This window comes from Scyliorhinus canicula, chromosome 14 (genome assembly GCF_902713615.1).
Source record: "Scyliorhinus canicula chromosome 14, sScyCan1.1, whole genome shotgun sequence".
Lineage (NCBI taxonomy): Eukaryota > Metazoa > Chordata > Chondrichthyes > Carcharhiniformes > Scyliorhinidae > Scyliorhinus > Scyliorhinus canicula.
Window position 1 is genome coordinate 53710675 of NC_052159.1, and position 72089 is coordinate 53782763.

The window sequence follows — 72089 nt, forward strand, 5'->3', positions numbered from 1 at the left end:
CGTGCAAGTCTAATTTTTCTACCCAGCTCCCTCAGAAGCCTCCGAGAGGAACCAACCACGGACTAGTATTAGCCAGAACACTGGAATGGATTCTCCGACCCCCCGCCAGGTCGGAGAATCACCGGGGGCCACGTGAATCTCGCACCTGCCGGCCGCCGAATTCTCCGGCACCGGATATTTGGCGGGGGCGGGAATCGCACCGCGCCAGTCAGCAGGCCAAAGTCCCGCAGCTGTAATGCCTCTCCTGCCGGCGTGAATCAAGCCACCTCCCTTACCGGCGGCACTGGCGGCTTGGGCGGGCTCCGGGGTCCTGGGGGGTGCCGCGGGGCGATCTGGCCCCGGGGGGTGCCCCCACGGTGGCCTGGCCCGTGATCGGGGCCCACCTATTCACGGGCGGGCCTGTGCCATGGGGGCACTCTTTTCCTTCCGCGTCGGGCATCTGCCTCCGCGATGACATCAGCAGCCGCTGACGCTCCCGCGCATGCACGGACTTCCGCCGGCCCGCAAAGTCCCTTCGGCCCCGGCTGGCGGGCGCCAACCTTTCCCGCCGGCCGGCGGCGAGCCAACCACTCCGGTGCGGGCCTAACCCCTCAAGGTGAGGGCTTGGCCCCTAAAGGTGCGGAAGATTCCGGAGGTGCCCCAACGCCGGCGTGGTTCACACCACTTTATTCCGCCGTGACCCCCCGCCCCGCCGGGTAGGGGAGAATCCAGCCCACTGTCCCTGACAAACCCACCAGCTGCCAGCCAGCCAATATAACCGGCTTCCTCCAAATCTGGTTCTTAAGATTCACTCGGTGCTGATGAGACTGTTTTTTCCTCTCCTAAAAAACAAATCCTGGAAACACAGTCCTAACTAGCAGACTGCCACTGCTTAAAGGCGCATTCTGGTTATTTGTCCGCAGATCAAAAATAATGACCCACTGTGGGTGAAGTGACGGGCCTGCTAAAGGCCCATTGACTTTCAGCTGAACTGGATCATGCCGATAAAGCTGGGTGGGACGGCAAAATCCTACCCATTGTTACTTTAATTTATTGTCAGCACAGACGCCCAGAAGGGAATAAACAACAGGAACATATTTCAGCGAGAAATACACGAAATACAACAATTATTCAGTCTTGTCGGGCACAAAAATAAAAGAGGAACAGTGGCCCAATAACAGCTTATAAAGGAAATTAGGGCTAAGATTAAATCTAAAGAGGAGTGTGGTGAATGTATTGATGCTACCATTCACCATTGTATGGCATTACATTGTATTCCGCACAACCCGACTGGCCATCCTCGGCTATGTCATGGAAAACGGACCCCGACCCCGACCGCATGCACCCCCTCCTGCAGCTCCCCTTCCCCCCACTGCCCCAAGGCCCTGAAAAGATGCCTGGGGTTCTTTTCATATTCTGCCCAATGGGTCCCCAACTTTGTGGACAAAGCCCTCCCACTGATCAAAGCCACCATCTTCCCCTTGACGACTGAGGCCCGCCTGGCCTTCAGCCGCATCAAGGCAGATATTACCAAAGCCGCGATGCGCGCGGTGGACGAGTCCTTCCATTTCCTGGTTGGAGAGCGATGCATCAAAGGTTGCCCTCGCCACTACCCTTAACCAAGCAGGCAGGCCCGGAGCCTTTTTCTCCCGTACCCTCAATGCCTCAGAGATTCGACACTCCTCAGTCGAAAAAGAAGCTCAAGCCATTGTTGAAGCTGTGTGGCATTGGAGGCACTGCCTGGCTGGTTGGAGGTTCACCCTCGTCACCGACCAACGGTCGGTAGCCTTTATGTTTAACAACACAGTGTGCGGCAAGATCAAGAATGATCCAATCTTGAGGTGGAGGATCGAACTCTCCACCGATAACTATGATATTGTATTTCGTCCAGGGAACCTCAACAAGCGCCCAGATGCCCTGTCCTGTGGCACATGTGCCAGCGTGCAAGATGACCAACTCCGGGCCATCCACAATGACCTCTGTCACCCGGGGGTCACCCGGCTTCTCCACTTCATCAAGGCCCGCAACCTGCCCTACTCCACCGAGGAGGTCAGGGCCATGACCAGGAACTGCCAAATCTGCGCGGAGTGTAAGCCGCACTTCTATCGGCCAGACAAGGACCACTTGGTGAAGGCATCCCGGCCCTTTAAGCACCTCAGCACCGATTTCAAAGGGCCCCTCCCCTCCACTGACTGCAACACGTATTTTCTTAATGCCGTTGACGAGTACTCGCCTTTCCCCTTTGCCATCCCATGCCCCGCCATGACTGCGGCCACTGTCATTAAGGCCCTGCATAGTATCTTCACCCTGTTCGGTTTCCCCACTTACGTCCACAGTGACCGGGGCTCCTCGTTTATGAGCGATGAGCTGCATCAGTACCTGCTCGGTAAGGGCATTGCTTCGAGCAGGACTACCAGCTACAACCCCCGGGGAAACGGACAGGTGGAGAGGGAGAACGCGACGGTATGGAAGGCCATCCTCTGGCTCTACGGTCCAGGAGTCTAGCAGACTCCCGCTGGCAGGAGGTCCTCCCCGACACGCTCCACTCCATTAGGTCGCTCCTCTGCACAGCCACGAACGAGACCCCTCATGACCGCCTTTTTGTTTTCCCCAGGAAATCCACCTCCGGGGTCTCGCTTCCGTCCTGGCTGACGACACCGGGGCCTGTCCTCCTCTGAAAGCATGTGCGGAGCCATAAGTCTGACCCCCTGGTTGAGAGGGTCCAGCTCCTTCATGCCAACCCCCAGTACGCCTACGTGGTGCACCACGACGGCCGCCAAGACACAGTCTCCCTCCGGGACCTGGCACCCACCGGTTCCCCTGCGACCATCACATACCCCCACCCTACACCGAACACCGCCCTTGCCCCTACACGGCCTACATCCCTTTCCCCCCCATCATCGATCTACAGGGATGAAGCTCCAGAAGACACGCTCCCGGAGTCAACACCCATGCCCACAGTGACGAGTCCAACACCCATGCCCGCAGCGATGAGTCCAACATCTGTGCCCGCAGCGAAACCAGAGCCCACTTCACACCCACTAGACTTCAATTTTTTTAACAGGGGGTGAATGTGGTGAATGTATTAATGCTACCATTCACCATGGTATTACATTGTATTATGTTGATGATCTTGTGAGCTCCACCTATGGCCCACCATTGTATTACATTACATTGCATTGTATTATGTGGGTGCCCTTATGGGCTCTGCCTATGGCTCTGCCCCCTCGGGGGAGGTATGTAGATCTGCAGCCTGTTGGCGGCACTCAGTTCAAAGCAGTCACAGGCAGGCACAGTTCTAGCTGATTAAAACCACTGTTCACTTCAACTCTCCGTCTCATGTGAATTGATGGCCGCACCAAGGAGACATTGCCACAAAAAGAAACAAGCCTGAGGATTGGGAGCATTTTAAAATTCAGCAAAAGAGGACAATAAATTTGATCAAGAGAGGGAAAATAGAGCATGAAAGTAAAATTGAAGGGAATATAGAAACTGACCATGAAGCTTCTATAAATATGTGAAGAGAAAAAGATGAGTAAAGACCAAGCAGTCAGAAGTAAACGAGATTGTAATGGGGAACAAAAAAAGGCAGGAGAATAAAACACCTACTTTAGTTCTGTCTTCACAGTGTAACCTCCCAGAAATGTTAGGGAAACAAGGGTCAAGTGAGAGGGCAGAATTGAAGGAAATCAGTATTGGTAAGAAAATGTGCTGGGGAAAATTAATGGGGTTAAATGCTGACAAATCAGCAGGGCCTGATAATCTACATCCCAGAGTGTAAAGGAAGTGGCCATTGAAATATTGGAGGCATTGGTGGTCACCTTCCAAAATTCTATGGACTCTGGAGCAGTTCCCACAGATTGCAGGGTGGCAAATGTAACCCCACTATTTAAAAAGGGAGGGAGATAAAAAAGGGTGAATTAGTGAGCAGTTAGCTAGACATCGGGCGGGATTCTCCGACCCCACGCAGGGTCGGAGAATTGGCGGGAAGCGGCGTGATTTCCGCTCCCGCAGGTCTCCTAATTCTCCCGCCGGTAAAAAACCGGCGTTGTGCAAATCCCGCCGGCAGCCTGTGAAAACAGCTGGCGCCGGCGGGATTTCATTTTTTTAAAACTCACCTTTAAATCTCCGGCCCGGATGGGCCGAAGTCCCGCCGCTGGGAGGCCTTCTCCCGCCGCCGAGGTGTACACCACCTCAGAAACGGCGGACTCAGCGGCGCGAGCGGGCCCCCGGGGTCCTGGGGGGGGCGGGGGGCGATCGGACCCGGGGGGGTGCCCCCACGGAGGCCTGGCCCGCGATCGGGGCCCCCCGCTCACTCCGCGGGGCAGTGCCGTGGGGGCACTCTTTCTCCTTCCGCGCCGCCACGGCCTCCGCCATGGCGGACGCGGAGGAGAACCCCGCATCGCGCATGCGCCGGCAGTGAGGTCAGCGGCCAGCTGCCGCTGACGTCACTGCCGGCGCATGCGCCGACCGCCGAAAGCCTTTCGGCCAGCCCCGCTTCCGACTGCGCCGGGTGTTTGCGCCAGTCTACCGGTGCAAACTGCTCCGGCGCGGGGCTGGCCCCCAAAGGTGGGGAGAATTCCCCACCTTTGGAGGAGGCGCGACCCCTGAGTGGTTGGCGCCACTCCCCTACGCCGGCACCCTCCGTCACGCCGGGTAGGGGAGAATCCCGCCCATCAATAGTGGGGAAGATGCTGGAGTCTATTATCAAAGACATGGGCAGGATTCTCTGTCTGGGAGTCCGTGGGCTGGATTCTTCATCGGCGGCATCCTCTGTTTTGCTGGCAGCATACTCACGCCCGGGATTTCCCGATGGCGTGGTAGTGTCCACAATAGGAAACCCCATTGGCCAGCTGGCGTGACGGTGGACCCCGCCACCGGCGGGGGCGCGCCTCACCAGAAAACGGGTGCGGCGGGACAGAGAATCCTGCCAGTTTTCCTGCCGGATGTGAATTGGAACTAATCTGTGCTCCTGCTGAGAGCGCAAACCAGGAACTAATTCAGGATCCCTCAGGACTGCAAGGAATTCCCGAGGAAATCCCGCTACCGGACTGCCATTTTGAGTGGACGGCCCAATAGCGAGGTCCCACAACAGCCGGTTACCCTCCTCCCAGCAGCACAAAGCAGTCCCTCGACATCGCGGATCAGCCCCCGACTGCCTCCTTCGCACCCCCCACCACATCATAATCCAGGCCCCCCCACCCACAGATTCTATGAGATACCCCTTCCCCCAAGTACGGGGGTGAACCGATCCACTCACCCCCCTCAGAATAGGGTGAGCCCCCTTTAGTCAGGGGATCTCTGGGGAACTTCCTTTCTTTAGAGGGTCTAAGTGAGGGACCCCAATCAGGGGGTCTCTGTGGGTGTCCTGCTGTCTAGGGGGTCTCCCAATCAAGGGATTCTCAGGTGTGTTGCCCTATCTATGGAGTCTCTGAGGATCTCTCTCATTTTAGGGAGTCTCTGGGGGTCTCTCTATCCAGGGTCCTCAAGGAGGGTTTCTCTATCTGGGGTCTCAGAGGGGTCCGATTAGTTAAGGTGTCTTGGGGGTTCCCTGCTATTAAGGGGCATTCTGGGGGGGAGCCCAATTTAGGTGGTCTCTGTGGGGGTCTCCCTATCCTGGGGGTCTCCAGGGGGAGGTTTCCTATCTAGGGAGTCTCTCCCATTTTAGGGGGGGTCTCTGGGGTTGGGGGGCCTCAGGCGAGGGATGTGTGGGCAGGTTGGGCATTGTGGGGGGAGGGTGGCCCTCAGATGGACTTTGGGTGCAACTCCCTCAAGGGGTTCCCGCCTTGGCTCACGGCAAGGTCCACCATGTCAGGGCCACGCCGGGCAATATTGTAGTGATTCTTGCCCATGTGTTCCCCAACCTGGAGGACCGGTGAATCGCGCACGTCTGGAGCATAGCGGTCAGTTCTCCATCCGATGGCGATCATGTTGCCAGTGTCGCAGGGCAGAGAACCCACCCCATGATAACAGAACATTTGGAAAGCATTAATGGGATTGGACAAAAACAGCATGGATTGATGATGGCAAATCATGCTTAACAAATCTACTGAAGATTTTAGAGGATGTAATTGGTAGAATAGATAAGGGAGAAACGGTGGATGTGGTATATTTGGACTTTCAGAACGATTTTGATAAGGTCCCTCATAAAAGATTTGTGGACAAAATTAAAGCACATGGGTTAGGGGGTAATGCATTGGCATGGATTGAGAATTGGTTGACAGACAGGAAACAGAGAGTGGGAATAAATGGATCTTTTTCCCAATGCAGGCTGTAACTAGTGGGGTACGCCAGGGATCAGTGTTTGGGCCCCATCTGCTCATGATGCATATAAATGACCTGGATGAGGGATCCAAATGGAACATTTCTAAGTTTACTGATGACACGAAACTGGGTGGAATTGTGAGTTGTGAGGAGGATGTAAGGAGGCTTCAAGGTAATTTTGACAAATTTAATGAGCGGGCAAACATATGGTAGAAACAGTACAATGCGGTAAAATGTGAAATGATACACTTCAGTGTGAAAAACAGCAGGCAAGAGTATTATCTAAATGGTGATATATTGGGAGGAGTGAATGTACAAAGTTATCTGAGTGTTCTTGTGACCAGTCAATGAAAGTGGGGAGGCAGGTGCAGCAAGCAATTAGGAAGGCAAATTGTATGTTGGCCTTCATCGCAAGAAGATTTGAGTTCAGAAGTAGACATATCTTACTTCAGTTTACAGGGCCTTGATGAGACCACGTGTGGGATTCCGCCCCCAGCGTGTCCCAAATTCTCCACCACCAGAGATTCGGCGGGGGCGGGAATCGCCGGGTAGGGGAGAATCCCAGTCCAAATCTGAAGTATTGCATGCAGTTTTGGTCTCCATACCTTGAAAGGATGTACTTGCCATAGACGGAATAGCAGAGGTTCACAAAGCTGATACCGGGGTTGGTGGGACTGTTCTATCAGGAGAGATTGGTTTGACTGGGCCTGTATTCATTAGAGTTTAGAAGGAGTGAGGTGATCTGATTCTGAAACTTATAAAATTCTAACAGGACTGGACAGAATAGATCAGGGAGAATATTTTCCCTGGTTGGGGACCAGGGCACACAGTCTCAGGATATGGGGTAGACCATTTAGAACAGAGATGAGGAATTTTTCTTTACTCAAACGATAGTGAACCTGTGGAATTATCTACCACAGAATTCTGTGGAGGCCAAGTCACTGAATGTATTCAAGAAAAACATAGTTAGGTTTTGATATTTTAATGGCATCAAGGTGTATGGGGAAAAAACGGGAATATGTCATTGAGATTGGGGATTATCCATGATCATATTGAATGGCGGAGCAGACATGAAAGACCAAATGGCCTACACCTGCTCCTAGTTTAACCTATGTAAATCACTAATAAAATCAGGAGATTGCAAAATAGCTGGAATTCTGCAGTTAAAACTAAGAATGAGAATAAAGAAGCACCTTGGGCGGGATTCTCCGACCCCATGCCGAGTCGGAGATTCGCCAGGGGGGTGGCATAAATCCCGCCCCGCCGCTCCGACTCTAGCGGCAGTTTTTTGGCAGGGGCGGGGATCGCGCCGCGCTGGTCGGGGGCCACCCGTTTTCGGCCAGTCCCACCGGCGTGGATTAGACCAGGTCCGTACCGGCAGGACCTGGCTCTGAGGGTGTTAAGCGGGGTCTTCGGGGGGTTGTGCGGAGGGATACGGCCCCGGGGGGGGGCCGCACGGTGGCCTGGCCCGCGATCGGCGCCCACCAATCTGCGGGGGGGGGGGTCTGTGCCGTGGGGGCACTCTTTCCCTCCGCACCGGCCTGTGTAAAGCTCTACCATGGCCGGCGCAGAGGTGAAACCCCCAGCGCATGCGTAGGAAACACGCCAGCGATTCTGGGAACACGCTGCGCTCCTGCGCATGCGCCAACTCGCGCCAGCCAGCGGAGGCCCTTCGGCACCGGTTGGCGCGGTGCCAACCACTCCAGCACCGGCCTAGCCCCCAAAGGTACGGAGAATTCCGCACCCTCTGGGTGGCCCGACGGCGGAATTGTTCATGCCACTCTTTGGCGCCGGTACAGCCCGGCCGCCGGATACCGGAGAATCTCGGCCCATATCATAACTTTTCAAGCGAGCTGTTTGCTTTGAGGAGTTTAGTTTTAGTTTCGGACTCAAGTTAGGAGGTGGTTCTCTGTGGTTCCTGTAACCCTCCAATTCTTTTTTGTCCAAGTGATCATTCTTCAAGTTACCAACTTGGATATCACTCCTCACAGTTTGCATTAGGATGCTTTTTGACGACAGGAGGCACAGTGGTTAGCATTGCTGCCTCACAGCACCAGGGACCGGGTTTGATTCCTTGGGTGACTATCTGGAGCTTGCACCTTCTCCCCGTGTCTGCATGGATTTCGTCCGGGTGCTCCAGTTTCCTCCCACAGGCCAAGGATGTGCAGGTTAGGTGGATTGGCCATGCCAAATTGACCCTTAGTGTCCAAAAGGTTAGGTGGGGTTACTGGGTTCTGGGGATAGGGAGGGGGGGGGGGGCGTGGGCCTAGGTTGGGTGCCTTTTCGGAGGGTCAGTGCAGATCCAATGGGCTGAATGGCCTCCTTCTGCACTGTAGCGATTCTATGATTCTGGGTAGTGATTCTCCATTTGCCAATGCCAAAATCAGGAAAGGCAAGGGCAGTGAATCAGCTCCAGCACAAAAATCACGGCAGGTCCAATTTGTCTCCAAATCTCAATGCTCCAGCACCTCAACAATGGCGTCAATGCGTACGGAATGCACACACAGTAGACACCGTTTGCATATCATTAGTAGGCCCGAGCCAGTATTCTCCAGGGCCTCCGCGATTCTCCGTCTCCAATGGGCTGAGTTCCCAAGAGCACGGTTCAGTTGTGCTTTTAAAAATAATGAAACAGGTGTGGCGGCTGCTGAGGGAGAGAGAGGGGGTACAGAAGGTGTCAACATCGCCATAGTTTTCTGACAGTTGAGCCGCTAGCCGGGGGGCTTCTGTCAGGGCCGGGGGGAGTAGTGGGGGGAGGCCAGGAGGTGGGCTGTGGAAAATAATTGCTGCAGCCGGCAAGACAGCCATGCAGCTGCGCATACCGCCAACAGTCCACTTTGAACCGAGTGCCACGGGTCATGTATGCCCCCCCCCCCCCTCCCAGGGCACCCCACTGAGTGCCCTCTGTCCCAGCTGACCAACCAGCTGTATGGGCATGCTCCAACACAACCAGTGCCTTCTTGTTGGTTGGGATCAGTGTGTGTGGGGAGTGTAATGTGCATGTGCGGCTGCAGCTTGTCAGCCTCCCGAGCGTCAATGACGGACCCGGCGAATCCCGCACCGTTTTTCATTAGAATCGATTGTGTTCCACGCGGCACTGGCGCTAATCCCTCAACGGTAGTGGAATCAGTCCAGGTGCAGCGCCGATTTTTCTGTCATAAAAGACCACGGATTCTGCATTGGCATCAACACATAGTCCCAGAAACAGGGAATCCTGTTCTTTATCTTTTAGTTTGAACTTACCCTCACCCAAATTCCTGTAAGCGTCGCTCCATACCGATCAGGTCCGAGAAACCTTGCCTTGACCTTCCTCCTCTTTAAACCGGTGATTCTGAGGTTGATTTTATTCGATTCATTGGCACCATGGATAAAGTCAACCAACTCCACACAGATTTAAAATAAAGGCTGCCTGTACCATACCATGGTGTAGTAGAAATCAATTAAGAGAACCACATGATCTAATTCCAATTCAGGGTCTGCGAAGGTATTTATCGGCAACGTCATCAAGGCATTCAGAAGCTTGGGAGCAGGATTCTCCCATCCCGCGGCAGAGTGTCCATGCCGTCGTAAACGCCGTCGCATTTTATGACGGTGTGACGATGGCGACTGCCAGGAGTAATTCTGGCCCCGACAGGGAGCCAGCATGGTGCTGGAGCGGTTCACACCGCTTCAGCTGCTGATCCCGGCAAGAACTGGGCACCACGGGATCCGCCCATGCGCAGTGGTGCCGGCGCCAACAGCACATGCGCAGTGGCCTCCTTCAACATGCCGGCTCCGACGCAACATGGCACAGGGCTACAGGGGCCGGCGCGTAGGAAAGGAGGCCCCCAGCAAGAGAGGCCGGCTCGCTAATCAGTGGGCCCCGATCGCGGGCCAGGCACATCGGAGGCCCCCCCTGGGGTAGGACCCCCCCCCCCCCCCCGCCTCACCCCCACAGGCCGCCACCCAATCCTTCAACACCGAGGTCCCGCCGGCTCAGAGAAGGTTAGAACGGCGCCTGCGGGACTCGGTTCTTTTCTTACGGCCACTCGGCCCCTCTGGGCCGGAAAATCAGCAGGCCGGCCGCGAAGAGCAGCCCGTGACTGGCACCTCACCAACCTCACCGGCGCCAATGGCGCCGATTCTCCGCTCTGCGGAAAATCGCGTGCTGGCATCGGGGCGGCGTGGCCCAGTCGCCGGGATTCTCCGGCCCGGCCCAGGGCTGGGACAATCCCACCCATTATATCCGTTCATTTTGAGGCTAGTTTTTAAAGCTAGTATGTGGCACTGAAAAGAAATGAAATGCGAGTTTTGGAAAATTGGTTCAAATCGAACTGCCATTTATCAATCTGATTAATTTTGCATGTAGAACTCTAAGAGCCACTCTGACATGTGCAGAAGGTGGTGTCAGAAACCCTGTTCTACAATAAACAGAATCAGGTTCACTGTATAAAGTTTACTCACTAAGTTAGATTGTTGCAATAGATTCTAGGATGTGTTTTGCAACATAACATTCCTGATATAGAACATGATGATGTATGAATGTCTCCCTATATTAACAGAACTAAGAAAAATAGGTTATGTGGCATCACCCTTTAGTATGCTCCCAGAATATAACATTCTTTCCTTGTAATTAATCATTCAAAATAGACGATATGGATCATCTATTCTGAAGTGATAGAACGCATTGAATCCTCTTAAAGAAAGCACCCTTATGGCAAAAACAAACTTTATCATATTCAACTGTAGGGGGAGTGAATCAGCAGGACAAATGTTTACTTTCAATGGAAATTTTCTAATGTGCAAACTGGTTTTGTTTTCTTTAAAAGTTAAGAGGCTCTGAACTGACAAAGGTGGTTTAGGCGAGTTATTTGTAATTGTTAAAGCTTCACATGCCAATGGGTTACAAATTCATATTTGCACCCGAAGGGTGAAGTGGGAGAGCTCCTCTTTGACTACATTGTTACTCTGCTCATCTCTTCCTATTGAAATCTAGATTTTGAAACTTGTAGCATTATTATTTTCAAAATTTACTTGTGAGCTCTTCAAAAGTTTCCATGGACAAGCCTACACACTTCGAACTTTAGTAAGGAGATTAGACAACTTTTTTACTCTTTATTACACTCTTGGAACCAATTATCAGGAAAAGTTTCGACAATATTGGTGGGATCCAAGAAATCCAGTTCGATTCATTTCTAGAAAGTGAAAGGATTGACGGTGTCAATAGGGTTGGAGGGACTGAAAGTGATTTTAAAAGATGGGCTTGTCAGCTTTATCATTTACTCTTGCTCCTATTAATAAACTGCCAAAGCAGACTACCACATTTTATTTTGACAGAAATTGCCCTCGGTTAATATTTCTCTGCTATATTGTCTTTCTGCAACAGCTCCCAACTTGAATAACAGGAGGTCGATGAGTGACATGTGGGCAGACCCTAAACATTGCCGTGATTCTGATTGCAATGAATCTATATGACTCATCTAACGAAACCATGATTAAAGCAGGTGGAAAATTGATGGTGTGGGAGGATATTTTGCATAACCCACTTCCACCTAGTATTCCTGGTGTGGGGTGACAAATCCAACATGAAATAGGATTACTTTACGTTAAGTGTTACTTCAATCTAGAGCTAGAGCAGTGTAAACAATATGCTCTTGAGCTTGGAACTATATTTGCATATGGAAACACTGAATGCAAATTTATTTTGAAATGGTTATACCAAATCATTGGCTTCACTCGATGTTTTGAGAACCCTGAAAAATGGAAACTTACATGCAAGAAAACAAGTTTGTAAGACCTGGAATTCCACACAGGGGAGTGCGAAAGAGGTTTCTCTCCAGCCAAGGGAAATAAATTTGACTAGATCTTGACAGTGTCAAGGTACTGCATAAAGCTTTCTGTTTGATAAAGGACCAAAGTCTCGCTCTCACAGTGAGCTGCAGTGCCGAAAAGATTTAACCGGCTACATAAATGTCCATTTATTCAGTTAAGTTCCAATTATGAGCTGAGTGCAAACTGATGGCAATGCCTCTTTAAAAAAGGTGCTGAGACACTCAGCAAAGGAACATCTGCAACTGATCATACACATGAAGGGAAAATTTAGAAAAAACACTTATGGGTGGGTTTTATCCTTTGACATAGTTTTACTTGCTGCACATTCACCTCAACCTCCACCCCTGCCTTTTAATTATAATAAATTGATGATAAGAATCGCCACAGACTTTCAGACATTTTTTAAATCAGCACAAGCTTTTCCTTGCTGTGGTTATAGTGTTTGTACCTTGCCTTTGCTTGGACCACTCAAGAGAGAGAAGCAGTACCATCATTACTTTTACTATTGAATGAGCCCTTCTTTCAGTACCTTTCTCCCATTCGCATTCTTCACATAATTGCTGTGCAAACATGCTTGGATCAAGCACATTCATCAAAGATGCTGTTCACACCAAAAGTGAGTTGCCACGATGAACCTGTGCAATGGTCATAATATCCTTCCCTTTACTGTTGGAATGACAAATACATAATACAAAGATGTTTATCACATGTTTATGCTTAGAGAGATAGCAGGCTGCTCGATACTCTGAAAATAGCAAAGTCGTCAGGAATGGTGCACAATTTACACATTACTGGTTTCAAGGCTCCTTTAAATCTATCACTGTGTAAGGGACAGACCACAAACTATAGTGAGTTGGCACACTTTTCATTCAACTCTGGCACATTAGCTTAAATCTATTACTGGCAGGTATGTCAAAAGTCTTTTCTTTCTGCCAGATGAAAGTGAAATAGGGTTGGACAGTCATAACCCCATTTCTTACAGCACAAACATATCCAGCAAGTGACACCAAAGGCCATAGTTTCTATCCACTAATTTTCGACCCGAGTGAAAAGTTACAAGGGAGAACATATTCGAATTGGTGTGTTTCTAGCTCTGATCTGAGGGGTCCCCCCTTCCAAAAAGAGATTCATTTGAAAAAGCACTTTCTTTTTGTTTGTTAAATGTTATTACTAACAGCTTCATATGACATTCAGAAGCTATCATATCAAGTGAACAACCAAGTATTATATTCCAGGCCGAATCTGCTGTCAGAAAAGGTAAGTTTACAAGTATCACAACATTAATTAGAAAGTGAATGAAGACTTTCTACCCAAGAGTATAACCAAAAGTGTGGTGTCTCACTGAAGTGTCAGACCAGACATCATGGGCTGGAATATGACTCACAACCTTCCCATTCAAAGGTGAGAATCCGAGCAACTGAGCTCAGTTGATATTTATCTCCTACTTAATTTTGGCTTTAGCTTTGTAACGATATGAATGAAGGTTATTTACTCATATGTTTAATTGAATGGAATCTCTTTCTAACTTCTTTACATTTACCATGTTACAAGAGATTCACGAGAATGTCTTTCTTGGTGCCTTTGGTATACGTGTTCAATATGTTTTCCTGTCACATTTACCATGCTGTGAAATTAATGTTTCCATCCTCTGAACATGTCCTTCTACAACATGAGCCCTGCGGTGAAGGAGTATCACGAGCGGATGGCTGCACAGCCATATGTGGAGCTACAGAAAGTAGAAAAAAGCCACATTCTGCATCTGTGACTAAAGCAAATGCACCTGCTTCAGTGATGGAGTTGCTTGGGGCTCATTGCTTTCATATGCAATGCAGATTGTGACTCATAAGGGCTATGAAATTACAAAGAACTTCTGTTTATGAATGTGATTTGTGCCCCGTTCATTTCACACTGTACGCATGCGATAAAGGTTAATTTTCCCTTCTTGTGCTTCTAGATCTGTCAGCTGTCTTTGACATGATTGACCATACCATCCTCCTTCATTGCCTCTCTACTGTCATCAAGCTTTGTGTAGGACTCCTCCCATGAGGCTCCATTGTTATCTACATCATTGTAACCGGAGAATCACCAGCAATGGCTCCTCTTTCTCCTCCAGCATCATTACTTTTATTGACCCCCAAGGGTCAACCCTTGGCCCACTCTTACTTGTCATCTACACACTGCCCCTTGGTGACATCATCTGGAGGCACAATGTTAGTTTCCACATGGACGTTGATGACACCCAGCTTTATCTCTTGACTCCTCCACTGTTGCTAAATTGTCAGACAGCTTACTCGACATCCAGTACTGGATGATCAGAAATTCCTTCCAATCAAGAAGATTGAAGCCATTGTTTTTGGGCCCCACTGCAAACTCCGTTGCCTAAAAATCATCTCCATCCCTCTCCCTGAGTCTGAGTCTGTTCGAAACCTTGGTGTCATATTTGATCCTGAGGTGAGCTTCTGACTTTCATATTTACATCACCTAAAATGCCATCTTTCTCCACTTCTGGATCATCTCTCAACTTCACCCCGTCTCAATCTAGCTACTGCTGGAACATACCTTGGCCATCTATAGACTGTACACTAATGCACTCCAGGCTCGACTCGACATTTTACTTTCCATAAACTTGAGGTCACCCAAAGCTCTGTTGCCCTTGTCTTTACTTGCAGCAAGTCCTATTTACCTACCACCCCTGTGCTCGCTGACCTACACTGGCTCCCGATTGAGCAACATCTCAATTTTAAAATGATCATTCTTGTTTTCAAATCCCCCATGGCCATGTGCCCCCCTATCTCTGTAATCTCCTCCAGCCCCTTATCCCTCCAAGATATTGGTGCCCCTCTAATTCTGCCCTCCTGAACATTCCCAATTATAGGGCAAAATTCTCCCAAAGGGAGACAAACAGCTGACGCCGGAGTGAAACCCGGAGTGTTTCACTCCGGCGTCGGAGTCCGCTCCTCGCCCCTATTCTCCCCCCTTCGGGGGGCTAGGAGCAGCGGTGCGTCAATTTTGTGCGCCGGGCCTTGACGCTTGCGTCAAAGCGGCGCGGCCAGCGGCGCCTAAGTGATGTCACCCGCACATGCGCAGGTTGGCCGGCGCCAACCCGCGCATGCGCGGTTGCCGTCTTCCCGTCCGCTGCCCCGCAAGGCATGGCGGCTTGATCTTGCGGGGTGGCGGAGGGAAAAGAGTGCGTCTTTTAGAGTCGCCGGCCCGATGATCGGTGGGCACCAATCACGGGCCAGACACCTCCTGAGCACGCACCTGGTGCTCGATCCTCCCTCCACCCCCCCACAGGCCCCACATGCAGCGGTCGCATGATGTTCACGCCGGCAGCAACCAGGTGTGGTTGGCGCCGGCGTGAACCAGTCGGGTTCGGCAAGCCCCTCGGCCCATCCGGGCCGGAGAATCGCCGGTCGCCGTTAGAAACAGCGAGTGGCGATTCTCTGAGCGGTCTGTCGCAAAACGCGACACGCCATTTTGGGGGGGTGGGAGAATCGCGTGGGGGTGCCAGGGCAGCGCGGCGCGATTCGCCCGGCACTCCCACGATTCTCCCACCCGGAGTGGGGGATCGGAGAATCGCGCCCATAATTTACCCACCATTGGGGGTCATGACTTCTGTTATCTAGGCCCTGCTCTCTGAAATTCCCTCCTTGCACCTCCCCACCCCTCGACCCCATTCCCATAACCTAACCTGTACTGGACACGAAGGAGCAATTTAGCCAATCGATCTAATCTTTGGACTGTGGGAGGAAACCAGAGCACCCGGAGGAAACCCACGCAGACAGGGGGAGCAATTGCAAACTCCACACAGACCACTCAGTTACCTTAGGCCAGAATCGATCCCGGGTCCCTGGGCGCTGTGAAGCAGCAGTGCTAACCACTGTGCCACTATTCTCATTAGCCATCAGTAGCATCAAAGGCCACTCTCAGAGCTTTTGACCTCAGTAGAACTTTTCAGTAAGGCCGTTTTTTTGGTCGCTTAACCGGAAATCAAGTTCTCAGGAGAATCTGAAGCGGAAGGCACAATAAGGTCCCTCTTGCCTCATCAAGATGTGATTTGCAGGCTTGAACCTTCCCAAAACGCAAAAAATATATTTTTTTTAACAGAGGCATCGAGACCACCACTTGTCAGTAACTTTATTTTAACTAACGAAGAATAATTTAGAAAACCTGTACAGAACTATCTACTGGCTTCATTGCCGTACATAAATGTGCTGGAAATCCAATTCAACCTATTGGAAATTCTACTCCAAACACTGCATTCCATCCAAAGAAAACTAAGCAATCCACAGGCAGAAAAGAAGGTGGGACCCAACTTCACCAGCAGTATTCTCCATTGGCGGATCCTCCGCTCTGCCAGCAGCGCACCCACACCTGCGGGTTTCCCGACAGCATGGGGTGTCCACAATGCGAAATCCCGGATGCTGGAATGGAGGATCCCACTGCCAACGAGACGCGCTGCACAGAAAAATGTGGCTGGCGGACGGGATAATTCCGACCCACACGTCTTCACCTTCCTCTTTTTCTCCCCTGGCCCAAGGAATTGAATGTTCCCTGGATGCAAAGAGTTTGTATGTTCTCCCTGTGTCTGCGTGGGTTTCCTCTGGGTTCTCCGGTTTCCTTCCACAGTCCAAAGATGGGCAGGTTAGGTGTATTGGCCATGCTAAATTGCCTCTTAGTGTCCAAAGATGTGCTGGTGGGGTTACGGCGATAGGGTGGGGAGTGAGCCTACGTGGGGTGCTCTTTTGGAGGGTTAGTGCAGACTCAATGGGCTGAATCGCGTCCATGTACTGTTGGGATTCTATGTTCTATGTTCTAAAGCAGAGAGATCATGGGGATGCTCAGAAAAGGAAAGTAAAGTTTTTCACAATTTTATTCTGTGAAGCCACAGGAGACCTCATCCTGCCTCCATTCAGATACTACAGGCCTGGTCTGGTCATGCTGCCCTCTGGTTTGTCTTCCTCACCCACACCAGAACCTACCTGGGCAAAATTGCTCAGAGCCTGACAGGCAAGCTGCTTCAAAAAACCCAATGGCAAAGGCAAATGAGTTCTGTGGCCTGTGTTGAAATTCTCCCCATGAAGTAAAACAAGATCTAGTGTAATACCACTGCCTGACCTCTCAAAGTCATGGATACTCCTTGCCAGGTACCAGGGTAAAATGCAAATTCTCTTTAAGATTTTAAAACAATTATTTCATGGGATGTTGGCATTGCAGACAAGGTTAAACATCTATTACCTGTCCCTAATTTCCCTTCTGAAGGGATAATCTGCTTGACTGGTCAGTCCATGTGGGGTAGGTGTACCCACAGTACTGTTCAGAAGGCAGTCCCAGGATTTTGACCCAGCCACAGTGAAGGAATGGCGATATATTTCCAAGTCAGGATGGTTTGTTATTTGGAGGGGAATTTGCTGCCGGTGACTGCCCTTGTCTTTCTAAGTGGTCGAGGTTGTGGGTTTGGAAGGTGCTGTCGCAGCAGCCTTGGTGACTAGCTACAGGTACACTGATGCCACCATTTATCTTGGTGGAAGGAGTGAATGTTTAAGTTGGTGCAGGGGTCCAAACAAGTGGGTTGTATTGTCCTGGATGGTATTGAGCTTCTTTAGTGTTGCTGGAGTTGCACTTATCCAGGCAAGTGGAGAGTTTTCCATCACACTTTAGACCTGTGCCTTGTAGGTGGCGGGCAAGCTTTGCGGACTCAGGGGTTACTTTCATTTCACTTTTCATTTTCATACTTGCCTCAAAATTCCCGGTCTCTGACCTGCTCTTATAGCCGCAGTATTTATATGGCTGATCCATGGGAGAAAAGCCTCATCTACAGGAGTCTGAAGAACATGGCTAGAGTAAGAAGAGTTAAGAGAACATAAATATCTTTTTGTCACCTTGTGCTTCTTTTTCACATCATAATTCAGTGTGGTGTGGTTGCTATAGTATTTAATGGTAGTATTAAGTTATTTATATTGTTGTGGATGTGTGTTTCTTTTGTTGTTAATTAGTTTCTCTTCTTTGGGGGGATTTTACATGCATTTATCTATTTCCACGGTTTTAGATTTATTAGTTATGTTCTGCAGTGTGATTACTTTCCAATTACACCCCGGCTGAAGTGGATCATGAGAGACTTTGCTGTCGAGTTAATATTTTGCCTTAGAGACAAGAGGCAGATTATAAAATAGTAATTTCTGCAACACAACAATGTCACATGGTTGGAATTTAGACAAATGCCAATTGCCTGGGGGAAAATGTGATTGTCTTTGATACAAATAACTCCATGATTCAAAAGTTTCAGACAAACTGCTATGACGAGAGCTCGAGAATCCAGTCTGAACAACAGAAATGAAATCATCTTACTCTCACATTCATTTTTATTCTGAAGGTACAATGGGATAGCCAGAAAAGTCCCCAATGAAACTGTGTAAATAATCACTTCCTTCTCATTATTCATATTAAATTAGATTAATTCCATCAAATGAACCTCTAAGTTTGTTTGCTGAATAAAGAACCAATATTTTAGTTTAGTTCTCAAGTACTTCCAGTTTTCTGCACTTTAAATGCAGCTTCTGGAATCCAGTCAGAGATATTCTTTTTGAGATTTTTAAATTCAAAATCTCTTTCCTGGTGTTGGATTCAAGCAGCTGAATTGTGTCAGTTGCTGACAGTCTGTTGAACCAGGCAGTGAAGGAATGAGCAATGCCACACACACCTATCTGTATTAAGCAAGGGTTCTTATCTCTTCTCCCCCTCTTTATCCACCACTGATGACAAATGACATTATTTCATGTAAAGTATGTAAAGTATGAGCTTTTTGATTTATCAAGCAGCTTGCTCCCCAGTTTCAGAAAAAGAGAGTTCCTATGCCAAGAATATCTCAGAGAACTTTCTGGAAGACATACATTGATGTTACTGATAATGGAATGTGATATATTTGACATAAATTGAAGTCCAGGACTGAAAGGGCTATTGAAAATGAGAGATGTAAGAAAAACAGAGACAGTTATTATTTCCAATGACGCCTTTGTGTGGAGCAATCAATCTGTTTATCTAAAATACGCCCTGGGCGGGATTCTCCGTTCCCCGCCGCTCAGATCTGGAATCCCAATTGGACGGAAAATCCCACAAGGGCCCAAAAGAGGCTGACCCATCCCCCGTCTCCAGTGCCGCCTCGCCGGCCACAGCGGGATTCCCACCGTACCGGCGGGAATATGCAAACAGCACGTTATGTGTTCATTTGAATGCGATTAACAAGTTGGAAGCCTGAATCGCCCCCCCCCCCCCCCCCCCCCCTGCTCCCTTGGTAGTCATGTGGGCATGTCAGTATTTATGATTGGGGCCCTGGCACCATAGCCTTTGAGGGGGAGCAAGAAGGTAATTCCTTTCTCATTGTCTTCAGAATAGCGAATAGCTGGGGGGGGGGGGGGGGGGGGGGTGTATGCCTGAAGCTCTGGGACTAGTGAAGACGGACTTTGTGGCAAGTTTGTGGACTCGGGGGTGTCCTCCTCAGGACCGGGGTACCATGGCTGAACCTCCCATTGCTGCTGTAAAAGACGAGCAACTCGCCCCTCAGGTGTTACAGCCTCCTGGTTGTTTAATTTTTCATCAAGGTGGAGAGTGACGTAGTTAATTCCGAGACTAGGGTCCGGAGTCAAAATAAAGGAAATATGAGGGATGAGTTGGCTTTGATCGATTGAGGAAAGTTACTTAAAGGGATGACAGAGGATAGGCAATGGCAATTTGAGGAACACATGGAACTGCAACAATTGCTTTAAAGAAAAGTACTGCGGACGCTGGAATCTGAAACGAAAGAGAAAATGCGGGAAAATCTCAGCAGGCCTGGCAGCATCTGTACGGAGAGAAAAGAGCTAACATTTCAAGTCCGATGGCTCTTTGTCGAAGCTAACAGACAGAGAAAGTGGGAAATATTTATACTGTGGAGTGAAAATGAAAGATGAGTCATAGCCACAGAAACCCAGGGAAACTGGGTGCTAATGGCCACAGAAACAGAGGGGAAAGAGTGTTAATGGCAGTCCCCAGAGAGGACAAAAGATGTAAAAGGTCAAACAGCAGGGAAACTAACATCAGAGGATGAACTGTAGATGTGGGGGGAGGGAAAGGGGGAAACAAAGAGGAGAAAGGGTAAGGAAAGGTGAATAAAATGGGGGGGGGGGGCTCAATATAAATTAAGAAAGACAAGAAAGAAAGAAATGGTAAAATGGGTCGAGGTGGGGTAGAGCTAATCATCTGAAGTTGTTGAATTCGACGTTGAGACCGGAAGGCTGTAGCGTGCCTAACCGGAAGATGAGATGTTGTTCCTCTAGTTTGCGTTGAGCTTCACTGGAACATTGCAGCAGGCCAAGGACAGACATGTGGGAATGGGAGCAGGGACTTTTGTTGAAATGGCAAGCAACAGGAAGGTCAGGGTTCTGAATGCGCACAGACCGAAGGTGCTCAGCAAAGCGATCACCCAATCTGCGTTTGGTCTCTCCGATATAGAGGAGACCACATTGGGAGCAGCGAATGCAGTAGTCCAAATTGGAAGAGATGCAAGTGAAACGCTGCTTAACCTGGAATGTGTGTTTTGGACCTGGGATGTTAAGCATGGAAGAGGTAAAGGGGCAGGTGTTACACCTTCTGTGATGGCATGCGAAGGGGCCATGGTGATGGAAGAGGTACTGGGTATGGTGGAGGAGTAGACTAGATTATCTCGGAGGGAACGGTCTCTGCGGAATGCTGACAGAGGGAGTGAAGGGAAGATCTGTTTGGTGGTAAGCAACAATTGCTTATTCCTGTCTGGCACAAAAGTAAAATGAGAAAGGTGGCTAATCCATGGTTTACAAGAGGCGGTGAGTGCCATGGTAACCATCCGGAACAGTCAGCAGTTCCGGAAAAAACTGCACAACCTCCTCAGGGTGACCAGGGAATGTACACAGCACTGTACCCTGGCACCAACCCCCGTCCCACACACCCGTAACCCTAACCCCCCCCCAACCCAGAGGACGACAGAACCCCCACCCTGCACTACATAACGGCACTAATACCAGCCGCCATGGACAGATGCCCTGGCCACTGAGGCCACTAGTTACCCACCGCCTGGGTTGCATGCGTCAGACTGTCTAACACTGTCAGTTTCTGTTTCCACTCCCTGCCCCTAGGAGAAGGCTGCCCCCACAACTGCCGGGAGCAAGAGAAGACTGGAGGGGTCCGCCCGACTTGCATTCCCTGGACATGGCCCAGAAGAAAGGGCGGTCACGGGGGGTGTTCGGCAGTGGGTGAGGAAGTGAGACCCTGCTGAGTTGCGGTTCCCTGTGACATGTTTGTCAAACCCCCACCCGGCTCACGGTCTAATCTTGCCCCTTGACTTGTGTCTTGCAGGATCTGCTGGAGATGAAGCGGCCCCATCTGGTGGCCCCTGCCCCCAGCCGGTTCCACAGCGGAGCATTCCCTGTGAGCCGAGCACCGAGGCTGAAAGCAGCTCGGTCACCAGCCCTCGACCCGAGGTGCAGGACACCCCGGAGCTCGAATGGATGGATGACACTAGCTTCCCATCACAGCTGTTTCCAACACCCTCCACCATCCCAGAGACACTCACCTCGGTTGGGCACTTTAATGAAGAGGCTCCTGGGGCACGATCTGGTGTGCACCACACAGCTGATCCATTACAGCAGGTGGACGTAGGAACACCAGAGGGGGTGGACTGTCGGAGGGTGGGCTGACCCCAGGGACTAGCTTCCATTCAGATCTTTTTCAGACTTCTGGAACGGATAGTCCCATCCACAGTGGAGATTAATTCACAGAGTCAGGGACTGCATGAGGGGTTGTCGCCGAGCACCCAGCACCTGCAGGTGCAGTTGAAGCAGTCCAACCCCATGCAGGAGCAGGAGGTGGTGCCGAACATACATGCCACCCAGGTGAGCACCGCATGGGTGGCGTCCGCAGCGGTGGCATTGGAGGGGCGATGGTTTTGGCTATGGATCAGCATGTCCAAGGCCTGGGACATTCTGTGCAAGCGCTGGCCGAGGCCCAGGATAGAGTTGCCACCTCACAGGCAACAATGTGCCGGAGCTGCCTGGACATCACAGCGGCGCTCGTGAGTATGGCCGAGTCACAGCAGGCCATGACTGGGAATGTCGGTAGCATTGCCCACACGCTGGTCGGTGTGGTGCAGAGACAGAGGGAGGTGGCGCAATCACTGGCTGATGTGACACACACCCAGAAGGTGGTGGCACAGTCAATGGGTGATGTGGTGCAGGCCTAGACAGAGATGGTCCACTCCCTCCATGGTTGCCAGCATGCAGACCCTAGTCGAGACCAGAGCGGGCCTCCAGGACTCGCAGCAGCAGGTGGAGAGGAAGCCTCAGGGAATAGTTCAGTTCGCACCCCTGTCCCATGGAGTTACCGTGGGCCATCAGCCATGCCGAGGGAGGAGGAGGTGATGGGGCCCGTGCAGGCGACTCCCGCAGGGGAGATGCCGGAAACCCGCAGCGCCTCGGACTCCCCCCTCCTGTCCCTGGTGCGTCTGGTGTGCAGCGGGTGGAACAGGGCGGCATCACGTCACCTGGGCATCACATCTCTGACCATCCCCACCTCCATCGATGGTACCGTGTGATGGAATGGCCAGCTCGCATGCAGGGTCCACCCAGGTGGATGGTGGAAAGTGCTACCGTGGACAGGAGTCAGATGTTGTCAAACGATGCGGAGCACCAGAGCTTATCGCAGAATGGGTTGTCATCATCCTCCATCCCATGGACCAGACATGCTGTTACTGCCAACACGGGGCCCCCACCCTATAGTGAGGCAGGTATATTTCACAGAGGGGATGGCCAGGTGGTGGCCAGGGGGTGGCGGAAGGTGTGTGAGAGTGGAATGCGGTGTCCGTGCCTCGTCGGGCAAGGCTGGCTTATCTCTTCCTCCTCCAGCACATCACCCCTTTGCTGCACAATGTTGTGGAGGACGCAGCAGGCCGCCATGACGTGGGCAACCCTCTTAGCAACATACTGGAGGGCCCCTCTAGAGTGGTCCAGGCACCTGAACCGTATCTTCAGGAGGCCAAAGCACCACTCAATCATGCTCCTGGTCGCTGCATGGACGTTGTTGCAGCAGGCCTCCGCATCGGTCTGTGGTCTCCGGATAGGCATCATCAGCCACGACAGCAGTGGGTAACCCCTGTCATCCAGGAGCCAGATCCCCAGCTTGGGATGGGGGTGAGTCTCGAATATGTCAGGAATCGTCGAGTGTGCCAGGATGAAGGCGTCGGCCACACTGCCCAGGTGTCGGGCGCAGACATGTATGATGCATGTCTGATGGTCACATATCAGCTATACATTCATCGGGTGCAACCCCTTTCAATTTGGGTAGAGCGGCCGGGTGGAGGTGGTACGAAGGAGGGTTGGGTTCGGGGATGGGAGGTTGTGGGGGCACCCATACGGCCGGTGTTACTCTGCAGAAGCAGGTCCTAGGTGGGTGGTCGCTGGGCTATGCAGCAAGATAGCTGCCCTGCCGGCCTCGGCAATCGCGGTCCATGACTGGACATCATCCCAGACCCATTGGGGCTCACTCGGCCTGTTCCCCCCTCACCTTCCATGACCCTGGCATGCCCCCCCCCCCCCCCCCCCCTCCCAACCCTAGCTATCCTGGCCAGTGTCCGGCCAAGCAGCCCACGGTTGCGTCACTCTGTGTCCTACCTCCTCTCTCCCTTATCAGCCACGATGCCGATTTCATGATTTTAAAAGCACAAGAAAACCGCGCCGTCAGGAACTCGGCCCATTGGAGCCAGAAAATTGCGGAGGCCCCGGAGAATACCATACCGGGCCCGCTAATGACACGCAGACGGTATTTACTGTATGTGCATTCCGGAATGCATCAACGCCGCTGTCGAGGTGCTGGAGAATTGCGATTTGCCGTCAAATCAGCGCCCTTCGCGATTCTGGCTTCGGAATCTATTCTAAGCCCAATCGCATTTCGAGATTTCGGCGTCAGCCAACGGAGAATCCAACTAATAATCTCCCAAACGGAATATCTTGGGCCGGATTCTCTGTTCTGTGTCTAAGTGCTGACGCTGACGGAGAAGCCGTGGAGTTCCACAATGGAAAAATCACGCCACACCTGCACTGATTCCTCTACCGGTGTGCAGCTAGCACTGACTCTGCATGAAACACCTGCAGAACAAGTGAAAAATGGTGGGAGAATTGCCGGGTCTGTGCTGGACACGTGCAGGGCTGAAAAGCTGCAGCCGCGCGTACGCCTACACTCCCCACACATGCACCAGTCCCGTCAAAAAAATGGCCCGGTTGTGCTGGACCGCGTATCCGTCCACCCTGACCTTACAGCCCACCTCCTGGCCTGCCCCCCAGCCCTGGCAGATGCTCCCCCTACCCCCAGCCAGCAGCACAGCTGTTGTTGATGTATGGTGGCACGGGACACTGTCTCCACGCCATCTCTCTCTCTCCGCAGCCGCCACGCCAGGCTTACGACGGTTGAGAACACACATGGCCCGTGCTGTCGGGAACTCGGCCCATCAGAGGTGGAGCATCCTGGGTAGGACCAATAATGACATGGAAATGCGGTTGCAACTGTGCGTCTCGATGACGTTGATTTGGAGGGGCGGAACATTGCGACTTGGTGTCAAACCGTCGCCTGCCGCGATTTTGACGTCGGGAACCATTCTCCGTCCACATCGTCCATCCCGATTTTGACGTTGGGCAAAGTAGAATCCCACCTCTTGTTCTTAGTCTCTGGAACAGAGAATCCTTGTTTTTAACCATCTGGAAGCAAGGCAAATTGTGAAGCACCTCGTTCGTTTCCCAAACAGTTAGATTTGGGTCCCACCTACTTTTATCCAGTTGCAAAGTTTTCAATTTCAGAGATATTGTTGTGAGGTTCACTAAGCAGAAACCAATGTAGCAATAAGAAGCAAAATGAAAAATATCACTTTTTGCGGATAACTTTCACGCAACCTTCTTCACAATTATTTTCAAATAACGTTGACAACTATGTGGGGGCATTAAGCTGGGATTGGAGTATTTGACCCAGACAGAAAAGAAATACAACTTTCATAAGGGATAAAATTCACAAAAATGTCACCCTCAACAAAAAAGGACAGATACCCAAGCTTTTCGAATTGACATTTTTAAGAAGCCCTCTGGTTGAAATTAAATTTTGATCTGGACCTGTTTATTAGATGCTTTTCATTTTCCCAATACCTGATTACTATGTGAATAAATTTGCAAAGAATAAACCCAGTGGAACATAGCTCAGAATGGTGTGGCACATTCTGTATAGATCATAGGATTTACAGTGCAGAAGGAGGCCATTCGGCCCATCAAGTCTGCACCAGCTCCTGGAAAGAGCACCCTACCCAAGGTTAACACTTTTACCCTATCCCCATAACCCAGGCACCCCACCCAACACTAAGGGCAATTTTGGACACTAAGGGCAATTTATCATGTCCAATCCACCTAACTTGCACATCTTTGGACTGTGGGAGGAAACCGGAGTACCTGGAGGAAACCCACGCACACACGGGGAGGATGTGCAGACTCCGCACAGACAGTGACCCAAGCCAGAATCAAACCTGGGACCCTAGAGCTGTGAAGCGATTGTGCTATCCACAATGCTACCGTGCTGCCCTGAGGCAACCTGACTTTTTTCTAAGTGCAGATTCCAGGGTGGCACTTGGTTTAAGTTGGAATGCACAGGACATCAGTGCCATCCACAACAGCCCATCCTAAACCTGGATTTGCTATTAATTTTATTCCATCGCTCTGGAAATGACTAAGCAGCATTTTAGATAATTGAGCGGGGAATAACTTGAAACCTCTTTAACCATCTGTACATCTTGACTAGAGTTTATCTTGCTCAATTTCCGTATTGGACAGGAATCCTAATTGTTATATTATTGATTAGTTTCCCAAATTTATTTATTTCCTGGTGTGGAGGAGATTTACCAGGATGTTGCCTGGGCTGGAGAGTGTTAGTTATGAAGAGACATTAGATAGCCTTGGATTGTTTTCCTTGGAGCGGAGGAGACTGAAGGAGGGACATAATTGAGATGTAGAAAATTATGAGGGGCATAGATCGAGTAGACAGAAAGAAACTTTTACCCTTGGGGGTCAATGGCCAGAGAGCATAGATTTAAAGTAAGGGGCAGGAGGTTTAAAGGGGATGTGAGTAAAAACATGTTTACCCAGACGGTGATGGGAGTTTAGAATTCGCTGCCTGGAAGAGTGGTGAAGATAGAGACCCTCATAGAAGTATTTAGATGTGCACTTGTGATCTCAGGGCATGCGAGTCTATGGGCCAAGTACTGGAAAATGGGATTAGAATGGTTCGGTGGTTGTTTTTGACCGGTGCAGATGCGATGTGTAGGACTCTATAACTCTAGCAGCAAAACAATTTCTGCTAAAGTAGTCTTTGAAACTTTTACGTTATCGTAGAATCACGACACATATATCGACCTTTGAAGCTTTGAAATATTCTTCCAATATTGGGGGCCAACGTATACTCTGAGTATAAAATGGGAACAGACGGTGTTGGTGCAGGAGACCCCGGGTGAGATCTTTAGGCTGTTCACACTGCCAGCATCTCTGGTCTTGCCAACATTGCCCAACCGTGGCGGGTTTCCCCATGGCATGGGGTGGATTCTGTGGGAAATCTCATTGGCAGTTGTGGGACCAGAAGATCCCACTGCCGGCCAATGGCGGGCCACCTCCCACTGCAGAGAAACACGCGATGGGGAGGCCAGAGAATCTGTCCCCCCCTCATGTCAGTGTGTTGGTCGCCACACGTGATCTGCTCTGCGTGGGCATGTTTTAAACAAACGGCCGTCCTTCTTCTTGGAAACAAAGCCGTTATCACCTGCTTGATCGTGTGCATTGTCTTATAAGGCGAGGTTAACCCTAATCTGAGGCTGTGGTTAGCACTGTTGCCTCACAGCTCCAAGGATCCGGGTTCAATTCCAGCCTCGGGTAAATTTATGTGAGAAGTTTTCACTCTCTCCTCGTGAATAAGATAATGTTAAATACTGATATCTATTAACTACTTCTCTCTAGTTCTGTACTCTCTGCACTCCAGACACACTCTCCACTTGGAAAGAGCGAGAAAACCTTTAGTACTGATAGTGTGGCCATCTAGTGTTTAGTTGCCTATACTAGCTTAACATAGTCTGATCATGTATTACTACACACAGAGATCACTACATCTCCCTTTTATTTAACATTTTATTGCGTATGCAAAATAAATTTTACGTGAGAAATGCAGTGGTTTACATAGCACAGCAAACACTAGAATTATTTTAAAGTTCATAGATTAAGTCGATTTGGTTTTCTTCTACTTCTTGTAGATCTTCGTAATTTCAATGGTGAGGAAGAAGTTTTAATGTTCTTGCTCAGTGATGGAGTAGAATGTTGTTGTTGTTCAACATTTCTTGAAACAGATTGATGTAAATCAAGATCAGGAAAAACTGGTGTGTGAACCTTAACTTGAAGAACACATCTGATATTTTTACCAGATATGATCTAGGTGAAACCTGTCTAAGAACTCGAACAGTGTTTGACCAACCTCCTTCAGGAGGTCTGATGCAAACAGTATCATCTACTTCAAGAGGTTTCAGATTCTTGGCATGTTAATGATAGTACTGTTTCTGTTTTTGACGTTGATGCTGACGTTTTTGTACAACATCATGTCGATCAGTATTATGCAGTTGACGTATTATTGTTCTCATGTTCCTATTAAACAACATCTGTGCTGGAAATAATCCTGTGGTCAAAGGTGATGATCTATAAGTTAACAAGGCTAAGTAGAAGTCAGATTGTGAGTCCCTGGCATTACTTAATAACTGTTTAATTATATGAATGCCTTTCTCAATCTTTCAGTTAGATTCCGGGAAATGAAGGCTTGAGGTGACATGTCTGAAATTGTACATCGTGGCAAATTCAGTCCATTCCCAACTGGTAAAACACGGACCATTATCATTATGGTTTGAGGCATACCTTGGCCAGGATTCTCCGACCCAATCCCTGGGGCCCCAACGCTGGCTTCCCCATTCTCCGGCGACGTTTTTCAGATGCCCGCGGGATCGTGCCACGCCGGTCGGGGGCCGTTGACAGCGGCCCTCCCGGCGATTCTCCGGGCCCCGATGAGCCGAGTGACTGACGAGTTTGGCCAAGTACCGCTGGCGTGAATTACTCAGCTCCCACACAGCGGGACCTGGAACGTGCGTGTGCGGGGGCCGTCCTGGAGGACGGGGGCTATCCGACTCGGGGGGGGGGGGGGGGCACGGTGGCCTGGACTGCAATCAGGGCCTACCGAACGGCTAGCGGGCTGGTTCCGTGGGGGTCCACTTTACTCCACGCTGGGCCCAAGTAGGGCTCCGCCATATTGCCCAGGGGCCGGCGCGGAGAAGGGAACCCCTGCAGATGCACGGAAATACACCGGCCGTTCCGCGCATGCTCGAACTCGTGCGGCCCGTTCCGCGCCGGCTGGAGCTGCGGGGACCACTCCAGCGGCAAAATAGCCCTCTAGGAAGAGGAGAATTCCTCACTTTCAGGGCCATTAACGCTGGAGCCGTTGGCGGCGGTTTTTACGCCGGCGTGGAGACACACCCTCATTATTAGAGAATCCCGTCCCATGTCGAGCAAAGATGTCTTTGCATGCTTTAATAACCGTTGTGGATGTGAGATCATTCAGTTTCATGACTTCTGGAAAATTTTAATGATAGTCAATGACTAAAATGTAATCTCTGTCATATGAATGAAAGAGGTCGATAGCTACTTTCACCCATGGTGGTAAGGTGATGTCATGTTGCTGCAATTTTTCTTTGCATTGTTGAAATTGGTGTTTTTGGCAAGTAGAACAGGAAGTAATCATGTCGGGTGATGTTTTGATTAATACCTGGCCAATAAATATATTGCCTCGCTCTTAGTTTACATTTCTCGATGCCCAGATGAAGTCTGCTTAGCATTTCTGACTTCATACTCTCTGGAATGAAGATTCTGTCACTTCGCAGTAGAATACCATCTAATATCGTCAGTTCAGACAATATTCTCTGGTATTGTGGACAGTGACCTTTTGGCCATCCATTCTGCAAGTGGTGGATTACTCTGGTCAAAGTGGCATCCTTCTGTGTATCGTCACATATCTGTTGAAGTTTGTGATCGGATGCAGGAAGTAATCCTTTAAACAATTGTAGATAAGCATCAATGTCATTTATTAATTCTGTTGGTGTGATCTCTGTGTCAATTGATCTGGACAGAGTGTCTACTATAATAGGATAGTTCATGTGCTAGCTCATGGGAGGGCAAGGTTGCAGAAGAACTCTGTTACTGGGGACTCAGATGAGGACTTTGGATGTACTGGATAACGCTGGAGGGCGTATGCTGGGTGCATTGGCAGGTCTTCCACAGAGTGTCTACTTACACTCTCAAGGAGTGTAAAGGAATCCCGCTCAAACTTGGCACAACTTGCAACCAATCCTTTCCAATGAGGAAGTGGTGGCCAACTCCATGGCAGCATGTGTGGACAGCATGGTGCAGCATCTGGTGGCCAACGTCTCAGCTTCCACTACAGCACAGGCAGAAGTCATGAGATCCGTAATTTCTGCCCTGCAAACCTGGCTTGATGCCACTCAGGCTGCTACGATCAAGGCTGCGATACCATTGCTCAAAGGGGTTTGCAGGGTCTCACAGCAGTCTCGCAATCTGTTCTCCGACAGATTACTAATGCTGCTGAGGTGCTGCACTGTGGAGGTGGTAGTAGCTCTTGTGGAGAATAAATCTGCTGTCCTCTCTCAAGATGACAGCATTCATCCTCCCACCACTCCCACTCTGCCATTACCCTTACTGTTCCCTGTTAGCCAGCCTGCTCAGGCTACTGCCAGCCAGGCCAAGGTAGTGCAATCCAAAGGTGGGCACTCAAGTCCCAGAATTGCCTGTGGACATTATGCCAGGCCATCTGCAGTCACCCCACTGAAAAGCAGCAGGCCTCCAACAGCCATGCTTCAGCCACTGGAGTAGCAGGACACCAGGACAGGCTAATACAGAAGACAGGAGATACATGGTTGAATAATCCAGTTTTGTATGTCTTATTGAAACTGATGTTGAATAATGCTATCAAGGAAATAGTGTGCTGGTGGATTTTAATCCATGGTTCATTGTGGATTGATTTAAAGGTGGGGAATTGTGGAACAGCTGTGATATGGGGTTGACATCTTAAGGGAATTGGAGTCTGAATATCCCATTCATGGGCAGCTGATCCAGAGTGACACTGCAAACCTTGTTGCTTCCTTTTCCAACTTCTCCTACTCCACCTGAGGTACTTTCCGAAGGCCTAGTGATGAAGGAGCCATGAGCCAGGTGTAGAGCTGGTTTCCTTGTCAGCTTCCACCAGTTCTTAGTCGTGGCTCCATCAATAACACCCCAACTGGCTGCCATAGAATGAATTTGGCTTTGATAATAATAATAATCTTTATTGTCACAAGTAGGTTTACATTAACACTGCAATGAAGTTACTGTGAAAATCTCCTAGTCGCCACATTCTGTCGCCTGTTCAGGTACACGGAGGGAGAATTCAAAATGTCCAAATTCCTTAACAGCACATCTTTTGGGACTTGTGGGAGGAAACCGGAGCACCCGGAGGAAACCCATGCAGACACAGGGAGAATGTGCAGACTCCGCACAGTGACCCAAGCCAGAATTGAACCTGGGACCCTGCTGCTGTGAAGCAACAGTGCTAACCACTGTGCTACCTTGTAGTAGTATGGCAGGCATTCACCAATAGGATCTTCTGGAGATGGGTGCGTACCAACTGTGCATTCATCAAGTGTTAGCTCATACAGTTCAGTTTCACCTCATTCTTAATATGTGGGCACAAAGAACCACATAGCTGCAGTAGAGGAAGTCCACGAGCCTGGCAAAGTCAAGTGCCCACCACCCTCCTACTTCCTCCAAGTAAGGGTGAAGGCTTGAGGTTCCCTTTCCTTTGATACAGGGTCTCTATCAGTCCCAGATGCAGTGATGCACAATGAAATACTGCAAATGTGTCAACTCTTCCATCCTGGAGGGATTCACTGGTGTAAAAATTGAGGACCACAGTGATCTTCAAGGCCATTGGCAGCACTGTCCTCACCCTGCAGTGAGTTGTCTGCTTAAGGCAGTAGCACTGTTTAGTCACCACCTCCTTGATGAGTAGAAGCCACCTCAGATACTGCCACAGGCTGAGGTTGAGGTAGATGAAGAAAACCCCGAGTGGGTTGCAAGCCCTGTTACATCTCCCTGTGCCCAAAGCTTTCCTTCTCTGCTGTCTGCTCAGCATCCCTGAATATATACCCTCTGTTAATGAGAGTAGGGTTCTACTGCCAGGCCTTCAAACTCCTCTAATCTTTTTCCTAAATTTGATCAGCACTCCCTTGTGAATCCAAACTCCTTTAACAACACCGAATACATAATTCCACTGCCAACAGCAAAGAAAAGTCAAAAGCACTTCATCTTGAAGTCCTATTGAAGTAAGGGCAGCACGGTAGCATAGTGGTTAGCACAATTTCTTCACAGCTCCAGGGTCCCAGGTTCGATTCCCAGCTGGGTCACTGTGCGGAGTCTGCACGTTCTCCTCGTGTGTGTGTGGGGGTTTCCTCCAGGTGCTCCGGTTTCAACCCACAGCCCAAAGATGTACAGGTTAGGTGGATTGGCCATGCTAAATTGCCCTTAATGTCCAAAATTGCTCTTAGTGTTGGGTGGGGTTGCTGAGTTAGGGGGATAGGGCGGAGGTGTGGGCATGGGTAGGGTGCTCTTTCCAAGAGCCGGTGCAGACTCGATGGGCCGAATGGCCTCCTTCTGCACTGTAAATTCTATGATTCTATGGGAGTTTCTCACACTTGACCCATGTGCAGTTGGTAATGTTTAGGGAGAGTGTTAACAGAACTTGCAAGGTACAACATTGGAGGTCATGTGCCAAATTAGTGTTGGACACTTTTTGATGTCCTGATCTTCCCACTCTACACAATTCTGGAGCCCTAATGGCATGGCCATTTTAGTGCCTTACAGTCAATTCCACACTCAAAGTGGTTGGAAATATTCTGTCTAACATTTTTAAGAGTTTCGGCCTTCTGTCATGTTGGTAGTAATGGAGTTAAGCATCAAACATTTGCAGCAATGTTTTAATGTAGTCGCCAATTAGTGGGAACTCTCAGTTGGTAATATTTGTTTGAAAGAGACTGTATGTTTTTGTCCTGTACGTCCCTGTTTCATGTGATTTTTTTATCTCAAATTCATTTTGCCTGATTCGTTTTTCAGCACTAAATTAAATCTACAAATGCACCAATTGCCCACATTGTTGTGTCTTTTTCCAAAAAAGAATCTATAGGTGAATGAGCAGTAATTAGGTTAATTAGCAGATAATACACCAACATTTTCTAAAAATATTTGCATTGAGAAAGGTACAGTAATGTTAAGTCACTGAGGAGTTTTATTGCACAGCTACTTGGGAGAATGTATTGAGATTGTTGACACAGTTTTGCACACCTTGAGACCAATGTCCATTTTCAGGATTCTTTTTATGGTACCGTTAATTATGATTGTTAGAAAAACCTAACTTGTTGTTTTTTCAGTACAGTAAATGATTATTTCACTTAGAGTTGTAAATTAGTTAATGTGGTCAAAGTGACAGCTCCAGAAGGTGACAATACTGTGCAACTTCCAACATATCATAAATCGAGATAAAACTCAAATCTTCTAGGGGCTGAGCCTTTGCCAATTTCTAGCAATTGTGCTCTCCAATTTAATGATCTTTGTTTCGCTTAAATGATTTTGGACACAAAACAGCGAGTGCTGCCAAATCCCTGGTGGGTCCACTTCTTGTGCATGCCAAATAAGCTCCGTAAAATTCCACAGCCTCTACTCTACTGTGGTTGGTCCTGCCTGCTGCGCTTCTGCAAAGACAACTAACCCTCATCACCCACACGGCTTGAATTACCTAAACAAACTGTAAACTCTCATGGTTGTACTTTGTTATTCTTACACTGTCGATAGCTAAAGGAGCTTGGTACAAATCTACTGTACAGCCTTATATACAAGTTAGTCCAAGGATGCCTTTCTGACATCAATCAGATTTCTTTATTAAGGAAATTTCCGTAGGCCTACTACAAATTTACTTCAATAAATTACATGTGAGTTGATCAAAGGAACTGTGTTCTTTGCTGATTAAATCGTCACACACGGTGCTCTTATCTGATATCAACATTATAGTGGCTGGCACACATTTAAAAGAGTTCTACTGGTTCTGGTATTGGATATGCTGGTAGTGGGTTATTGCTTCACAGGCCCTAACTTTTTCTTCTTTCATGCATGTTAAGTTTGTATATTGGTCAACCGAAATGTCCTTTAATGGCTACATAATGAAGGTAGATTGATGCATGGCTAATACCAATATAAAACCTACGGTTTATACCACAAATAAAATGTATCAGAACAGACTGAAGCAGTCAACCATGGTACCAGTCTGTCACTAACGGAATAAGTATATGATTTTGATGACTTCATGCACCAGGTGTTGAGCATAGTGGGGGATGTATGGAGTGATTGGATCTTTTATTGTGTGCAGAAATTGGCTGCTCAGTTTGTTTGTGTGTTGTTACCATGACATAATATGCACACAAGTGCCAGACAAGAAATAAATTGGTAGCTTCATAGGGGCATCCGCATTGCACACCGTGGGCCCAATTTAATATGTTATAATTGTGGCACACATTTTCAGTATAAAGGAGTTGATTTTTGGCAGATGCGCACAGTAAAAACAAAACACAAGTTAGTATTTGTTTGCACTGAAGCCGCACAGTATGTACTTTCCACTCCTTTGTTCTTGATCAATCAGGCACTACATCTGAATAAGCTGGAACTGATACATTTGGCAGAGAGAGGCAGAGAGAGCGTTTCTATGGCTGTCCAATGGCTGGGAACATAGATGCTGTGAAACAGGCCACAGCCTGGTAGAATGTGAGTTTGTACCAGTGTTTCCAGCATTGAGTGGCACAGAAAGCAGCTGGTTAACTCTGTCAATTATACTTACTGCAAAAGGATGTACGAGAGGGACGGAGGCATTACAGTAGAACTCTGTGGTTAGGTAAAATCAGACAGATAATTGATTAGCGCCAAACAAAATTGTTATTAGTTTCTGTGATAAAGTAGTGTTAATATTCGAACTTTGTAAAGTGAGAAACTTCCTCAGGCAAAGCTGCTTCTCTTTCAATGCTTTTGAGGCAGTTTTATTTTACAAAAAGAAACTGCCTTGTGCCCCATTACTATTCACAAATATGCCACAAATTACAGCAGATAAGAGTAGATCTAATAGTTTTCACTGGCACAGAATGTGAATATTTAACACTGTACCATGCGCAGTGTGAAACAGATTGTACTGGTGAAAATGAGCCTAGTCCTTCCATTGAGCTAAAGCAGTTGCTAGTCTCACTTGCTTTTCTGTGGTGTTCAGCATTCATCTTGGTCCACTGGTATCTTCCTTTTAGCATGATCCCCTTCAATTCTCTTCTGACATAGTGCGCGTCTCACTTAGATCAGAGTCAATTAAATGAACCCCAGGATTCATCCAGAGTTGCTGCATTGTGATGGGGGTGAACACATGCAAAGGTTTGTAGGTTGGACCTGAGATTGACAGTTTTCATAGAAACAACTGGTACACCTTCCAAAATAACGTGATGCTTGTGTGCTTGAGAATCACAGACCGAAAGAATTTCCTGGCTACAGTGTGGGAGAAGACGCAGTGGCCAATCAGGATGGTTACACCATGCTCAGAAAAATAATCGTTAATGAGAAAGCGGTTACCAGCCTTTCGGATGTTTAAATGTACCACGTCGATTGCTATGCTTCTGCACTGCAGTATCATTCCATTGCAGCAATGGGAGTTTGCAACGGTGACGTTACACACAAGGGATACCATTTCTCCTTGGAGATGTTTCTAATTTTGGTTTCAGTGAATCGATGCCCGACCAGCAGAAACAAGAGGTTGTGGCTAATTCCCCTCCCCCTCCCCCCTCCTCACCTATGCCGCCTCACCCCAGTTGGTTTGCACCAAGTGGCTAGGGTTAAATTAATCTCAGAGTTTTCTCATACAGGTATCTGAGATATTAAGAACAAGTCATGCTGCACCATCGTCTCACTGTCGATGATAGAGCTACACTAACAAGCGGCCAAGAACAGATTTCCTCTGATATGGTGGGTACCCTATTTAGGGGGAATACTTGGAGGGTAATCGTTCAATTGGACAATGCAAGGTTAGAGTATGAAGGAAGCCTTTGATCCGTTTCTCACCTGATACATGAAGTATAACCTTCACAGGCTCTATTTCATGTGTAAAAGCCTTCTACTCATTTCAAACAATCGCCTTGTTAAACCTTCAAATGCGATGCAAGTCAGAGTAAGCTTTATATATTTATGTGCTGGCCGCACATATTGAAAGTGCTGGCAAACTAATCAGCAGGCTCTGCAGCATTTTCTGTAGTGAGCACCCATCAACCAAAGTCCACCCAAATACCTGCCACACACTCTTAGAACAGGAATCTCAAACAGTAAATTAGCAACATCTACTCGATAAATGACCAGTCAGCTGTAATCAGGAGACTTTTTTCTGAACCAGTAATGCACTGAGATTGTTTGGTGCTCATTTAAAATAAGCACTGATTTAATATACCCACCGCCCTTTTACAGATTGTGTTCTGTAAGTGCATGCCGCTTTTTTGCTGCGGGGGATTGTTTTTCTGCAGTGCTTTTGCTAGTCCGTTTGCTGCTGTGTGGTGAGGCACAGTTCTAATGTGTGTAATACCGTCGAGAGCGCTGAAGATTTGAAACTCAGCACTTGTGAATGTGCTCCCATTATCCGATGCCATGACTTCAGGCAATCCGTGAAAAGCATTGGCGTAATCTTCCGATGGTAGCATGCGATTAGGTGACTTCATCTCAAAACTGCATTCAGAGTGTGCATCAGTCACGAGCAAAAACATTGTGTCCAGGAACGGCCAAACATAATCAATATGGATACATACCCATGGCCGGGCAGGCCATTCCCAAGGGTGCAGTGGCAATCTTTATAGAATTTGGCACTGTTGACAGTGCTTCACTAGCTTGTTTGTATCAGCATCAATACCAGATCACTACACGTAACTCCTGGCAAGCATCTTCATCTTAGAGATGCCAGGATAAGCACTGTGTAATTCAGTTGTGCAGCTCTCTGCCTGGTAAGGAATGACTAATCCTGCTCCCCAGACTTTGATGCCATCCTGACAACTCAATTAATTCTTGCAGGTAAAGAATGGTTTGATTTCCTGAGAAACTGGCCCATTTGCCCACTCTAAGTATTTTGGGCGAATTCTCCGATCCCCACGCCTGGTGGTAGAATCGCGGGAGTGCCGGGTGATTCCCGCCACGCCGCCCTGGCACCCGCACGCGATTGTCCCACCCCCCCCCCCCCCCAAAAGGCGTGCTGCGTTTCACGACAGGCCGCTCGGAGAATCGCCGCTCACCGTTTCTAACAGTCGAGCGGTGATTCTCCGGCCCGGATGGGCCAAGCGGCCTGCCCAATCCGACAGGTTCACGCCGGCGTCAACCACACCTGGTCGCTGCCGGCGTGAACAGCGCGCGAATGCTGCATGTGCGGCCTGTGTTGGGGGGGGAGGGAGGATTGAGCGCCAGGGGGTCGCTCAGTAGAGGTCTGGCCCGCGATCAGTGCCCACCGATCGGCGGGCCGGTGTCTCTAAAGGACGCACTCTTTTCCTCCGCCGCCCCGCAAGATCAATCCTCCTAGGCTTGCGGGGCGCCTGCGGGCAGGACGGCAACCGCGCATGCACGGGTTGACACTGGCCAACCTGCGCATGCGCAGGTGATGTCATGTACATACCGCCGGCCGCGTAATTTACGCGATACTGCTTTGACGCGGCGCCAAGGCCCGGCGCACGTAATTGATGTGGCGCCGCTCCTGGCCCCCTGGGGGTGGGAGAATAGGGGGCGAGGAGCAGCCTCCGACGCCGGAGTGAAACACTCCGGTTTTCACTCCGGCGTTGTCACTTAGGGCGGAATTCTCCGCTCCCCACGTGGTGTGGTAGAATCGTGGGAGGGCCCCCCCCCCCCCCCCCCCCCCCCCCCGGCTCGGAAAAATCGCCGCTCGCCGTTTTTCACGGAGAACGGCGATTCTCTGAGCCCGATGGGCCGAGCAGCCGGCCCTTCACGCCTGTTTCAAAATGCCAGCAACCACACCTGGTCGCTGTATTCGTGAAACGGGCGCCAGATGCCCATTTGGAGCAAAGGGGCCGATTGGCATGGGAGCACCACGACTGTGCTCGGGAGGGGACAGGCCCGCGATCGGTGCCCACCGATCGTCGGGCCAGCGTCCAAAACGGACGCACTCTTTCCCCTCCGCCGCCCGGCAAGATCAAGCCGCCACGTCTTGCCGGGCAGCTGAGGAGACAGACGGCCACCACGCATGCGCGGATGACCTCACAAATGCGCCGTTTTGCACGTGATTTTCGGAGTGACGAGGTCGCGGCTTGGAAAGACGGAGGCCCGCTCCTAGCCCCCCGGCTGGGGGTGAATTAGGTGCGGAGAGCGGGCCCTGAGGCCGTCGTGAACCTCGGCCGATTTCACGACGGCCATCCCGATTTTTATCGGGAGCAGAGAATACCGCCGATTGTCTCCCAATGGGAGAATTTCGCCCTTTGTCTCTCACTTTCAGCAGAAGTGGATCCTGATTGGCCCAGTTCCTGATTTGCTTCACCGAGATTGGCAATGTGCCTAAAAAATATACTGCCATGATGATTTTTTTGTGGTACTGAAGTACAGGTGATACTTTCTTGCAAGGGCAATCGGTTAAGAGCATCCGCATTCGCTATGTGTGTCCCAGGTCAGATCTTGAACGTCTATTCATAGGCGGACAGATTTAATGGCCATCGATAAATTCTTGCCGAGGCGATCTGTGGGATAACCTTGTCCTCTTTGAACAGACCCAAGAGTGGTTTGTGGTCAGAAATGGTGGTAAAGTGTCTGCTATGTAAGTATTGGTGGAATTTCTTGATGCCAAAGACTATTCATAATCCTTCCTTCTCAATTTGTGAGTAGCCTTTTCTGGCCTATGAGTGGGTTCTTGTCATATGTCCTAATAGCCTTTCAGAGCCGTCGTCCATCTCATGGGACAACTCCCCACCAACACCATATCAGAGGCGTAGCAGATAAACATCTCTTTAGATGGGTCGAAGTGTACTAACGGGTTTGTGGGATGCAGCAATTTCATTATTCTGTTGAAAGCTTCCTCCTGGGGAGTCTTCCAATACAAATAATGGTGATTCTTTAGCAGAATATGCAAGGGGGCCAATATCATTGATAAGTTTGGTAAAAATACATCCGTCGTAGTTTACCATCCGTCAAAAAGATTTGAGTTCAGTTGTACTTGTGGGGGCAGGCGCATCCTTTATCGCCTTGACCTTATCTTCAATGGAACATAATCCTTGTGTATCTACACAGTGCCCCAGGTAGGTCACTTCAATGGCTTGAAAGGTGTGCTTCTCTTTCTTGAGGCGAACTCCAGACTCCTATAATCTTTTTAACACCTCCTGCAAGTTTGCTAGATGCTCGGCTTCTGTCGATCCAGTAATAAGGACATCATTAAGGTATACTACAACCCGCAGTAGCCCCTGTAGCAGACATTCCATTGTTATTTGGAATATTGCATATGTCAAAGACACACTAAAAGGCAGGTACGTGTACTGGAATAAGCCTTTGTTTGTGATTATCGTGACATACCCCCAGGAAGTATCTTCCAATTCAAATTGTTGGTATGCATGACTCATATCCAGCTTTGTGCAAGATTGGCCTCCTGCCTGCAGTGCATACATGGCTTCAATTCTCAGGATTGGATGTTTATCCAGCTTTGGAGCCTGATTAACTGTGCGTTTATAATTGCTCCAAATGCGGATGGTCATGTCCGGTTTCAATATGGGGGCCATAGGTGCTGCCCATTTCAAGAACTGAAACAGCTGGATAATGCCTAGTTACCCACTTCTGGATCCACATATCTTACAGCCCTCTGATTTTGCCTAATTCACCACAGAAGACGCTCTCATATTTTCTTATCAGTTCGAGTAGTTCCCTTTCCCACACTTGAAAAATCTCGGCCCAATTCAACTTGATTTCGTTAAGCCAATGGTGGCCAAGTAGGTTTAGTCCTTCACCTGTCACTATTATCACTGGGAGCTGGGCAGACTGTTATCCAAAGCTTACAGGCATTGTGGTGTCTTTTATTTTGTTGTTTCTCCCGTATAAGTCTTCAACTTGGTAGAAGTGCTCTTTCGGTTTAATGGTTGAACTTCCTCTTTTAGGTACTGAAATCTCGCCCAACACACTGGTTGATGCCCCTGTAACCACTTCCATCTTAAGAGGCTTCCCGTTTACCCAGAGCGTTACAGTAACAGATTCTATCTTGCCTGTTTTTAGATTAAACAGAATGTTGACTACCAGGTTCACAGGTGCTAAGCTCTTCCACATTGTATCCTTGTAAGATCTTAATTGATCGATTACACGGTGAGCCTGACTTAGCTCTGCACTGTTTTATCAAATTTCTTCTTTTGTGACAATAAAAACACTCAGACTCCTTAAACCAACATGATTCAGGAGCATTGTTGCCTCCACATTGGTAACATTCCACTTTAAGCATTACTGGCTGATTGCCTATTCTGCATTTTTTTGTTCTGTTAGTGGCTGAAATTGTTTCCCACTTCACGGCTACTTTGCCGGTTTTGGCGCCAAAGCTAGCTTCACATGTCTGCCATAACTGATGAATGGAGCTGTGGTAGTATGACTAGAGGTACTACGGTACCTGGGAGTGTGAGCTGCTATTGGTGTAGAAGGCTCGCTGCCCATTGGCCCAAGTGTTGTCTTCTCATTGGTCGAGAGGAAGGTAGCTCCACCTACGAGGCGGAGTATAAGAACCCGTGTTTCCCAGTAACCATCGTTCCTTCTGTACTCAGGCTGCTGGGCACACTTCTTGTAGATTAAAGCCTTCGATTCGGACTACCCCTTCGTCTCTGTGTTCATTGATTGCACATCAGGAGCCATTTTGTGCTCACTGCAGCTCTTGTGCACCTTTTTCAGCATTTTCCATGGCCAGCGTTCTCTCCAGTGCTCATTTAAAATTTATGTCAACCTATGCAAGCGATCTGTGTTGAATAGCATTGTTGTTCACGCCACAGACCAACCTATGTCATAACATGTCATCTAGGGTGGCTCTAAAATCACAATACTCTGATAATTGCTTCATTTTATAACATACATCGTGATTAATTTTCCTGGGGCTCTCAACCTCAAATTAAATCTGAATTCCTGGAGTATGACTGATGGTTGAGGTTGCAACTGAGCCTTCACTGAATCCATGAGCTCACTAAATGATTTGGAGTCGACGCACTTGGGATTTAAGACAGTGAATAAATTCATAGGTCTGAATTCCACAAACACTTCAGAAAGTTTATTTGTATTTCGCCCCCTCCCCTATTTTGTTTGCTTGGAAATAATAGCCGAGGCGTTTGATGTATTGTGTCCAGTTCTCAATGGAGGGTTAATTTGGTCTATTCGCCCAAAGAGAGACATTCTGGTGAGTAATTTTATTTTTAGCCTTCGATTAAAACAGGATACTCATAGAGGTCAAGCCAGTGTCAGTGTCTGGATAATCCCATCCTCATCACCAAATGTAAAGATGCACTTTCACAGACTTCATTAATGAACATAAAAGGTATATATTAATAAGAATTGTACAGCAGCCCCATGGCTGGAGCTAGCTCTGGCTCGGTGCCTCTCTGATCATGGGGTGATTTGTGACCCATACTCCGCTGAGTTGTGCTTAAATGAACAATCACCACACAGTCAAAGATGTTTCTTTAGAATTATGATTTGTTCATGGTTTGCAAGATAAACTTTCAGGTAAGTTCATCTCCAGAATGAAGTATCTGACACCTCCACTGATGGTCCAGTCTTTCTTACCGCTGAACCATTTCAGTAAAGTCAAGGGATAGATGCCAGATTTGTCAATTCGAACTACAGTAATGTGTATTGCAGGTAACAGATACTTTTTTGCCAAGGCAAACTCTTTCATCACTTTCCCTATGGAAAGCCGCCAACAACCTGATAGAACACTTCACTTTTTCACTGGCAAGTTTTCCCAAATTATTGATAGCCTTAATGTGGTCATAGGGCTCATCATTCCAATTTCATAATCTTCAAAAGAATTTGATTCCATTAAAATGCCACAGTAAATATAAATCCCCTTCAGCCTGGCTCTAGAGACAAGCACAATAAATACGACAGCAATATAATGAAGCACAGGAATATATGGAACATTCAATAGAGTAATGAAACAAAGATCCTTGAAGATATCAGGGACTTTCTGGTAGCCTGTTACATACAACCCATCTTCACACATAGAACCATTACCAAGGGACAAATGTAAGAGGATGCGAGGTTACATCCATTGAGAGAGGAAAATACAAAGTCAAATGCTGAAGACTGCTGAATCAGGACAGGAAGCATTTTAAGGCAGGCACTGAATAACAAAATCTATGCTTAAGTTCCTATCTAAATATAAGACAATCCTGTCCACAAATGCACAATAAAGTTGGTCAATGCATTTTTCCCAACCTCAACGACTATTGATATCAATAGAGTCTTGACCATCCTTCATTAGATGCAAACACTCGAATTATATAACGGCAAGTATGAATGTATAAGAGCCTTAAATAGCCTTGTTCAGCTTTGTACTCAGTAGTCCTAGGAGCACAACCTAACCTATTGCAATCTTGCACTGGTTAAACTTCTATAATAAGTGATTACCCACAACACCCTGGTTTGTTACTTGTTCCATTGTACGTAATAGGTACTACTGCATGGTGTGAACATGCCTAGAGTTTCTTAAGCCCAAATGCATGATTGCATTTGTTCACATAAATGCTAAATCAACCCTGAATCTGTTTTAAATTGATTTGAATTGCTAAACTCCACGCAGATTTTCATTATTATTTCCACATTTAAGAGTGGTTCTATTTAAGCCTCTATCTGGATCATTAATGAATAGTAGCAGTCCTAATTTAGAGTCTTACAGTATTCTGATTGCAACCAGGATCCAGATATCTTTGTGCTGACTTGATTTCAACCCAATACAGTCTTCAGCTAATGTAATAAATGTGCGGGGGGAAAAAAACCCCATGCAATCTAATGGCAATGACTTTGTGAAGAAAAAGTCTCATCCTCACAGTAAGAAGACACTCTCTCGTGTGCTAAGTGAACAGACGAAGAACTGATGGAGAGTTCCAATAGCGGGCCCATAACAGGAACAGACTTGTATGCCACCACAACCTGTAAACTCATGGCCTGGTATATCCCACCTACATCAATCACCTGCAAACTGTGAGACCAACTCTGGTTCAGGGTGTAGCAGATGTAGCACCAGACAGAATGAGGCATAAAGAAAGAAAGCGTGCAATTATATAATGCCTTTTATGACCACAGAATATTCCAAAGTGCTTTTCAGCCAAATAAGTACTTCTAGTCACGGTTGTAATGTCCAAAACACAGCAGCCAATTTACACATAAGAAGTTCCCACATACAGCAATATGATAATGATAAGGCAAAAAAGTTTTTAGTCGTTGATTGAGGGATAAATATTGGCCAGGATACCAAGAATAACACACGCCTCGTCCAAAATCTTCCATTCTCATTCGTGACTGGGATTTTCTGGAGCCGCTGAAAGTAAACGGAATTTTGACTGGAATGCCAAATATTCCATTCTCGCTCGCAATAGGTCCTGCCATGGAAAAGATTGAAGAATCCTGCTCCTCACCTTCAAAATGGTGTGATGAAATCTTTTGCATCCACCTGAGAGGGCAGGCAGGGTCTCAGGGTTTCTTTCCTGACATGGCACCTCCCACAGGTGTAGCATTCTCTTAGTGCTGCACTGAAGAATCAGCCGAGATTTGTTTTGTGCTGAAGACCCTCGGATTCAGAAGCAGGATTCTCCAGACTTAACTGCAGCCAGGTGCAATTCTGAGGTAAAAGGCAGAACACCCATTGTTGTTTTGTATCTCTCTTTCCAGTTTGTTAGTTGTATGCATATGCAACTTTGGGGTTTGAGGATCTCCTGTCAGCAGCTAATTTATAATGACATGTTTTGGACCAGTTATAACTTTAGCCTTTCTGACCAACCACCCACATTTTTAGCCTCTACATCAGGACACAACTTTTGCTTTAAAACATTTATTTAAAGCCCTTTCTTTGTTTTGGGAGTGGAGCATATGAGGAAATGTTAACGTTATTGGGCAGAAACCAGGATTATCGTTTCACTGGTATAAATTTATTAGGGAAATGACTCGCTCCGGAACATAGCATAATAGCCAGGATATTGTCAGTGTCAATAGCCTTTATACCTAATATACACATCTGCTTCTTAATGTCATGGGGAGTGAACAAAATTGGCCAAATGTAGAAATCCTTCTTAACGGAAACGTCAAAAGGTCATCTTTCGGCTGAAGATGCTTGAAAACACTCCAACCTTGTTTCTTCTCCTTAAATATGGAGTTCCACCATAGCTGAGGGTGGGAAAGCTCATAACCTTCCTACTCCTGTTAGTCCATCATTCTTAACTAGTGCTTTGATCAGATCTGCTGGGTGTTTTCTATGTTTATTACCTGTTGCTTTTTTTAATCATTCCGATTCCTTGGCATCATAACTTCACCCTGTTTATGTCAGTCATGGCTCAGTTGGTTGCGTTCTTGAATGGAATCTTCTCACCTTAATCTCTGCCAGAATAGTGGAGTTCGACGGTCTCCTGATGGTCTCTGTTTCTGCAGAGCTGATTTCTGTTGCTTTAAAAGACATATAACTATGGTCAACTCACCTATGTAACCTGTGCCAAGTTCAAAGTCCTTTTCCAAGTAAGGTGGGTGGTCAGTTCGATAAACAATTTTGTCATTTTGAGATTGTGCAATTTACCTGGTCTAGATTTGGATGAAGGACCATCAGACTATAGTGTGAAGTCAATGGAGATCCCTTTACATTCACCTAACTCACATTGAGTTTTGTTGTGTCTTTTATCCATAGTGAACCAGAAAGGTGAGTCGGCTGCAATGCTATCGTCCATTTGTGGACATTCCATCATTAAAATAAGGGATGTGCGAATTTCCTGGATGACTGCCAATATCCATATGCTTTGACAAAGAGTCGTCCAGATTTGAAACGTAAGTTCCCCTCTCTCCCCACCGATGCTGTCAGACCTGCTAAGGTTGTCCAGTACTTTCTCTTTTGGTTTCAGATTTCAGAATCCACAGTAATTTGCTTTTATATCCATATGTAACCAGATATTTTCTTGGGTCTCGGGACTGTCTGGAGCTGATTCTGCCAAAAGTCACATGATTGGTAGCAGTCTGATTTTGTTCAAAATTTGAAAGCATTATCTGAAAGTTTATAACGTACTGGAGCATGACAGGAGGCAATAACCAACTCGATAATTCAATCCAAGAGTTGAGCATCAGAGAAATTGCAAGTCTTTCACATTTTCCCTGCATTAGTTAACCAAATTCTAGACATGTGTTGGCTTTCTGTGTGTACTGCATGAATTATGGGTATGTGCCCTGAAATTCACTTTAATCTTGAGCTGATTTTCCAATGTTGTCCATTGATTTTCTGGATTTGTCTGGTATATCCTCTGCATCAGAAACTGCCATTGATTTTCTTTGCTGGCTGGACAAAATGAGGAGTGTGCATGGTGTCACGTGAGAGTACCTTTAAGAAATGGGTGTTTATAAATGGGTGTGTATATAAGTATCTGTAATGAGAGTATCTTTAAGAAATGGGTGTTTATTACTGCAGTGATGTCAGAGAGTGGGTGGAGTTGGAATGTCTGTCAGCTTTTTACTTTTGTTTTAGGCTGTTTGCTGCAGGGTGTGTTTTAGTTTCGTTTTCAGAGCTGGATAGCTGCAGTCACAGCCAGAAGGTGTATTAGGTGTATTCTCTGTAACTCAAAAAATGTAAATCGATCCTGGTGATTTAAAACTAATAACAGTAGTGGCTTTAACCTGATGTGCTTCTGATAAAAAGTGTTTTAAGTCTTGTTGCTCATTCTGGGTGAGTGTGCTTAACACTCAATTTGGCTCTGTTTCGTTCCTTAGCTGTGGAGTCACCAGGTAGCGTTAAGATACCGCCACAAGTTTCAAGTTCAAGTTCAAAGCAATAAATCTATACACCAGTTAGTAAGTTCAAACAAGACACGTTTATTATATTACAGTAATCTACTAATCATGCATATAAAACTATAAGACTAGGCTAATCATACCACTAATAGGCCCAATACTTATCTGGATAAGGGGACTGCCGGATCAGGGATCAACGGCCTCTAGCTTTGTCCTGGGTCCGCAGGCTTCCAGTAGTTATGGACTAAAGGGGGTCAGGAGTGTCTACTCTCGTAGCGTGCGCTGTATGACACTTAGGTGTTGGCGGCTGCTGTCCAGACCTCTCCTCCTCAAGGTTCTTCTGCTGCAACGGTGTTCTGCTGGCTGGTCAAGGAGAGGCTGACAGAGAGAGAGAGCTGGGGTCAGGGTCTCTGTCTTATACCTCTCTCAGGGTCTCACGCCCACCTGGGCAGACCCTCTATACACTCGCAATCGATTGGGTCTCTTCCCAATCGATTGACTTGAATTACCCAATAACGGGGTAGTTCTTCGATCACTGGGCGGTTCTTGGGACTTATTGTTTTGGACTTTTTTTGGCGCTGAGAAGCCTGGCCTTCCATTCAATGTATCGATTAGCATTAACTTGTTTCCATTGTACCTGGGAATCACCCGGTATCACCTCATTAGTATGCTAACTTGTTTTCTTTCACAGTGCTGTCTGGTTTCTGCAGCAGTCAGACTGGTTTCTGCAGCAGTCAGAATACACAAGCACTTTCGTAAGCTGCTTGCTTTGCAACATGTCCATTTTCCCTTCATTCCTTGTAATCTTCCATTTTGTGTTGGGCAGTGGCCACCCCAGGTGGCTACAGTCTAATGGATGTTAAAAGGACAGCTGAAATGATTACTTAGTGCTGTATTCTTTGGGGTTGTATTTGAATTGACGGTTGCTAAGATGTTCACTGTATGTTTTAAAAGATTAACTTGAGTTCATAGAATAAACATTGTTTTGCTTTAAAAAATACTTTTCCATTTCTGCTGTACCACACCTGTATAGTGGGCCGTATGCTCCCCATACCACAATCTATTAAAAGTTGTGTGTCAGATGAATTCCAAGATACACTTTGGGGTTCTCTAAACCCTGGCCCATTACAACAGTTACATTGCCCACATGGTACCTCCCTGGTGTAAAAATGACAATTCAACTGCAGAACATCCAATTTAAATCGTAGTTTTTCTCCTGCTGCTCAATATTGTTCGCTCATTACTGCTGTCACTATATTGTACACCACTGCAGCCGTGTTGTATTATCTCTTCCTAGCTAAGATAAATGAAGCTGAAGGCGGGTATAAACATTGAACACAGATTTTTAATGGGAGCTTCTCCTTACTGCTGCTACACGTGCTGCTCACTGTGTAGACTAATGAACTGCTGCATCACATGCCACGATATAATTCCTGCGAAGACTAACTATTTACATCATCATATATTTATATGAACATACTCTACATATTAGAAAACACACTATCACAACAGTGGCTGCTGTCACCACTACACCAGTCGAGGCCTTGAATCAAGGAGCGACGCAGGCACAGGTACGGGGTAATGGTGGGAAGGGGGGGGGTTCCGGGGTGTGAGGGATCCGCAGAAAGGGTGGGTGGGTGCGGTGCTCAGCTGCAAATCCCTCCGCCCACCAGTGCCAGGTCTTTTGACCAGGTACTGAGTGCCTTTGAATGAGAGACCCACCCGGGGACCCCAAAAGAAAACATTTTGGGGTCTGCTTGTCATCCTTGCCACTTGGCAAGACCCCAGCCTGCCATGGTGTCATTAGCAATGGTGGTGGGATGAGCACCTTCAGTGGGTATTAATTGCCTTCTTAAGAGCCTCAATTTGCAGTGGGCTAGGAAGGCCATCCACAGGCCTTCTTACCATGGACTTATCACCTGACTAAATGTCCGCTGCCACCAAACCCATGATGGGGAATGTCAAAGAGTTTGCCCAATGAGTTAGAGTAGCCCAGATCTAACAATTAACACAAATTATAGTAAACTGAGAGTATGTGGAGTGACCACTCCTTGTAGTGCTAGGCACAAACTCATACATGCTATTGATTAATTTTAGAAGAGATCAAGTGGTCAGAATTATTCCGAGAAACCTGGTGATGTTGCTGCTTGAAATCAACTATCGATGCTGTGGTAGCTGACGTTCCAGAAGCTGCTCCTATCCTTATTATCTCCTCCAGCCACCTTCTCCAGGATGTTCTGCAAACCGTCACATCCTTCTTGCTTAGGTTGCAGATGAATGTAGTCCATTCCTTTCACTCCCACCATCTCAAAGACACCAATGGAATCCTGTACCTGAAGATGAGACCAATGAAACCAACACAGAGCTTTTGTTAAGAAAGACTAAGCAACTGATGTATGGCCTAGGATCCATGGCCAAGGCTGGCCATTTCTCCAGCCTCTGAGAAGGAACTGATTCTCAATTTAACTCAGAATGGCCTCAAGAGTTGTCAGATCAGCTGTTGCAACTTTGCGAGGAGATCAGGAGAAGCATGGGAAAGATGCCCAAACCAAGTTGCAGTGAATGATCAGGAGACCCCCTTCAGAAAATCCCAGGTAACAACCTTCCATTTCCTGCCCCTGCAACTCATTTGTATTCAGAGTTTGACCCAGTGTAAGTTGCTCTGGCTCCCGTACCAAACCCTCCTGCGTGTGTGCATCAGCGATGCTGCTGCAGGACCTTAGCTGCCATGATAGTATTGGTGAGCACGGGGTAGGACTTGTGTAGTCAGATTATGCTGGTTGCTCATCTGTGCAGTTCTGTTCTTACTGCACAGATTCCCCCAGGTGCTTAAAGAATTAAACATGGTTTCAACTGTGTAGAGATGTCTTGTTGAACAAATAACAAGTCATAGTGGGCGGCACGGTAGAACTATGGTTAGCACAGTTGCTTCACAGCTCCAGGGTCCCAGGTTCGATTCCCAGCTTGGGTCACTCTGTGCAGAGTCTGCACATCCTTCCCATGTGTGCGTGGGTTTCCTCCGGGTGGTCCGGTTTCCTCCCACAGTCCAAAGATGTGCAGGTTAGGTGGATTGGCCATGATAAATTGCCTTTTGTGTCCAAGAAAATGGTTAGGTGGGGTTACAGGGATTGGGTGGAGAAGAGGGGATAGGGTGGAGGTAGGGGCTCAGGTAGGGTGCTCTTTTCAAGGGGCGGTCAGACTCAATGGGCCAAATGGCCTCCTTCTGCACTGTAAATTCTATGATTCTGTGATTATCCAATTGTAATCTCAAAATCCAAGTAAAGCAGAAGCAAAATTTATTATACTCATTCCCTGTCTTTATAACATCTTCCTGTCTTCCTATTTTACATGTAGGGGTAGGTTCCCTTTAATCACCTCGCCTTTAAAATGAGCATAACTCGCTTTTAGCAGCCAATCAGTGTGCATAGGGGTACTATTTTCAATTCACACAGTTAATGTCACAGCAAGATAGAATTATAGAAGGTTATGATTATGAAAGAAGGCCATTCAGCCCATTGTGTCTGCCAATTGAAAAAAGTGCTATCCAGCCAAATCCCACTTTTCAGCTCTTGGGCCTGAGCTGGTACGTTATGGTGTAAACTGAAGTGCAATGTGATGAGGGTATATGACTCTATCAGCCTATCAGGCACTGAGTTCCAGACCAGACCACCCCTTGTGTGAAAAAAGTTTGGCATTGACTATGTTATTCTCTAAGTCTGAATAAAGATTGTAGACTTACAGTTAACACAAATACTTTATTCAGTAGGTTTGTTCTGTCTCCAGAGCTCAACCAGACGTAATACAATCAAGATGCAAAACAAGAGAAGCTAAGGTAAACTTCCTATGCTGAGCTGTCTCTGTGTGCTGCTGCTCACTAGCCCTGTGCTTCTAAAAGAAGAGGATCTTCCCTTGGGCCGGACCTTTTATACCCGTCTCTGATGCTGCCATCTAGTGATGCTGTGGCTGTTACATCTGTGCTGTAGTCCCTGGTGTATGTACAATCACTACATCCCCCCCTTTTTATTTGACATGTTTTCTGTGCTGGTCTCAAGAAAACTGTACATGACAAGTGGTTGAGTGGGAATATACATATCTGTACACTTGGAAAATAATAATGGTTATACAGAGCCAATTAACTGTGTTATGAGTCCATCGTGAGAAATGTCCATGGTCTTGTTTTTGTTTTGCATTTTCTTTATAAATCTAGTTGGTCGGGTGCCTTGCGGCTTCTGTTGGAGCGTCTTAACGGTTGGAGTGGTGATGATGGTTTGATGTCGTTGTCTAGCGTTGTGTGGTGAGGGACATCCTGTTGACGAATGGATTCGTTCAGGTCCAGTGTAGGAAATACCGGTGTTTGGGGTCGAATCTTTAATAGATCTCGGCGGTTGCGCCAAAAGAGTTTTCCCGCTGCTGACTTGACAGTGTAGGACCGCGGTGCCACCTGCCTGATCACCATGGCTGGATCAGACCATCCTCCTTCTGATTCCCTGAGTCTGATGGTGTCACCTATTGTCAATGGCTTAAGTGGGATCGCGTGTTGATCATAGTATCATTTTTGTTTGGACCGTATTTCCCGCATTTTGTCAAGAACCGGTGCGTTGCCGGGGTGTCGGAATTGCATTGCCAGTAGGGTTGTCCGGATGTCTGTGCCGAAGAGCATTTGCGCTGGCGACAGTCCTGAGCTCAATGGGATTGCTCGGTACGATAACAGAGCTAGGTTGATGTGCAGATGAGTCGTTTAATGATGTGGACACGGTTTTCCACCTACCCATTTGATTGTGGGTAGCGTGGACTGGACGTTACATGCCGAAAGTTGTAGCTGTCTGAGAACTCTTTCCATTCCCAGCTCGCGAAGCAGGGACCATTATCTGACATCACCACATGCGGGATGCCATGTCACGAGAATGTCTCCTTGCACGCCTTGATTACAGATGAGGATGTGAGATGAGGGAGTTTCACTCCGGATATTTGGAGTAATAATCCATGATCAGGACGTAATCACGACCTGTGGCATGAAATAGGTCGATACCCACTTATGTACATGGAGACGTTGTGAGTTTGTGTTGCTGCAGTGGTTCTTTGCACTGCGCGGATTGATGTCTTTGACAGGTGTCACATGTCATGACCATGTCAGTGATGTCTTGGTTTATGCCCGGCCAGTAAACAGCCTGTCGTGCTCGCCTTTTGCATTTTTCGATTCCAAGATGGCCTTCATGAATCTCGCATAGCATCTCGGTGTGTAGAGTGGACGCATGGGGCAGCAGGGTAGCATGGTGGTTAGCATAAATGCTTCACAGCTCCAGGGTCCAGGGTCCCAGGTTCGATTCCCGGCTGGGTCACTGTCTGTGTGGAGTCTGCACGTCCTCCCCCTGTGTGCGTGGGTTTCCTCCGGGTGCTCCGGTTTCCTCCCACAGTCCAAAGATGTGCGGGTTAGGTGGATTGGCCATGCTAAATTGCCCGTAGTGTCCTAATAAATGTAAGGTTAGGGGGGGGGTTGTTGGGTTACGGGTATAGGGTGGATATGTGGGTTTGAGTAGGGTGATCATGGCTCGGCACAACATTGAGGGCCGAAGGGCCTGTTCTGTGCTGTACTGTTCTATGTTCTATGTTCTAATTGCGTAACAGGACGCCATCAACCTCAGTCAGCTCTGACTTGACATTTTGATATTGTGGACATTGCCCCCTTGTCCAACCATGCTGGAGTAGGTGCAGCACTCTCTGTAAGGTTGCGTCTTTCTGCGTTTCCTGGTCGAATTAGTCGGAGCTTCTCAACAGTGCATAGCTGTGTTTGGGCCTCGGTTTCTCTGATGAATGCTGGTGGTGAGCTGTCTGTGTCGTTTGATCTGGACAGTGTGTCGGCAATGGCGAGGTCTTTTCCCGGGGCGTATACTCGAGTGAAGTCACACCTTCGCAGCTTCATTATGATGCGTTGCAGATGAGGTGTCATATCATTCAGGTCCTTGTCTATGATGTGGACTAACGGTCTGTGGTCTGTTTCCACTATGAATGTGGGAAGGCTGCATACGTAGTCATGGAACTTCAGAATTCCCGTGGGGAGTCCGAGATATTCTTTCTCGATTTGTGCATATCTGCACTCTGTTGCAGTCATGGCCCTGGATGCGTATGCCGCCGGGACCCAGTCAGATTGGTTATTCTGTTGGAGGAGAACAGCGCCAATCCCGTCCTGGCTGGCGTCAGTGGAGATCTTGGTGGGTCTGGTTGTATTAAAGAAGGCGAGGGTTGGTGCCTTCGTCAGTTGCTACTTGAGTTCCCCCATTCATTCTGGTGACGTTGCATCCACTCAAAACCAGTGGTCTTTCGGATGAGGTTGCGTAAGACTGCTGTCCTCGTGGACAGATTTGGGATGAACTTGCCCAGGAAATGGACGAAGCCCAGAAATCGTAGCACTGCCTTCTTGTCGCGTGGCGTCTTCATGGTCTGTATCGCAGCGATCTTCGCCTCATCTGGGCTGACACCCTGAGATGATATGGTATTGCCCAAAAAGGTTATAGACTCCTGTGCAAATGTGCACTTTGCTTCAGTTTCAGACCGTATTGATGAATCCTTTGAAGCACCTTCTTCAGGCGACAGATGTGGTCTTCTTCTGTGGTGGACCATATGATTATGTCATCCACATAGACTCTGACACCATCGATGCCCTCGGCAATTTGCTCCATTATCCTGTGGAATATCTCTGACGCAGAGATTATGCCAAAGGGCATGCAATTGAAGCAGAAATGTCCAAATGGCGTGTTGAACGTGCACAGCAATCTGCTTGAGTCATCGAGCTGTATCTGCCAAAATCCCTGCGAGGTGTCTAGTTTGGCGAAGAGGCGAGCATTCACCATCCCGGACGTGATCTCTTCACACTTGGGGATGTGGTAGTGCTCCCTGCAAATGTTCTGGTTTAGGTCCTTTGGGTCTATGCATATGTGAAGGTCTCCAGAAGATTTATTGACACGGACAATAGAACTGACCCAGTCCATTGGCTTCGTGACTCGTGATATGATGCCTAGTGACTGCAGTCTTTCGAGTTCTGACTTCAACTTCTCTCGTACCAGAGCTGGAACCCTCCTGGGCGGCTGAATGACGGGTTTGGCGACTGTTTTCAGCAGAATCTTGTATTGGCAGGGTAGGGTGCCCATGCCTTTAAATACGTCGGGGTATTCTTGCAGCATGCGGTGGATTTCATCTTCCAGGCTTGATGGATTCTGAGTGTGCATGTAGATGCGTTGTACCCGCCGCAAATCTTTGCAGGCCTGAGCGCCTAGCAGTGAGGATTTGTCGTTGCCCACTATCTCGAATCGTAGCTGCTTGTGTATGGTCTTGTTGTCCACTTGGAGATGGCATGATCCCTTTGAGGCGATCTGATTGCCATGCTCATCCTTCAGCCGACATGCAACAGGGATCATTTCATGGTCTTCTGGAATCGAGTTGAGATCCTTGCTAGTGAGGAGGTTGGCTGAGGCCCCAGTGTCAAGCTTGAACACTAACGGAAAGTAGTTGACTTGTACAGTTGCAGTCCACTCACTGCTGGAGTCAATGCTGTTGACCGGTTGAGGCGTGGTGATTGTTGCGCAGGTTTCCTCAATTTTTTCAATCGTGTCCACGACAAGTGTGTTGTCCTCGTCTGATGAATAATCACCTTGTTTTTTTTGTGCTCCGTTGATTCTACTTTTCTTACGTTGAAGTTTGTGTATTTTTGTCTTGTGGTACACATTTGCAGTGCAGCTCTGCATTGTGAGGCAAAGTGGTTGTGTTTTCCACATTTTAAACACTGTTTGCCTGAAGCCAGACATTGCCCTTTTAAGTGGGCATGGCCGCAGCGGTGACACGTCATGACGCTGTCTCTCCATGCTCACGCATGCGTGTGCCCCGCATCCTGGTAGGAGTGCTGTCTGGATTCCTAGGCCACCACCTTGACTGGTTCAACCTCATGGTGAAGGCCTTGTTCCCGGTAAGCAAATTCTTCATTCTCTTCTTTACTTTTCTCATGTATAGAGCATTTTTGCATAGCCATTTCTAGGGTTAGATGTTTGCATTTTAACAACGATTTTCTGAGTCCTTCATCAGATATGCCATTTATTATTTGGTCTCTGATGAGGGAATCATACAAGTTTTCAGAGTTGCAGGTCTGAGCAAGCAACTTTGAATCTGTTACAAAACTATTGAAAGATTCTCCAGGTTTTTGCAGACGCCTGGTAAACTTGAATCTTTCAAAGATCTAATTTACTTCAGATTGGCAGTGATCTTCAAATTTTTTTACTATTATTTCCAGCTTGCCCTTGTCCTCCCTTTCCAAGTAAGTGAAGGAATTATATATTCCTAATGCCTGCAGCCCTGCCAGGGATAGAAGCAAGGCTATTTTGCAGGCATCAGACGCAGTGGTCAGATCCTTAGCTTCTCGATGGATATTAACCGGTTGTATGAAAAGTTCCCAATTGGAATGAATATTACCGGTGGTTTTAAGCAGGCGTGGAGCTTGAGTTGGGTCCATCTTGCCGATTGCTCTCCGAAGGGTCCAAATGCTGCAAAGCCTTCCTTAGTTGAATGTCCGGTGCAAGTTTTTCTTCTCTTGCTGGTGTCTAGCAAGCTTTTCTGAAATCACACCTGGTACCATATGTTATTCTCTAAGTCTGAATAAAGATTATAGACTTCCAGTTAACACAAATACAGTAAATACAAATATAAATTCATAAGGTTTGTTCTGTCTCCAGAGCTCAAACAGACGTAATACAGTCAAGAGGCAAAACAAGAGAAGCTAAGGTAAGCTGCCGATGCTGAGCTGTCTCTGTGTGCTGCTGCTCACTAGCCCTGTGCTTCTGAAAGAGGCGGATCCTCCCTTGGCTCGGACCCTTTATACCCGCCTCTGATGCTGCCCTCTAGTGATGCTGTGGCTGTTACATCTATGCTGTAATCCCTGGTGTATGTACAGATGTACAGATCACTACATTGATATTGGCGCATGTCCCTCCCCAAACTGCAAAGGGTTACCTCTCTCCTCTCCACATCCTGCACTAAGACCTCCGGAGCACTGAACCTGAGAACTCAGGAGCTCTCCCTCTGAGCACACAGTTGCTCTGATTTCTTCCAGCTCTAAAAGCCTTTCCCAGCCTACTTCCAATCCCTACTGCAGTCAGAACGCATGTCCCTTTCAGAGTGCGGGCAGGTTTTAAATATTGCTGGCCTTGCACAAGTCTGGAACTCTTGCTGAGCGTACCACGATTCAGTGGCGCGTTCAATTCTGGGCTGAAAGCAGAATCATGGAGGTGATTCGGCAGCAAGAAGGCTGCATCACTCCGATCTGGCACAGGTTCATCCGCATGGCCATTGTCACACTCACAAATGGACTTTATCCAATTTTCAACCCCAGTCCGTGACTGGACTGGAAAGTTCGTTTGTATGCAGCTCAGTGTTAGTTTTGTTCTAATCTTGGAAAAAGATGAGGTACAATTGACAGTTTGACTTTTAAAAAGGTTGTGTGCATAACAAAGGAGAAAGAGAATTGTTTCATGGGGCCACTTTCAAGATACAGGCAGATCAAAGATTATTTTTTCCTCTTTCTGTCTAGTTCAAGGGGGAGGTGTCATTTTGGCTGAAGTGCTTTCCAAACATTTTAGAGCACCCTTGTGTAAAAACCTGCTTAATCAATCAAACATATTTCCCACAGCATTTGGAAGGAATAATTTGGTCTGATTAACAACTACTCCCTTTGGAACTGATTTCCAAAACTTGGATTAGCAGGCCCAGTTGAAATTCCCTTTTTCTTGTACTTTGGAGTTATTTTTAAAAGGCCTTTTCAGTGCCCTTACTCCAATGTTATGTTCATCTATGCAGGAGCCCACTTGCTGGAGCAAATGTGTGTAATTATGGTCATAAAAATGCATATTCCAACTTTGGAGAGAGAACAAAAAAACAACTAAATGGCATTGAGCTATAGTAGTGGAGCGAAAATTGGCCATAGCCTGTTATCGGATCCATAACTAATAGCATACATGCAACCTGTGACCTAACTTGGTTTGGAACCAGCCCTAAATTAGGCTCTGGTCCGCATTTCAATAATTTAGGTATGTAGGCCTGTTCAGGTCCTGAACATTTTCCATCAGTGAAGTCAATCCACAAGCATTTGTCAAAGTATTGAGCTCACTGCTTATCAAAATTCTTCCCTACCACAGGGAAATAAAACCATTGCAGACCTGGATATGTTGACTGGAGATGCAGTGTGGTGTTTAAGTACATTTTAATTCATTCCAATCACAGCTGCTCTGTGGCCAATTTGTAATGTGTCCCATTTTACAAACTATATTTAGGGGCAAATAGTGGGGCCACACTATACCAACAAGTATTTCAAAAGTAATTTTCAATCTGAAAGGGCATGACCACGGAGCTGAAATGTTTACTCAAATGGCCCACCCACACTTCAAGGGTTCCTCTGAAAGCTGCTTGCAACAGCATGGTGGTTTTCGTACTGGATTAGTAGTGTCCCGGTCCCTTCAAGGCCCTGCCGTCCCTATCTCTGTGACATTCTCCAGTCATACAATCCTTCAAATCTTACCCTTTCACCACATCATTGGCAGGTGTCCCTTCCAATGTTGAGCACCTAAATTCAGAAATTCCCTCACTAAATCTTACCAATTGTCCATTCCTGATTTTCCTTGAACTGAGTGGCTTGCTCGGCCATTTCAGAGTGCATTTTAGAGTCAACCACACTTGTGTGGATCTGGATACACATGTAGGCAAATTTACAGCAGAGGGATTTTTACGACAAATGTTTCATAGTCATCATTAGACTTTTAATTCCAAATTTTCATTGAATTCAAATTTCATCATCTACGATGGTGAGATTAGAACCTGGATCCCCAGAACATTAACCTGGATTACTATTCGAGTGAATATATAATTGCACCACCACCTCCCCTTTAAGAAACTACTTCTCTGGCTCTGCCAGATTTTGTTGTAAAGTGTAACTAGGTTATTTTTTTAGCGTAACCCTGACAACAGGGAGTCTCACTGTACAAAAACGCATATTTAACTCCTGTAAAATGCTCGAGGATGTATTGCCATAGGTATATAAATGCAAGATATAGTTCGAAAGCAGCGATCATAGGATTTTCAACTGTCCACGCAGATGTAAAACTGGAGTTGTGGATCAGGGATCACTGATAGGTACTGTTGATTATAACAACCTCTGCCTCCATCTTATTCTATGTGTTTTTTATGGGTGTATTTTGCTGGCATATCTTTCTTTATCCATTCATGTTGCATTCAGATGGTTTCTATATAGCATTACGACCGGTTAAGAAGGACTGGACCCCCTTTATTTAAGCTCTTTATTTTTTCTCCATCAATGTCTTTCCAATCCAAATGTATTTATTTGTTTAAAGGAGCCAATCAAACTAGGTTTTCTTCAGTCAAAGAGCAAGTTTGTTGTTTTGTGAACCTGAGAAATAATAAACAATAACGACGCACGGATAGATATTGTTATGACCCCCCTCCCCTTTATGAGTTTCCCCTGAGTTGGTGATCTGGGTGAGATCCCTCAATTTGGAACTGCCTGGTAGAGATAGAGCCCCAAATTGTTACAAGACTGGGTGAGGAGGGATGAACTGGCTCCCTACCTTTACCCAGCCTAATCTATTGGTAGCAACAAGATTTAGTCTAAAAGAGATCCCTTTTCATGGACAACTTTTCCCAGACCCAATAGTAATGCTTTAAATTAAAGAAGCCAATGTAACCAGACCTTCTTGAGTTAAAGATTGAGTGAGTTTATTAATTATTAAAGGCAAGACAAAAATGGTAAAACACATGCATGTACATTCTTAAGAAATGAGAATTGAGTCCAAAGTAAGTTCAATAAAAAGATAAATGGAACAGTCTTTGACTTGTGAGGAGTAAATGATGAAATGTTATGGCTGTTATGATTGAAGATTCCACTACAGTTGACTTCAGTGGGCAAATAGTCAGTTTTGCAGTTCCAGGAGCATTAGCTTCAGCAAATGAATAGTTGGTTTTGTGATTTTAGTGTTCTGTAGATTGGCGAAGAAGGATCCCAGTTCTCTTTTCAGCTGTGGTCTTTTGCTGATGGGGATGACTTCCACAGTCAGAGAAAGAGAAGAGATATATACCTGCAAAAATAGCTATTTGCAGGGGCACTGACTGTGTGCTTGCTGGTTTGTTTCTGTGTCAAAATGTCTGGCACTTCCTCTCTCAAAACACACATGGACAGACAACCTGGCAGCTTTCAGCTGAATTTAAACTGATTCTTTGTATATTCTGGCTGGGCATTACTGAAAGGATCTCTTGAGATGAGATGGCCGTTATGTGCTTTTATCTCTTTTGGAAATGATAATTAGTTTCTAGATGCTTTATAAAGACCTTGTGCTGGATTCTCCGAACCCCCATCGGGTCAGAGAATCGCCCGGGGCCGGCGTCAATCCTACCCCCGCCGTGTCCCGAATTCTCCGCCCCCCGAGATTCGGCGGGGGCGGGGATTGCGCCGCGCCGGTTGCCCCCCCCCCACCCGCAGCGATTCTCTGGCCCACGATGGACAGAAGTCCCGCCGCTGACAGGCCTCTCCCGCCGGCGTGGATTAAACCACCTACCTGACCGGTGGGATTGGCGGCGCAGGCGGGCGCCGGGGTCCTGGAGGGGGGGGCCGGGGTGATCTGACCCCGGGGGGTGCCCCCACAGTGGCCTGGCCCGCGATCGGGGCCCACCGATCAGCGGGCCTGTGCCGTGGGGGCACTCTTTTTCTTCCGCCTTCGCCATGGTCTTCACCATGGCGGAGGCGGAAGAGACCCCCTCCCCTGCGCATGTGCCACTGATGCTCCGGCGCATACGCGGACTTACGCCGGCCGGCGAAGTCCTTTCGGCCCTGGCTGGCATGGCACCAAAGGCCGTTCATGCCACCCGGCGGAGTGGGAACCACTCCGGCACGGGCCTAGCCCCTCAATGTGAGGGCTTGGCCCCTAAAAGCACGGAGACTTCCGCACCTTTGGGCGGCCCGACGCCGGAGTGGTTCACGCCACTCCAACACGCCGGGACCCCCCCGCCCCGCCGGGTAGGGGAGAATCCTGGCCCTTGTCTGGAAATACCGTGGGGTTCCATTGTCTCACAGAATATCATCCTCCCCCACCCCGCCCCCAACAGTAATTCAGTCAATGGTTGACTATACATCTTCAGCCATATTTAGGCTTGTGTGTCCATTTTTTTTAACTCACTGGGATTATTTATAGTTCAATACTTTTTCATATAATTTACTGTTTTACTTCAATCTTATGGCACTATCAAAAGTAAGAAAGTTAAAGTCCAATAAAAATTAAAAGAAGGTATGATTGTGGCCTTTTGCTTGGCAATGAGGTGTAGTTTGGTGAATGTTGTGGCCGTTTGAGATGAGGTGGTTTCCTTTAAAATCCTGGAGTCGAATTGAAGTTCAGGTACTGTATTTGCTGGAAACACTTCCAGCTTCAGAGAGAGACAGAGATTACTTACTGCATTTTCAGAAGTTCTTTTCCAGATTACTTGGATGATTTCTCACTTCCTGCTTCTTATTACTCTTTCTGCTTGACAGAAACTAGTTTTCAAATCCCAGCCTATATATTCCAGAAGGGAATTCAATTAGCTTGTTGTGCATTCATTCCACGGAACATTCCCATCTGGCACGTAGTGGGTTCCATGGCAGAAAGAAGTGGAAAATCTAGCAGAAGCCAGTTTGCAATTCTCCCGAGGGCATATTAATGGTGGATTGGTCACCCCACTGCCTGGTGGTGTGAGTACTATTTGCATTCATTCAAATATCATGAATGTTCATTCAAACAGCTACTCACAGGAATCTCCTCACACCTCCTAATCTTGCATTACACCAGTGGGATATTAAATTAGCTTCAACCCCATTTAAAATGTATGGCGTGCACATGTCAGACCCCAGTTCACTCATGAGTTCAAGGTGAGTGTAAAATACATAGCCTACCTGCCATAGTCCTGTGCCAGTCTTGTTGTGATAATCACCACTCTGCTGGGGCTGTAGTGTTGGTGTGCTCCTGCCCTTTGCTAACGTTGTCCACAGGGACACCACTCTGCTGTGGTACTCATGCAGGCCTCCACTTTCAGATACTGAGCAGCACTGTGCCTGGAGTTGAGGACTGCAGGGGTCTTCTGCTCCCAATGGCTGACATGATTGTCCACAAGGACTTCACTGGGTGGTGGTACTCAGGCAGAACTTCACTTTTGGAAACAAGCATTGCAACGGGGGCCAGGTGTGAGGGGAGGGTGAGGATGACAGGCACCAAGGGAGTGAGGGTGGAAGGGGGTCAGCAGGGACGGCAGCCTATGCTGTGGCTGTGAGAGAGGAAAGGGACATAATGGAAGGTAGAGGGGCAAGGAGGCGGAGGAGGGTAATGAACAATGGAAGGCAATGGGAACAATAGGAGACAGTCCTCGGGGTGGAAAGCTGGAACCCAACAAAGTTACATGAGATGCTGACAAACAAGAGGGTCAAAGGATAAGGTACATTTTTGACTGAAAGCACATGTACACAGATTCCAGAATAGGAGTTTGGAGGGGGAAACAGGGCAGAATGGTGGTTGTTAGTGTGGCACAAGAATGGTGGGTTTCTCAGAGGCTTGGAATGTGGGGGGAATGGTTTGGGAAGGGACACAGTAATCCTCAGTCATCAGGGCAATGGGGGACTCTGTAAAAGTCCAAGTTCTTGTTCTGAGACTTGCAGTCAGGAATTACAGAATATAGACACTTCTGTGGCAATTTGGAAAGGAGTCTGCAAGTAGAGGCAGTCTAGGGGCTATGTAGACCTCATAATCAGAAGTCAGAGATAGGAGACAGTCCAGGGCTGCAGAGGGCATGCAGCAGGAGGGATCATTGGGGACATGGTGTACTCCAGCTTCAGGGTGGTGCAAGGACTGTGCGCTCCAGACGTAAGATGCACAGCTTGGTGTTCAGGGCTGTCTCACATGCACAATCTTTGGGCTCAGCTGTCTCTGTACTGGCCTGCAGATGGAATGATGATGGTAATTGGAAGGCTCCACAGCCTGTAAATTGGAAAGACATTATAAAGTTGGGGGGGGGGGGGGGGGGTGGATGTGTAGCATTCCGGTGGAGGTTTACCTTGGTTCGCACAGGGCGGGATTCTCCGTTGCCAGACGGGCGGAGAATCCTTGTTTACGTACTGAATCAGGGGCGGCACCTGCTTTCGGATGCTCCGCCCCCTCGAAAACAGTGTCATCAAGGAGTATGCCACATGCCGTTGGGACGACCTCAGGACCTGAAGGCCCTCCCCCGATGGGGCAAGTTCCCGACAGTGTGGGACACGTGTGCTGTCAGTTTTCCTGAACCTGTGTGGCGGCTGCGGGCTGTATCCAGCGCTGCCACAATCGGGGGGGGGGGGGGGGGGGGGGGGGTTGGGAGCTGTGCTTCCAGCTGAGGGGGCTTCGGCGATGGCAGGGGGGACTGGTGGAGGTGGGGTGTCCAGGAGGGCACTATCTAGCAGGTTGGGTCCAAGAGCGGCTGCCGCCATGTTATACGGCGCGACCGCTGCAGGTTGTCGCGGTGCGAATGCGCGGCCACGGACACGGCAATTCTCCCGGCGGTTATATCGGGAAGGTCGTGCATTTTACATGGCGCGGCTGCTAGCCCCTCACCGGTCGGAGCATTGGCGCAGGGGCGGCACCAACGTTTCCGTAGTAAAACCAGACACTTCCTCCAGACATAGTCTCAAAATCAGAGAATCCAGCCCACAGCCTCTAGATGGGGTAGGTAGAAGTTCACATGGCGCAGTCCCCTCACAAGTGATGGATTCGGAGAGGGGGTAGGAATGTTCACCAGAAAAATTATGGAATCCAGTATTAATTGGGCGAAGATCAAGAACAACAGAAGGAAACTCCACCCTCACACCGTGAGATTGTAGGTGTAATAGAACATACCCATGTGGAGAGATGGTGGTGATGATGATCCTACCTACGCGGAGGGGATTCACCAGGATGTTGCCTGGGATGGAGTACTTGAGCTATGAAGAGAGGCTGGAAAGGCTCAGGCTGCTTTCTTTATTGCAGAGAAGGCTGAGGGGGGACCTTATTGAGGGACATGGACAAGGTGGATAGAAAGCAGCTTTCCCCCTTAGTTTAAGGGTCAGTAACAAGGGGACATAATTTAAGCTGAAGAACAGGAGGTTTAGAGGGGTTTTGAGGGAAAATGTTTTCACCTAGAGGATGGTGTGAGTCTGGAATGCAGGGTAGAATAAGCGGGAAATCTCACACCTTTGAAAAGAACGTGGATGAGTCTTGAAATGTCATAGCGTTCAAGGCCAAGTGGCAGAAAGTGTAGATTTAGTGTAGATTTGCCAGGGAAGATCTGATGGACCAACGGGCTTCTTCTGTACTGTATGACTCGGTGTGGCTTTACAGGTTCCATGGCAGCAGCTCCTAATGTCTATAAACCACAAAAGCCACTATTCCATCAATGTATACCTGTAGTGTGATCACCAGAAGCACATACTGCATGTTTGTGAATGGAACCTTTGGAGTTGATATGACTCCTACATCACGCACTCCCAGGTGCCTGTCATTTTCCATCAGCCAGTACATCTGCAGCGATAGCTGCTAGGGGATAAGGGGTGCTGACTTAAACGCTGGCTGATGACACTGGTGCGTCACCCTTATTCCATAGAGAGGTACAGCGCTGCTCACAGCTCCACACAGACCCTTACAGAGCAGAACATTGGGCTTCTGAAGATCCGCTTCAAATGCTTAGACCATTCAGGTGGCTCACTACAATACCCTCCCGCGAAGGTTTTATGCATCATCGCAGTGTGTTCCACCCTTCACAATCTGGCAATGCAAAGAGAGGTGATCCCTTACCAGAGGGTAAACTTGAGGAGGGTGAGCGCTCATCAAAGGGTGAATATCCAGAGGCCCAGGAGGCTGCTTTGGGATAATATGAGCATGATGATGTCATGGAGGAAGAAAGACATGGGGAATGCACCTATGACCCATGGGCGGCACAGTAGCACAGTGGTTAGCATTGTTGCTTCACAGCGCCAGGGTCCCAGGTTCGATTTCCGGCTTGGGTCACTGTCTGTGCGGAGTCTGCACGTTCTCCTCATAGCTGCATAGGTTTCCTTGGGTGCTCCGGTTTCCTCCCACAAGTCCCGAAAGACGTCCTGTTAGGTTATTTGGACATTTTGAATTCTCCCTCCGTGTACCCAAACAGGCGCCTGAATGTGTCGACTAGGGGCTTTTCATGGTAACTGCGTTGCAGTGCTAATGTAAGCCTACTTGTGACAATAAAGATTAACAAAAAAAAAATCCATGATCAAAATGAATGGCAGAGCAGGCTCAAAAGGGCTGAATGGTCTCCTCCTCCTTCTATTTTCTATGTATGTTTCTATGACACGTTAATTCCTGACAGCTTTCAGGAAAAGTAAAATTAAAGGAGGGCTTAATGTGGCCACATCTCTCCCAGCCCTCAATGCCTTTCCCTTTCATCTCAGGAGATTTCCAACAACTCACAGTGAGAATGAGTCCAAAATCCACACTCACATGTTCTGGCCTCATGAATCACCAGTTCATGAAGCCTGCATCAGTGCTCGGTGCCCTGTGAATGTGCTCACTCTGGGTCCTGAGAGTCCACTGAGAATCAAGAGCGATGTGAGAGAAAACATGAATCATTCTCCACCCTTTAATGACGTAAACACTTCTGCCACTGAGATGAACACATGTCTAGTGATCTCCTCCTCCCGTGGACAAGACGTCTTCTGTCACTGCCACTGAGGAGACACATTTGCCGCTGGAATATCAATGCTGATGAGCTGTCCTCACTCAGTGATGCTCCTTGAGGAAGAAAGGTTAGAAACGTTTACACGCACACTTAAATAAAATTTAAACACATTTACCTGGCATCATTCAAGGGTGTGGACATTAGTTAATGTTAATCTCACACTATCATTGATTCCAAGGACGGCTAAAGCTCGACATAAGAGGATTTCAATGTACAAAATCATAATGCCTTCAGTTGATCAACATATTCACATAACGATAAAATTATTCACAAAAGTGCAATTTCTTCAGTGATAGCACACCGATGACACAAAAGTGGTATCGACATTATTTAACTTTCCAAACCCTACCACCAGGTCTGACATCTGCAGCAGAGGTCGAGGCTGCCCGCTGAATGATGTTTGCGATGACCTTGTAAACATCCTTTGGTTACTCGAGGCCTGGAGGGCCCTAACCATGATAAGGGTCTCCAACTCGGGGGGGGCAGATACAGCCTTGAGGGTGTGAGCAGGTTGTTGTATCTGTCCAGTTCAGATACTTCAACCAGCTCTTCAATTAAAGTTTACCCAGGTGTCTTTATGAGTAGAACAAAGTAGGACACAGATATAATGCAACACACTTTATTAAACATAGTTAACCCATAAATTACCCACTATACATACAAGAAACACTCAGGATTTGACTGTACTACCCGCAATGGTGGTTTGGTAAGCTGCAGATCCGATCCCTGAGTCCCTCTGGTTTCTCTTTGGAAAGGTGATTCTCGCTGGCTGCTGCTTGCTTGCTTCCTTCCTTCTGGTCTGGTCAAGGTCACCTCACACACCAAGCATCGAGTCTTTGCCTCGAGACTTTTGCTCCCAGACTTTTTGCTCCCAGTCTTTTCTTCCAGACTTTGCTTCCAGTCTTTGCTCCCTCGATGTCTGGAGTTGACTCATATGTATGAGGTTGTCACGGTTCCACTCGTCTCCCGTTGCGACCTCGCCCACTAGGTCCTGCTGTAATGTTATTATTTAGCTACTCTTGTCTTCTTTAATTTGATTAAATTTATGATGAATGACCACAACCGTGGCCAACACCATCAACAACACCAAAGAAGGAAGGGAAAGCAGAGCCAGAGGATGAATCCAGCAGTATTCTCCTTCGGATTCCAGATTTGGTTTTGGGGTTTCGTCCCACTGTTCCATCTTGGGCCATTTATTGTTTTTGTATGCGTGGAGGACATCCTTCCACTCGGCACAACTGGCCATCACTATTCTGCTAGGATTTGGTGGGGGTGGAGTGAGAGAACAATTGGGATTGGGGTCCGGTTTGCACTGAATTCCTTCGCTGAGTTCTTCCAAGTCCCGCAACTATCCTCGATCTTTTCTAAAGTTTGTACTCCTCACGTTCCAGACTCCTGGTTTATGGCCCAATCAACTGGCTGAATCTGTATCACCCTTCACTCACTTAAGACTGGCTCTCTTAATTCAGGCTCAGATGGAGTGTTGGAGAATACTGGGTTGAAGGTTCGACTATGGAGCAATGTATCGCTTCTTACTTATTGAAGAACCATCTGAGGTGCCAAAATGTTGTATCTTTAAACCTCTGATACATTCGACCAGTTTACCTACTCAAATGTTTTACCCAAGTGCCCTTTTTTGCGAGATGAACAAAGGACAAAACAGGTTCACTGTTTAACGCAATTTTATTCACAATTCTATTACTCAAGAAAATATGACTCAGACTCACAGCTGAGCTTTGGGTTTTACCCGCACTTAGTAAAGGAGGCTGGCAGGCTACAATCACTCGATGTTGATGTCTTCTCTGGGTTTGAAACCCAGGGCCCTTTCTTCTTGCAATGGTTGTGCCTGGGCAACTCCCAGGAGATCACTCAAGATCTGTTGGATGCTGCTTTCTTTATATTGAGAAGCTTGGATTGAGTCATATGTATACGCCCACCACTGGCCATTGTCCGAGCCAGACCCCACTGGTTAATGGGACATAGAGGATATTCCTGTTTATCGATGATGGTTCAATCAAGACCCATTGTCCTCTTAAACTCCCTTTGTCTGACCAGCCATCAGCTCATTAAGGCGTCTGGTGGCTTCTTTTGGCTGTACTTCGTCATGCTGCAAAGTTGATCTCCTGTGTCTGGAAGTTTGTTACATATTCATAGACTTGGAGTGGGCTATCACAAAGTCCATATCGCAATAATAGGTTTATGCCTTGACTTGGGTGCTTTTGCAGATGGCCAGTATCATTCTAGCTCGGGTCTCATGAGACAGTTTCTGTTTCTGGCCTATGTGTATCTTCTCAGCCTGTTTTCAGCACCACAAGGTGGATTGGGTGCAGTCACAAGCAGAGGGGACTTTGAGCAGTAGCACATGCTTGGAGTGTCCTGATGTCTGGCTGACACTCATCCTCCATGTGGGTGTTCGAGAGCTCCACTCTGATTCCTTTAGGGGATTGTGCACCTGGAGGGAGGTCAAGGTGCCTCGTCCCTGGGTTATGTCGACCTTGCCATGGTGGCCTTGAGGTGCTCACATGTTGGAGCCATGATATCAGGCAGAACATGAATGGACTTCTCCATCATCCTCTCTAGCCCACCTGTTGTTGCATCTTCATTGTTTGACTTGGACTGAGAAAATGCCTGGTCTCCAGAAGCCCTCCGAGTGCCGGAGACGTGGGCTGTCCCTGCCTCTGCCTGCTGTGGGGATGTGTCAGTGAGGAGACCCAAGGAGTTTGAGTGAAGGCAAGCATCCAGCAGAGGGCAGCAGAGCAGAGCTACTGATCAGCTGTTCTGGGGAAATTTGCATACGTGCAGTGCGGTCAGCCTAATTTGAAGGTGGTTTGTGGAGGGGCTGTTGTCAAGTGACAGTTAAACCCGAAACACTTCGTCAGTGTTTCCCACCCTACCTCCTCCTCTAACCAAAAAAAAAACCCACGGTTGTTGGGAAGCGGGAGCAGGGGCCTGTCGTGAAGGTGAGTGAGTGCCTTTAAATTTGCTTACCTTTCAGCGGGAGCAGGGTTTGAGGGAATATCAGGTAAGCTCTTCCTTTCTTTTTCTTTTTCTTGTTTTTTTTTAAATCTAGAAGTGATGTCAGGGAAGGCAGTACAATGCTCCTCCTGCAGAATGTTTGAGGTGAGGGACGCCGTCAGTGTCCCTGCTGATTTCATCTGTGGGAAGTGCACCCAACTCCAGCTCCTCAAAAACCGTGTTAGGGACCTGGAGCTTGAGCTGGATGAACTTCGGATCATTCGGGAGGCAGAGGGGTTCATAGATAGGAGCTTCAGGGAAGTAGTTACACCAAAGACTGGAGATAGATGGGTAACTGTAAGAGGTACTGGGAAGAAGCAGTCAGTGCAGGGACCCCCTGCGGTCGTTCCCCTGAGTAACAAGTATACCGTTTTGGATACTTGTGGGGGGGACGACTTACCAGGGGTAAGCCATGGGGTTCGGGCCTCTGGCACGGAGTCTGTCCCTGTTGCTCAGAAGGGAAGGGGGGAGAGGAGCAGAGCATTAGTAATTGGGGACTCAATAGTCAGGGGCACAGATAGGAGATTTTGTGGGAGCGAGAGAGACTCACGTTTGGTATGTTGCCTCCCAGGTGCAAGGGTACGTGATGTCTCGGATCGTGTTTTCCGGGTCCTTAAGGGGGAGGGGGAGCAGCCCCAAGTCGTAGTCCACATTGGCACTAACGACATAGGTAGGAAAGGGGACAAGGATGTCAGGCAGGCCTTTAGGGAGCTAGGATGGAAGCTCAGAGCGAGAACAAACAGAGTTGTTATCTCTGGGTTGTTGCCCGTGCCACGTGATAGTGAGATGAGGAATAGGGAGAGAGAGCAATTAAACACGTGGCTACAGGGATGGTGCAGGCGGGAGGGATTCAGATTTCTGGATAACTGGGGCTCTTTCTGGGGAAGGTGGGACCTCTATAGGCAGGATGATCTACATCTGAACCTGAGGGGCACCAATATCCTGGGGGGGAGATTTGTTAGTGCTCTTTGGGGGGGTTTAAACTAATTCAGCAGGGGCATGGGAACCTGGATTGTAGTTTTGGGGTACGGGAGATTGAGAGTATAGAGGTCAGGAGCACAGATTTGACTTCGCAGGAGGGTGCCAGTGTTCAGGAAGGTGGTTTGAAGTGTGTCTACTTCAATGCCAGGAGTATACGAAATAAGGTAGGGGAACTGGCAGCATGGGTTGGTACCTGGGACTTTGATGTTGTGGCCATTTCAGAGACATGGATAGAGCAGGGACAGGAATGGTTGTTGCAGGTTCCGGGGTTTAGGTGTTTTAGTAAGCTCAGAAAAGGGGGCAGAAGAGGGGGAGGTGTGGCGCTGCTAGTCAAGGACAGTATTACGGTGGCGGAAAGGATGCTAGATGGGGACTCTTCTTCCGAGGTAGTATGGGCTGAGGTTAGAAACAGGAAAGGAGAGGTCACCCTGTTGGGAGTTTTCTATAGGCCACCTAATAGTTCTAGGGATGTAGAGGAACAGATGGTGTAGATGATTCTGGAAAAGAGCAAAAGTAATAGGGTAGTTGTTATGGGAGACTTTAACTTTCCAAATATTGACTGGAAAAGATATAGTTAGAGTACATTAGATGGGTCGTTCTTTGTACAATGTGTGCAGGAGAGTTTCCTGACACAATATGTTGACAGGCCAACAAGAGGCGAGGCCACATTGGATTTGGTTTTGGGTAATGAACCAGGCCAGGTGTTAGATCTGGAGGTAGGTGAGCACTTTGGAAACAGTGACCACAATTCGGTGACCTTTACGTTAGTGATGGAAAGGGATAAGTATACCCCGCAGGGCAAGAGTTATAGCTGGGGGAAGGGCAATTATGATGCCATTAGGCATGACTTAGGATGTGTAGGTTGGAGAAGTAGGCTGCAAGGGTTGGGCACACTGGATATGTGGAGCTTGTTCAAGGAACAGCTATTGCATGTTCTTGATAAGTACGTACCAGTCAGGCAGGGAGGAAGGGGTCGAGCGAGGGAACCGTGGTTTACCAAAGAAGTGGAATCTCTTGTTAAGAGGAAGAAGGAGGCCTATGTGAAGATGAGCCGTGAAGTTTCAGTTGGGGCGCTTGATAGTTACAAGGAAGCGAGGAAGAATCTAAAGAGAGAGCTAAGACGAGCAAGGAGGGGACATGAGAAGTCTTTGGCAGGTAGGATCAAGGAAAACCCAAAAGCTTTCTATAGGTATGTCAGGAATAAAAGAATGACTAGGGTAAGAGTAGGGCCAGTCAAAGACAGTGGTGGGAAGTTGTGTGTGGAGGCTGAGGAGATAAGCGAGATACTAGATGAATACTTTTCGTCAGTATTCACTCAGGAAAAAGATAATATTGTGGAGGAGAATGCTGAGACCCAGGCTATTAGAATAGATGGCATTGAGGTGCGTAGGGAAGAAGTGTTGGCAATTCTGGACAAGGTGAAAATAGATAAGTCCCCGGGGCCTGATGGGATTTATCCTAGGATTCTCTGGGAAGCCAGGGAAGAGATTGCAGAGCCTTTGGCTTTAATTTTTAGGTCATCATTGGCTACAGGAATAGTGCCAGAGGACTGGAGGATAGCAAATGTGGTCCCTTTGTTCAAGAAGGGGAGTAGAGATAACCCCGGTAACTATAGGCCGGTGAGCCTAACGTCTGTGGTGGGTAAAGTCTTGGAGAGGATTATAAAAGATACGATTTATAATCATCTAGATAGGAATAATATGATTAGGGATAGTCAGCATGGTTTTGTGAAGGGTAGGTCATGCCTCACAAACCTTATTGAGTTCTTTGAGAAGGTGACTGAACAGGTAGACGAGGGTAGAGCAGTTGATGTGGTGTATATGGATTTCAGTAAAGCGTTTGATAAGGTTCCCCACAGTCGGCTATTGCAGAAAATACGGAGGCTGGGGATTGAGGGTGATTTAGAGATGTGGATCAGAAATTGGCTAGTTGAAAAAAGACAGAGGGTGGTAGTTGATGGGAAATGTTCAGAATGGAGTTCAGTTACGAGTGGCGTACCACAAGGATCTGTTCTGGGGCCGTTGCTGTTTGTCATTTTTATAAATGACCTAGAGGAGGGCGCAGAAGGATGGGTGAGTAAATTTGCAGACGACACTAAAGTCGGTGGAGTTGTAGACAGTGCGGAAGGATGTTGCAGGTTACAGAGGGACATAGATAAGCTGCAGAGCTGGGCTGAGAGGTGGCAAATGGAGTTTAATGTGGAGAAGTGTGAGGTGATTCACTTTGGAAAGAATAACAGGAATGCGGAATATTTGGCTAATGGTAAAATTCTTGGTAGTGTGGATGAGCAGAGGGATCTCGGTGTCCATGTACATAGATCCCTGAAAGTTGCCACCCAGGTTGATAGGGTTGTGAAGAAGGCCTATGGTGTGTTGGCCTTTATTGGTAGAGGGATTGAGTTCCGGAGCCATGAGGTCATGTTGCAGTTGTACAAAACTCTAGTACGGCTGCATTTGGAGTATTGCGTACAGTTCTGGTCGCCTCATTATAGGAAGGACGTGGAAGCTTTGGAACGGGTGCAGAGGAGATTTACTAGGATGTTGCCTGGTATGGAGGGAAAATCTTATGAGGAAAGGCTGATGGACTTGAGGTTGTTTTCGTTAGAGAGAAGAAGGTTAAGAGGTGACTTATTAGAGGCATACAAAATGATCAGAGGGTTAGATAGGGTGGACAGCGAGAGCCTTCTCCCACGGATGGTGGTGGCTAGCACGAGGGGCATAGCCTTAAATTGAGGGGTAATAGATATAGGACAGAGGTCAGAGGTGGGTTTTTTACGCAAAGAGTGGTGAGGCCGTGGAATGCCCTACCTGCAACAGTAGTGAACTCGCCAACATTGAGGGCATTTAAAAGTTTATTGGATAAACATATGGATGATAAGGGCATAGTGTAGGTTAGATGGCCTTAGTTTTTTTCCATGTCGGTGCAACATCGAGGGCCGAAGGGCCTGTACTGCGCTGTATCGTTCTATGTTCTATGTTCTATGTTCTGGGTGTGCTCTAGAAAGTAGGCTCAAAATTAGTCCCCAGCTAATGGTTGTGTGAGATCCTTGAAGTGATTAGCCGTCTGAGTGTATGATGCCATGATGACAGCTTGATATTGGATGAGTTACCCTGGTGGAACGGATGAGACCATTCATCATCTTCCTGCACTGGGTGGTGCTTCAGGCACGGTTGCCAGCCACGCTGATCTGCTCTGCAAAGGCCTTCCAGAGCAGAAGGGTGAGGCTGCAGTGCTTCCTGGAGCCATCCCTGTGATTCAGGACATGCCTCTGCTCCCGTACTCCTCTGTTCAAGGCCTCAAAGGCCTATGCGGGTGAAGCGGGGTGCTGTCTTCTTCTTGAATCTGTAAGCCTTGTTCTTCTGGTTGTCATACATCGGTGGCAGTCTCCAGAAGGAAGGTAGACTGGAGAGATTTATGTGTTGGGCTGATGTTTAAATATGGGGGCCAAACCTTCAAACCTACCAGCTAATGGCAGGTGGACAAATCTGCTCCCAGCAAGCTCGCTGCTTCTGCCTGATAACCACCTATGCAGAATTAATGAGCTTCCAAGCGTTGAATCAGGCACGTGTTCTGTGATTCCGGCCAATAGGGTGCATGGCCAAACAGCCTGCCTCATTTATTCTCATCAATAGAAAATAGACTGGGGTTAGCATGGACTGGCAACAGCCGGTGTGGAGTCAAGAGGGATAATGTGTGCAACCCCCCCCCCCCCCCCCCCCCCCCCATAAACCCCAACCCCAACTCTGCAGAAAGATCGATTTTACAGAAAGTGCTTTTTTTTTTGGTGGGAGCCTCAGAGGCCTCTTTAAGAATCGCTGGTTCCATTCCATTCAGTCCCCACAGATTTCAGGGAAAAGTTCTGAATTGAGCATCAGACCCCCTCATTGTAATTTTCAATTTAGGCCGGACATCTGTTTCAAGTGGCCAGAAGATACATGTGAATATCACACATCTCAATAAGTTGCCAGACATTTATCAGGTGCTGCACAGATGTGACAGACACCTGAGGATAACTGGTGCTTTCCACCACTCCTCCCCCTCCCCCAGTCCGTGTCCATGTTCTCCCCAATAATCTTCAATTGGGAGACGGTCAAAAATAACCAATACAATGAGAAAAGGTGAGCTGTGAAACAAAGCACAAACAAAAATATTATTGATAGTTAAGCAGCTATGATGATGAAGGTGGGACGTTAAGAATGAGGAATATAATTACTAAATAGAAATCTAATGGGAATTATTATCATATCGATAAATATCAACGAAAACTACAAACAGATTTCTACAGCTTGCTGATTATGTGTGGGAAAAGCAGCTAAAAGGCACATGGTTAATCCTTGGAGATGAGTTCCATGGTGAAAAAAAGACCCAGATTTTATATCTCCAGTGTGTGCCAAAGCAAATACAGTCTCTTGAAGTGTAATCATTGATCAGCAGCTGGTTTGCATACACAATCTTCACAGCAGCAAGGAAATAAATAACCAGTTAAAATCTGTTATTTTTGAGGGATGAATGTTCGCCAAAACATCGGGAAGGCTTTTCTGCCCTCCTTCAAATGGTGATTTGAAATCTTTTATGCCTATTTGAGCAAGCAGATGGACTCTCAATTAAGCAGGTCATTAAAAAGATGACACCTCCAGCAAAACAACACTATGATGGCCTAAAATGCACAGAAGAGATTGGTGGCGCCGTTAAGAAGAGAAGTCTGGGTGTAATTAAATGAACCATTTGATCTGAGGTGAAGAGTGAAATAAATCCATTTGAGAGGAAATTGTAGGACTAAGCAAATTAATATTACATTGAATTATAAATACAAGCAATAAAAGAAGAATTCTCTCCTGGGAAGAGTCCAAAGAACAGAGGATTTGGAAGAGCTTGTGACTCTTTTATGGGTGTGATACATGGCAGGATTAAAGGTTTCATAAAAGCAAATCTGCATATATAAAGTCTGAATGTTTTACTATCCTACACATTGGCTGTGATCTTGAGCCCAAAATTGCTGTCTGTGGGATCGGGAGAACGGGTGAAAAATATCACGAGAATTGGGAA